The 62,090-nt window shown below is 36.3% G+C and overlaps 4 protein-coding genes, 1 long non-coding RNA gene and 1 pseudogene across 6 annotated transcripts; 3 read left to right on the top strand and 3 right to left on the bottom strand.

Moving 5' to 3' along the window:
- Positions 1-2,190: 2,190 nt before the first annotated feature.
- Positions 2,191-5,807, bottom strand: LOC103945494 (bZIP transcription factor 17; the record flags this gene model as incomplete). Its single annotated transcript, XM_009356063.3, has 2 exons — positions 2,191-2,939; positions 3,980-5,807. Coding segments are annotated over 2 exons (2,271 nt in total), but the record flags the coding sequence as incomplete, so codon positions are not given.
- A 2,262-nt stretch (positions 5,808-8,069) lies between these two features.
- Positions 8,070-8,266, top strand: LOC103945492 (annotated as a pseudogene).
- A 6,631-nt stretch (positions 8,267-14,897) lies between these two features.
- On the bottom strand, positions 14,898-17,659 carry LOC103954278. 2 transcript variants are annotated; one of them, XR_007253052.1, is made up of 4 exons: positions 17,318-17,659; positions 17,155-17,230; positions 16,492-16,531; positions 14,898-15,236 (listed from the first exon to the last, which is right to left on the bottom strand). It is a non-coding gene; the product is annotated as an uncharacterized LOC103954278 (long non-coding RNA). The 2 variants fall into 2 exon arrangements; XR_007253053.1 differs by lacking the exons at positions 16,492-16,531; positions 17,155-17,230; positions 17,318-17,659 and adding an exon at positions 16,032-16,476.
- A 3,846-nt stretch (positions 17,660-21,505) lies between these two features.
- On the bottom strand, positions 21,506-29,775 carry LOC103945491 (polyamine oxidase 1). Its single transcript, XM_048570360.1, has 10 exons — positions 29,692-29,775; positions 29,353-29,602; positions 28,869-28,994; positions 28,557-28,618; positions 27,618-27,772; positions 25,379-25,522; positions 23,870-24,019; positions 22,715-22,969; positions 22,244-22,325; positions 21,506-22,143 (listed from the first exon to the last, which is right to left on the bottom strand). The coding sequence occupies exons 1-10, from the start codon at positions 29,741-29,743 to the stop codon at positions 21,926-21,928; spliced, it is 1,494 nt and encodes a 497-aa protein (XP_048426317.1). The 5' UTR covers positions 29,744-29,775; the 3' UTR covers positions 21,506-21,925.
- A 14,888-nt stretch (positions 29,776-44,663) lies between these two features.
- Positions 44,664-46,064, top strand: LOC103945610. Its single transcript, XM_009356210.2, has 3 exons — positions 44,664-45,165; positions 45,265-45,331; positions 45,539-46,064. Exons 1-3 carry the CDS (start codon positions 44,664-44,666, stop codon positions 46,062-46,064), a joined length of 1,095 nt encoding a protein of 364 aa, XP_009354485.2.
- A 5,266-nt stretch (positions 46,065-51,330) lies between these two features.
- LOC103945609 (cysteine desulfurase, mitochondrial-like) lies at positions 51,331-52,458 on the top strand. Its single transcript, XM_009356209.2, has 2 exons — positions 51,331-51,412; positions 51,717-52,458. The coding sequence occupies exons 1-2, from the start codon at positions 51,331-51,333 to the stop codon at positions 52,235-52,237; spliced, it is 603 nt and encodes a 200-aa protein (XP_009354484.2). The 3' UTR covers positions 52,238-52,458.
- The last annotated feature ends 9,632 nt before the right edge of the window (positions 52,459-62,090 follow it).

Genomic DNA, 62,090 nt, shown 5'->3' with positions numbered 1-62,090 from the left:
TCCTATAATACCCCACACCCCACATTCTTAATATACACCTTATATTTTGTACATACATCCCATATTTTCTATACACTCCACATTTCTCAAATCTTATAACACTCATTTTTAATTTTCAGAGATTGAATCTAACCATTTGAACGTTTAGTTTGTTGAAAGATTTCAAATTAACTGATCAAATTGGTTCCATTACCTTAGTTCGACAAGTACTCCACCATCGCTCGTGAATCTCGGCAACGTTACCCCATCCACATAGAAGAAGATGATCTCAAGGGTTGCCATACTTGCTAACAAGATGATGGTCACTTGTAGTAGAATAAGGAGCCCTGGATGATATTCTTGTGGTAGGGTTTTTGAGATATGAAAAATTAGGAGCAATAATTTTTTAGAGTTTTTGTTTGCTGCAAATTTCCCCATAACGGAAGAGAGGATTTTCCCAATTTTTCATAGCAACTTTCATCATCTTTCACTTCACGTACATCACTATTAAATAGAACTAGACCTAGAGGCTTGAGGTTGGAAAAAGGCAAAGGGGCTTGGGCATAGGATGCATCCAATGCACAATCAACTGATCAAGGGGGGTTAGGGTTTTGTTTAGCAATGGAGGGTTTTGATAGTTGAGAAGATAAATAATAAGTTAAAAGTGCTTTGGGGTGTATTTAGATTTTTTTTTTTTTTTTTTTTTTTTTTTGAAAAACCCAATAAGGTCAAAATTGTCATTGCATAATGGGGTAAATAAGTTATTGAATATTAAATTTTAATATGGAATGCATTCAACACTTTGTAGGATGCTAATATAAAAAGCCATAAAAAAATTGCCTATTTAAAAATTATTGTAAATGGCAATAGAAAACATAGAAAAGCAAAAAGCAGGTTTATTATGCTTTTAAAAAAGTTTTTTTTCTTCAAAGCATAGTGAATAGTGCCCATTTAATAAAAATTTCAAATGATAAGTATACCCCTGCATATTTTACAAAATGACAATCTTTGCTTTCTTCATTATTCTCTTTGGCAATTATCATATCACATTAAATACTACACTATTTTTAGTTATTTAACATATTCATATAAACCATTTAGTATTAGGTTTTAGTAGTATTTCTCTTCACTTGTAAGCGAGATGTCTTAGTTTCGATTCTCGTCAAAAGTGAATTTGAACCACATTATTATGGCTAGCCTAGTTTGAGGATTAGCACACTCCCTTACCCCCTTTTGTTAAAAAAAAAAAAAAAAAAACACATATTCACATCAATTTTATATAATTTGGCTTAAATGTTAGAATGGTCTTTGTGTTTTAGTCATTGGGTCTATTTAGTTCCTGTGTTTTCAATTTAGTCAATTTGGTCCTTGTGTTTATTTCCGTTAGTCAATTAAGAACATTTCGATCTAATTTCTGTAAAAAAAAAATGGTTATAAATTACTATAAACTTATTTATTTGATTTGAAATATTTAAATATGAAATAAAATAAAATAAAAATTTTAAAAAAATATTCTTCTCCCAACTCCCCGACCGCCTCCCTAACATTACCCCTTGTCCTTTCTATGTCACTACCTTAATCATTTTTTAGATTGGAAGTTTTATATCGTATATGTGTTATTTCTCATTGATTTGCATTTTTCTATAAAGAAAAAGGGTAATTATATCTGTTATAATTTTCTTATGAATTTTTTAACAGATATCAAATGAACTGTCCTTAATTGGCTAACAGAGACAAATACGATGACCAAATTAACCAAATTGAAAACACAGAGACTAAATTGGCCATATGACTACAACACAGGAACTGTTTTGGCTTTAGGCCTAAAAGTTTACCGAAAACTCAAATACTATTTTTTTATTATTAAAAGCACTTTTACAAAATAAGGAGAAAAAAAAAAAAAAAAAAAACAGGTTTACGTACCCTTAACAACACTTTTACAAGAAAATATTTGCCGAACACTCAACAAATTTATTTTACACTTCTTTTATTTTCACAGTATAGCCAAAAACAGTTTTTCTTAAAGAACAGCTATACCAAACTAACCCTCACGTCTCAATTCCCAGTCCTACATATTTTCAAGGGTTGGTTTCTGCCATCCAGCAACTCAATTTATATAGTTCCACTTCGATGCGAGGCAATAGACGACGATGTAATTCATCCTCGTCCTCCCGTCCTCGCACTTGAGAACCACAAGTGTTCCTTCAGAAATGGCTACGAAAATACTTTTTCATCATCATCAATAACAAAACACAGAGCGAAACATATGCGTGCACACGCAAGCTAATGATAATTATTCTGAAACATGTTTCCTAACACAGGAAGGGCATACAACCAAACCTTCCACAGTAAGTTAAAGCCCTCTCTTATACGGGCAATCAATTCTTCTTCTGTTTATATACAAAACTGGCCTTTTTTTTTTTTTGTGTTTTTTTCTTTTGGGGGAGGGGGGAGCTTCTAGAATTAGTAGATATAGTTGTCGTCATCATTCAAAACTCCAAAGCCGCTTCTCCATGTTCAAGTAGTCACCAGGTGAGGACCAGATCGAGGGAGCACGCACGAGTATGTGACATATTTCACGCTGTCTAAAAGCATGACAACGAAAATTCGAGAAAGTGACTTCGGCTTGATCATGCCATCCACGTCAATATCACCAGCCTCTCTAGGATCAACAAGAACAGAGACAACCATGGGAGAAACCGATCTATTACCGGGCAGGGCGCTGTTCCGTTGATTTCCCTTCACATTTTCTTCGGTGACGTTATGACCAGATCCAGCAAGGGGAATTGGGAGACCACGGAGGATCCTTCTGTTCCTCCCCCTGTTCAGCTCTGTAGTATTCTGACGGTCTTCAGAAACATTCGAAACTGAAGATGCAGGTATTATACCTCCTGAAGAGGTAGTAGCTGAGACATCGAACTGAAATACTTCAGTGCACATTCCAGAACTCAGCATTGGTCCTGCAGAATATTCAAGAAATCAATAATGTAGTTTGTATCAAAGTGTTTGATGTGAGCACCGACAAAGGAAGTACAATGAACAGAAGGAATTAAAGCAAACATATTAGGATACTAGAAAAAGCAACATAGTACAATGAACAGAAAGAATAGTAGGATTCTATCTGTGGTATCTCAATTTGGGGTTGTAGGTAGTTTTGTGTCCAAAATTCTAATATATATATATATATATATATAGAATTTACCAGAGGATGACTAGGGAAGCTAATCACCCCTATATGTAAGATACCCATCTGAAAGTGTAAGTAGGTATGTGTCTGAAGCACTACTATTACTATCGACAATAAGCTTACTTTAGATTTGATGTCCACAATTTCTAAGACTTACAAGAGATGCAAGGATGAATAAACTGTCAGACATACTTTCAAGCATAGTTAAAGCTCAAATCTAAGTATATAAAATCGACCTTCAACCCATACAAGTACACTAACAATATGCTCAACACCCTAACTACTTGACAAGTAGCTGTAATTGGAAAATGGATCCAGATCTCATCACACATGTACCAACAAAACACACTGGTCCAGGCTCATAACGACTTTTTCAAAACAGTCAGGTGCAAGATTAATCATGTCACTGATCAAAGAAACTGGCTCATAGCCTCACACAATTTTTTTTATACCTACTGCAAACAAAAGTCAATTTTCCTAATTTCTCCTAATTCAAAGCTCATGACTTATCTATTCAAAAGAAAACTCAAAACAAGAGCTTCATCTCACAATTCATCTACCCAAGTGATATTTCCTTACTAGCATGATTAAACTAAACTTATATTTACCACGAACTACCAATAGGTCCCCTCAAACTTAGCTGCACAACTATTACCAACACTGATGAAAATAATTTCGACTTCACTTGTTGATATAATGAAAATGCATGGCAAATAGTCAAAAAACAAACCAACCATAAACGTGTTAGGCATCCACTATGTGCACATATACAGAACCAAACACAAAAAAAGAAACCAGGTGCAATGTTATTACCCGCAAGACCTTCACGGAACCACTGTTGCAGTTTACCATCAGCTGAAGTTGACTTCATACGATCCTTTGGAACATCAGTTGAACCACTTGTGAGACCCTTGTGTGGTCCAGCAGAATTTCTGTATAAGGGAGCATGAATCCCTCTGTTCCCTCCCGGTTTAGGAATTGCTAATGCTGAAACCAAATCTTTAGCCACAGCCAAACCAGTCTCTCTACTATTTTGCCTTTCAAAAGGCTCATGGGAAGCCATGGCTTTCTCACTGGCCAGGACCGAATGTATAATCAAGTTTCCGTCAATCTTGACAAGCTTATCATTTCTTGGAACATACAAAGAAGCCACAAGTGGCTCACTACTAGTATTGTGCAGACGAGCAAATTCATCAGAACCTGGAACTGGTCGTGACCCTTGTTCTTTCGGCATATTTCTTGTATGATGACCCCTCTCATGAAGAATTTTGTTAGAGACATCGAATTTCCCACCAGATATGCCCAACGATATAATTTCTTCAGATCCGTTCAAATGACTGTGAACATTCAAAAGCCTCCCCCTGTTTTGACCATGGAACCTATCACGAACATAAGAAGACCCACCAAAACCTCTATCCATTACACCACTAAAGTTAACATTCACCATAGGAACAAGCCCACCAAAAAGCAAGATAAAAAACAACAGACCCAGAAAACTAATACTAGCAACCTTCTTAGTTCTACCCTCACTCTTCTTACTTTCCGACTTTTTGGACTTGGGCGCAGCCGCTGGCTGCTGGGATTTCAATCTAGGAATTGGTAACAAAAGGGACTGGGACCCTTGTGGCTTCGTCACATAGGGCGAATATGGCATCCATGGATAAGCCATCGGTGGCATGGGAGGAAGCGGGTGCATCCCTAAATGTGGTGGCGGTGGCGGGCACATGGTGCCACCGCTGCTCAAGTGCTGCTTCAAAGTAGCATTCTCGGCCGTAACATAAGAAATCCTATTATTCAAATCAGTAATAGTGGAATGCATAGCCCTCACCTTGTCCTCCAGCTCCTCCACATAATGCTTCTTCCTCTGCCTAGAAAGCTGAGCACTTTCTCTGTTCCTCATCAATCTCGCCTTCCTCTTCTCCTCCTCATCGTTCGCATTTGCACCCACATTCACAGAAGCAGAATTGTTGTTATTGTCTGACCTCCGATACTTGGCACTTCTTGGCTCCACGTTGCCGTCGTTGCTATCTTTCTTCCTCTTCACAAGGTAATTTTTCGCCATTTCATCCTCCACCTTAACCTTCTCATCATCTGAACTGCAAATCGCATTGGAAGAAACAGTAACAGAATTACCCGAATTGCCCGAATGCGAGTCCACCGCCTCGGAAATCCCAGAGCCCTGAGACGACGCAGGCCCACCAGAATTCTCCGAACACTCATTCGATGACGCAGGACAATTCAGAAACCTGGAGACGTCCAGACCCCCCTTATCATCGCCAGAAACCGAAATCGCGGAGCTACCTGATTCCGGAGACCCCGAATTAGACTCGGCCGCACCGGCATCTAATCCCTCGGTAAGGAGGAAGTCCTCGGTCATCGACGGCAGGTAGAGTTTGTCCAAGTCGTCGAAAGTGAGCTCGAAGTCGCAATTGTCATCGGGACCAAACCCGAAGCCAAGATCGGACATGAATTCATCCGAGGGGACGGCGGCGGAGGCCAAGCCGTTGTCCGATGAGAAGAATTCAGGGTCGAGAGGAGGGATCGGGAGGGACTCCATCTCGGAATTGAATTTGAAATCGGTGTGATCCGGATGGTTAGCCGAATCGGGGCCGGAGTGCGGCTCCGCCGGAAGCGCCACTTTAGGGTTTCAGAGAGGTTTGTCTGAGAATTTAGAGAGAGATGGAGAGAGGGTTAAGGAGTACGTTGAAGAGGCGGAGAGGAGTCATGTTAGAATAAAAACCCAACGGTTTCTAAGTTGTTATTATTTAATGAGAATTTGTCAGATTTGGTTACCAAATTAAAAAAGAAAAAGAAAAAAAAAGAAGAGATTTTAATCCAAAAGGAGAATGCCACGTGTATGGGATGTTGTGTCTGGAAACTTCCCTCTTGCTTTCTCTTCGTTCACGCGGGAGGGTTGGTTTGCCTTTTGACTCAAGCTATTAGATGATAGATCCATACGTCTGTATGTACATGGGGGAGTAGTATAGATATAATTTTTTTAATGATGTTGGAGTGTAAGAAGGTTCGAATTTCAATTATTAGGTTTTAGTTTTATGTTTTGATTAACGAAGTAGCTGTTAAAAATTTGAAGTATTTGATATTTTTTAGCGTCTTAATAAGTTCGGAATTAGAAAATTGCTACACTTTCTTAGCTAAAGAGTGTTAATTTACTACAAGTGGTGTTATGTCCGTTCACTTATTTTATTTTTGAATTAATTACAATACTAGTTTATAAGGTTTCTCGATTTTTTATAAAATCATTTCATATTTGAGACATTACACTAGTAATCGAGACTGTTGAGTAGGCATATCTCCACACTATCGATGGAAAGTGAAGATAATTTTATTAATATTAAACGATAACATTATGATTTTTATCATAATTATCTTTTAATGATGATTTATCTTGACATTTTCTTAAGGAAATAATATATCTCCAAGCTGGAAACAGGCAGCACAATTCAATTTGATGTGGATATTTGGCATGTGGACGTGTGGTTTGGATCAATTTTGATTTACAAATATGAACGGCATTAGATAATGAAGCATGCAGGATGGGATATTATCCATTTAAAATATGGTGATAATAAAAAATGAATTTGAAGTTCAGGATCCAAATCCTTAGGATGCATGCGGCAGTTTTGGTAAAAGATGATGAGAGCCTAGGAAAGCTAGGTTTTTGGTGATGATGTGGTGATGTGATAAGCCTAGGATTTGATGGTGATGGAGTTATGATAAGAAGTCTAGGTAGGCTAGGTCTTTGGTCATTATGGGATAAAACCTAGATAGGTTTTTATTTGAAAAGTCAGCCACACATTTCATATTTCATTCTGCAAGTTAGAATTGTAGTCGGACTCCACAATTATCTAGCCGTGTCTAGCAAATATCAACCTTATAAATACAAGGCGTTGTGCAACGTAAAGCCCTTTCAATTCAACACACAACTGCCTTGCGCAAACCTCTCAAACATCTTGAGATTTTTTTTTTCTTTTTCCGCCAACATATCTTCAGTTTGGATAAACAACATTGTGACGTCAACCGGTGACATCTTCAGTTTGGATAAACAACATTGTTGCCGTAGAATCAGCCGTTCCTGGAGCACCTTCAGTTTGGATAAACAGCACTGCGTCGAGCCCGACTAGTTACCTATCCAAGTCTCGGTCGAGAAGGGTTTTCAAATCCTTATTGGCAGAGGTCATCTTAATAGCCTTCTCGGCGAAGTAAGGTGTTACAAGCTACTCCATTCGGCACATTGAACTCCAAGTGGTTTTGTGATTAGATATTCACAAGTGAGTTTCAGAGTTTGGCATTCTGATGGCCGAATCACATTTACCATCAAGACATACATCTCATTTGAGTACTTGTGTCCATATAGTCTGATGTCGATTCGACGTGCTTATACTCTTACGAATATTATCACTGTGACCGAATCCGGTGCCGACGATTCGTGAACTTCGCAAAACTAGCAGCCTTGTCTTCAGGCTTGAGAACCTGAAAGCCGAGACTTATTCCTTCCTCGGTCACGGTCGCAGTCGCAAGATCAAGAAGTCAGCAACGCGCTCAACGCAATATCAACAAATTGTACTTCTCGACCAAGCTCAGTTGACGAATTGGCACGGCCTGCATTAACCAAAGGACATAGTTAGCTCATTAGTTACTCGGCCTATGCGCCAAGTAGGCTTTGGAATTTTTAGGGTCAACACCCTCATAACTAATTAATTAAACAATAAATAATTAAATTAGAAAAAGAAAATATTAATAATAAATAAATTAAACATTGAAAACATAAATTAAAAACTTCTAAACAAGGGATGCTGCGTGCTATTGTAAGTAGGGTTGTCCTGTTCATTTGTTGTCGCTCTCACATTCCAATCGAGCAAGCCTTTTGCCTTAGAACACAGCCATGTCTTCCAAGCAAGGTGGAAAAGCAAAGACCTGAAGGCACCCAAGGCCGAGGAAGGAGGAGTACGACGAGTCCGATTTGGCTAACCTTCAGAAGAAAAGAGATGAGGAAAAGGCATTGAAGGAGCTTAGAACCAAGGCAGAACTTAAGGGTCCTTTGGTGGCTCTGGGCTCAAGAAAGTGGGAATAAATGAGTGAGTTTATCGAACCCCAAGTTGTCAATTTATTAGCAAAATTTTGAGTGAAGGGGTTTTGTGAAAGTAAATTAAAACGTCAAAACATATTAGTATAATGTCTCAAACGTGGGAGGGTTTCGTAAAAACTCGATAAACCTCATGAAGTGTTAGTGTAATTAACTCTTTTATTTTCTTTGTCATTTTCTGTAAATATTCATATAAATGCTTATTATAAATGTTTATGGAATGGTGAGATAATATATGATGTGCATGAGCTTAAGCCCTCTACAAAAGTCTGAAAATTGAGTTTGATTCATATAAAACTCCTATAATAGATTATAAAATTTGAGTTTTGTAAAAGTGAGTTTGATTCCAAATCTAAATCAATTTGATTTTAATTTTATAGGAATCATACTCATACGTTAATATGTCACTCTGTTGATTTGTTATTCTTCCACTTGTGCTTCAAATCTGATACTCGTAAATAATAAGAGCTTACTATCTAATTGTGCCGGACAATTGTGTGGGGTAGCTAATTTTTTGTTTGTTTGTTGTTGCATAAGAAAAATCCCATTAGTCACTTAGTATTACGGTCTAGTGGTATTTCTTTTTACTTGTAAGTGAGAGGTTTTAGGTTCGATTATCGCCAAAGGCGAATTTGAACTACATTATTGCTAGCCCATTGTGAGACATAACCCACTCTCCCATCCCTTAGACCATCCCTAATGGTTGGGCTAAAAGTCAAATATTTTAGCCTGGAAAATTTAGTTTTTAGCCCAGAAACAGTTTTTCTGCTCCAACCGTTTTGGCCTAAAATTTTGGCCCGGAATTATTAAAGAATGAACTTAGGCTATTTTTTTTCTTAAATTAAATTTAAAAAAAAATAAATATGTAGACTATCGTAAATTAAAACATTTTAATCTAAAAAATTTAAATTCTAATAAATATTGAAAAATCACTAAATTTTCCGCAAAGCAAGCCTTTAACTTTTATCAATCTTTTAACCCTGGACTAACTTTCAATTCACCAACCGTTCAACAATTTGGAAATGGAAAGAAATGGTAGAAAGATAAATTGGAAGAGTATTTATAGAGTTTTTGGGTGAATTTTGAGTTAAATAATATTTTTTAATTATTTTAGCCGTTGGATTTAAATTTGGGCCGTTAGTTCTTTTTTTTTTAACCGTTAGATTTGATTATAGTTAGATCGTCGTTGGATTCAATGTATTTTAAAATAACATATTCTAAAAAAATTAAATTTGAATCTAGACCATTGGATCAACCAACGGTCCTTAAAGCCTAGCCATAGGATCAAAATTATAGCTGTTGGGTTTTTGTGAGTGGCCGACACAAGCCTGACGGCGGGGCCCACCCCTGTCGGGAAACCTTTGCAAGCGCACCGCGTGGGGCGCGTTGGAGTGTGGGAGGGCCGAGACTGGCCCAACAACCCGCGAGTCCACTCGCATGGTGGGGGGGATTTTGGGGGGTGGTATTCGGCTCAGCTTTGGCATTTGGCATTTAGCCCAAAGTTTTAGCATGGGTTGGAGAGTGTTTTGGGGGGGGGGTGAATTTGGGGAAAATGTTAGTATTTAGCCCACCATTAGAGATGATCTTAGTATAAATAAGATTGTTTGTTCAAAATAAATAAATAAATAAATAAGAAAAATCTCATTTAATTTTGTTCCTTTGATTAAAAGAGAAACGACACTTGGATTTATAAGTTAAATTCATATTAAACACCAAGTTGGATATAGGCTTTAAAGAAAAATATCAAATTCAACCAATATTTGATGATAGAACTTTATTGCAAAGCGGCCTATTACTAAATCAAAGTAAAGTATATTATCATTTTGTCCTCAATCTTATTTCTTTTTCGGATTTTAGGAAGTTCGTTAGAGCTCGGGCTTGACTTTAAGTGGGTAGGATTTAGGTCTGTTAGAAGGTCCGTGAGAAGGTCAGTTACGGTAAGAGGTTGATCATTTTGGTTGAGAGTTTTAGAATATTTCTTAACACAGGGGCTGATCATTTTAAGTTTAAAATTTAAGAATGTCCTTAAGAGCTTAGGTATGAGAACCCGTATTTTTAAATTACGCTTACATGTTTAGACATATCAACATGATGCAACAACACCTTAATTCGAGTATGGAGGTTAGCTAAGCCGCACAATTTCCTTTTCCCGCTTTTATTTATCTATTTTAGGCTTACGTTTTCTGTTCATACAAAGGGAAAGAGCCATCTTGTCTTCTCTCTTGGGTTTGTCTGCACACTATTGCCTTGCTAAACATCAGGATTTCATCGCGGATTTCGCCTTATGAAAGCATATAAACTTATTTTCTTTTTCAGTATAAATGGAATGCAAGAACGTAGGTGACTTGGAGAACAATTTAGAAACAATAAAATAACAGAAATACAGAACCAAAATACTTATATTTTATTATTCACAAATACTTGCAATACAAAATGCAATAACACAATAATTACAAAAAATTAATATGATACTAACTTGAATGAGTTCAAGGTAGAGGCTAGCAAAAACGCTATGTCCTTCGAACAGTATTTCCGTCCCACTAGTGTGCTTGTGGTTCTACAACATCTGCTTGACCAGGATACAACTACTTAATTCTACAACCCGCACTGGATTTTAGAACTCTAGCGAATTGCTTTGTGTGTTTACTCTCTAGAAAGTTTGTACGGAAGATAAGGAGGAAGAAAAGATGATTTATGATGAAACTGAGGACTCCAGTTATATAGGTTCTTTCATACTTCTTCAAACACTTGTTGGATGTATCTGAAGCTATACAACTCTTTCCAAAGAGTTGTGTCTATTAATCAAAATGTTTTTAATTAATTTAATTAAAAACTTAATTCGAAATTAAAACTAATTGATCAGATTAATTTTAATTCCTTGGCCCCAAGGCCCTTGTCTTGATTAATTAATATTAATTAATATTAATATTATAGTACAATCATCAAGCCTAATCCACACAACCATAAGGCCCAAGCCTTCAATCCATTTCCAAATGGTCCAACTTCAAATTACTAAGAAAAATGAATAAGTCTATATAAAGGCTAGTGAAGAAATACTGTTGACCAATGTGGGACAAGAGGGTCTCAAACTCCAACAACTACGTGGTTTGACAGCAGAAAAACCAACCGGAGCAGGCTTCATGATTACGGTAATCCTATCTTCGACCTCACTAAATGTAACTCGAAGCTTTGTCACTTATCTTTCTCTGTAATATAGAAATTCTCCTTGTAACAGCAAATAAGTTCTGGAGTGGGCTACTGAGGAGCTACTATCTGCCACGAGATTCAACCTATTTTGGTCTTTAGTAATAGAAGTAACGATAATTGCTGTGAATTTTTTTATTTTTTTTAATACGAAGCCTTTCAATCTTGAGATTTCTTCCTTGTTATCACCTGTAGCAATCATAGCGTCCGCATAAATAATTAAAGTTGTTATCTTACTCCTTCAGCATTTTAAGAAGAGTGTATGAAATGAATTACTTTGCCTGAAGCCATACTTCCTCATGCCCATTTGGAACTGCCTAAACCACGATGATTACTTTATTTCATACAAAGCCTTTTTCAACTTACACACCACCCCTGTTTGTGTAGGTGACGTATACCCTAGTGAGATGTCCATATACACCACTTATTTAAGATTTCTATGTAAGAAGGTATTCTTTACATCACTTGTTGTAAGGGCCAATCTAGATTTGCTGCCAAAGAAATCAACACTATCTTTGCTACTGGGCAAATGTCTCCTTGTAGTCAATATAGTAGCTTTGACTATAACCTTTAGCAACTAATCGTACTTTGTATCTATCATGACATGTTGACTCTAAAAATTAAAAAGCCTACATGGCGCGCTAAGTAATTATGAGCTAATTACCTTCTTTTTGTGAAAGCAGGCATGCCAACTCGCAATCAAGATCGGTAGAGCGAGTGAAATGGATGTGATGGTGGTCTCGAATGTGCTGCTAACTTCTACACCAAAGAGACTACGACTGAGGAAGGAACGCCTCTCGACCTTGGGTTCTGCAACTTAAAGACAAGGTTACTAGATCAGTGCGAAGTTCAATAATAGACTTGTCTTTCATTGTGCCAAACAAGGGGTAACCAGGTAATACCTCACTTCGTCGAAGCTAATGAGATGACCTATTGAGACAAGAGAATTGGGAATTCTTAGTCTGCCATGACTTGGTTAGATAACCGGCTATCCAGCTGCAGTTCTGTTCATTTATCTGAACTAAAGGTGCTTTTGAATCTCTTGGTTCTACGACTTCAGTACTGTTAATCCAAATTGAAGACGTGGCCGGTTGTCAACACAATGCCATTCACTTATCCGGACTGAAGATGTGTTGACAGAAGCGTTAAGATAGTTAGCGTTTTTTGTCAAGGATATGAGAAGAATGAGCGAGAGTTTTTTGCACAGAGCTTTTTGAGTTATTTGTTGAGTTAAATGAGAAATCTTCTATTACAGAGCCTTCTGTATTTATAGATGAGGCATCTGTGATAAACAAGCGTGCTGATGTAGAGTCTTGATGGGCTGTATTTGCTCAACATCTACTTGAATATTCCCCTTATACTTTGGTGGCTAAAACTTCATCTACATATAGTCTCGGCCTCTTCTATTCAAACTAGGACTCTGAATTTGATCTCTTTATGTGACTCATTCATCTTAATCCAATCATGCAAACATTTTGATCATTGGGATAATTTGTATTATCTAAGGCTCAATATGGTCTCTAGCAATTTTAATTCGTATAGTACTGGACCGAGCCACTTTCAATTGATCTCTTCACAATCCTTCCTTCATAAGGACTCGGTCGGAATGATCCTATTTATGGGCTGAAAGGCCGTTGGCCTGAAGGATGTCTACTGGGCTGAGGTTCATGGTTCTTGAGTCGACCCTCCTTGGTCCAAATTGTCATTTCAGGCACAAACAAAACCCATCAACTTTATGTTTATTCGTGTATACTCGCCTACACTCACGTTATTTTCTTCATTCATAGTAATTGAACTAAATCCCACATTTTTTTTTTTTTTTTTTGAAAGTGTACTCATCTCTTCCTTCATTGATTTGGTGCATCCAGTATCAGATAACGCTTCTTTCATGGAACCCAGAACATTGTCAGCTGATAGTTGTTGTATGAATGCCTTGCATGGTTCTGATAGTTTACTTGATGACACATGGTTGGCAATAGGATATTTAGACCTTTTTGCTTCATCATGTGAGTATCCATTAGGTGGTTTCCTTTGGTTATACTTGTAAGGTAGTTGATAAATTGAATTGTCTGATATACTAATACAAGTGATGGAACTTTTCTCATGAATATTCATATATTGAAGCATAGTCATATGCAGGTACTATATTTAGAGAAGATATATAGGGGGAAGAATCTTCAACTCCGATCTGTCATCAGACACATCACGACCAATCGTACTGGGCAGTGTTCTCTATCCAATTTTGGAGTCATATCATAAATTAGGGGCCACCAATCGTGTCTGGTGATGGCCGTGCTACAAATCTCATTTCAATGAAAAATTTGTCCAAGTCTGCTCTTCACTTCTTGTGTCCCTCTAAAGATAAGAGTTGGATTGAGGAATGATACATTTCATACTCTATAAAGGTTACATCCATAATGACATAGGTACGTCTGGTAGAAAGATGATAGTATCAATAACCCTTTTGATGACATAAAAACGTAATGCACTGCACAAGGGTCGAGTTTGGTACATTGGTTTTTATGAAAATGAACGAATGCGACACTCTCGAAAGCACGTGGTGGCAACATCAAGATAAATGGTAGAAGAGTAAATCTAGAGAGAGCTTGCAATGGAGTCTAAAAGTCCAACACTTTAGATGGCCTCCGATTCACAAGATAGACAACGGACACAACAGCCTCATCTCAAGAAAAGCGTGGGACGTGAGCACCAAGTAACGATGCCCGGGCAGTTTCACTTGTTTTTCCGTTCATCAACCCCATTTTGTTCAGGGGTTTGAGGACAAGTAGTTTCATGGATAATACCATGAATTGTAAAGTGCTGGACAAAGCTGTGATATACGTACTCCCCACAATTGTCAAAACGTAAAACCCAAAACTAAAAAAAAAAAAAAAAAAATTGAGTTTGAATCATGGTATGAAAGGTCTTGTAAACAGTTAAATCATCACTTTTATTCTTCGATATATATTGTCATGTCATCCATGTGCAATCATCCATAAAAGTCACAACCCACCTTATGCTAAAAAAGTAGAAACCCGGGATGACCCCCAAGCATCAGAATGTATTAATCCAAAAGGAAGATTACTTTTTGCAAAACTTAAAGGATAAGACACATGACACTACAAAAAATATGGGCACTGCACACAATAAATTATATGTGCCCTTTGAGGCCAAAGAGCACCAAGACATGTGCCCATAGACCAATAGCAACAGTGCAGCTACTAAGTTTTTATCTGTGCCCTCTATGGGCGTCACCATTGCTAAAAGGGCACAATACACTGTTTGGTGCTCAAAGATGCAGGCACAAATGAACCATTATTTGTGCCTGTTTCTGACAACTTTATCAGAAGACCTTTTCCAGCCATATTGACACTTATATTATAATTGTGCCAACAAGAATTAAATATTAAAAAAAAATCAAAATTGAAAAAACTGTAATTATTATTATTTTTTTAAATTTTCATAAAATGTAGAAAGCCTACAACACATTCTCAATCTCAGAAACATATATTGTAATGTTACATATTTCATCTCTAATGCAAAAAGAACTTGAAAGCAGACATTTTTGGACAAATGCATCTTCCCCAGCAAGCCTTGCACCTCATCAGAAGCCAAAACAAATATAGTCGACTTCAAAACAAAATAAGTCCAAAATTACACCTAAAAAGGAGTTGGTTAAAATCAATACGTAAGAGTTCCAGATCTGCCATATCAAAGATTCACCTCTTTTTCCAACTTGGTGGATGGTGCAATCACATCCTCCTGAAATCCAAATGAAAGTGAAAATGAAATTAAAAAAATAAAAAAAGAAAGGACCTATTTCCAGTCATGTTCAAGGACCAAAACTTTCAATCGGCATTAAGAACTCAATAGCAGTGATGCATTGCTACTTTGTTATACCAAATTACAGTGAACAAAATATGCAACTAAATTAAGCAGCAAAACCATCATTACCAGCAAACAAGATGTACAAAACAATAAAAGTTTGGACAATCATTGTTATGACATTAATTTCTAAGAAAGATAGAAACTGCTAAGAACCTTATAGGCTCTACAACGCACAAGCTAATAAATAAGTATTTTCAAATCTAATTTTTAGCTTTAGTGAAGTCTTCCATGTTTCCATACGGAAAGATAAGATTCATGGAGCTGTTTAGTTTCTTAAGACTGCACGTTTCCTCACTGTTCAGTCTCTCCTAAGAGCAACCTAAACACTTAACTACAACTAAAAACTTGCAACAAAGCCCTCAAGTGGGTACTTGTAGGTTGTACCAATGTAATATATAGTCCATCCCTCTAAAATCCTTCCCTACTATTAGTTGTGTATAAACAGTTAAGAAGCTACAACATAACAATAGCATATGTTCATTTCTAACAATAAAATCATCCAGTAAGAAACGTACTCCTTATTAGACATCGTAGTGTTTTAGGGAGTGAAAACTCAAATCCGATCTTCACCTTTTATTATCAACATAATGTGATCATCAAGAAGTTAAATGAAGATAACAAATTAAATTTATGTTCATTTGCTAATAATGAAACAAGTAACAAACATACTTCATAAGTGACGTTTATTTGCCCCAATTGTCAAAACCACAGCTCTCTTGCAAGGCATCAAACAAGAAACCTCTTTTCCTTGAAAGTGAAAACAGTTGGGAATAAAAAGGAAAAATTGACGGGCATGGTAACAATACAAGAAATCAATACAAAGCAATGAGACAAATCCGACAAAATTCACACCGAATGCCACATGAATTTTAGTTATGGAGATTTTGAGAAAGACTGAAAATTCATCATAATGAAAATCTGCTTATCAATGAGAGTGCACAACATTGTAACATTAGATTCAGAAAATGGTTTTAATTGGTTTTGATAGGAAGCATTGTAAGTTAATCCCAAACATTTAATTCATGCTTCCAAAATTAACAAATTCTACAATTGCAAGAGAAACCCTACTTAAATATCTTAAATGCCAAAACCAAAAACTGCCCTTATCTGCCGGAAGATAAGATCCTACCATCTTCTCTATATTCTCCACCACAGTTACATTCTCGTATCTGCATTACCAAACACATAAAAACAGGGCAATCAACTCTCCATCCAAGAAAACAATACAACATTGTTATGACATTATCTTTCCATTTGCTCCACAGACGAACTAATCTGGATGATATATGCAGCATTTGGACCTCTCATTGCCAAAGTCAATGACTAGTATTAAAAAATTAAAACCATCGATCTAATTCATTAAATTTAATCAACAAACAGAACACACAAATGTAGAACTACAAAAATTGATAGAACAAGAGAGACAGGGAGGTACATGAAAATTGTGTACGATAGGAGCGAGTCTCCAAGTGAGTAAACTGTGACGTGCATACAGAAAATAAACAATAATAAATAACTCATATCTGAAAATATATAAACTCAAGCCGCAAAAAGAACACTAATTCAGATCTGGTGCGGCTTGAAAAAACCCAGATCTGGTACACATACAATCTCTTCTAACCAATTCCTCCATACAATTGTACCTACTTAAATTCCAGGCAAAAAGTTCAGATTTTCATATATAAAATCACCACCCTTCAAATAATTCACATAAAAACACACAAAAAACAAGCCAAGCTCTTAGAAATCGAAAGAAGGCTACGTTTAGGGTTAGGGTTTCTCGGGTTCTTACCTAAATCCAAGAATTTGAACCACTTTCTTACAGTTCAGCTTGAATTCAATCTCCCAAACAAAACCACTAACCAAATCTTCAACATGCCAAGTTAAAACCGAATTAGTCCTAAATCTCAATAATTTTTCACATCTAAAAGTTAAAATTGAAGAAACCCACTTACATAGATAGGAAGCTCACTTGAGAGGATCAGTTTTCTTTATTGGGTCGAGACCCAGTTTTGGTCGAAACTTGGCCGGCGAGTCCGGCTTGGTCGTTTTAGAGAGAACAGAGAGGGAAGAGCCAGAACTAAAAATAAGGAAATATGAAAGAGATAAATATGAAGGATGTGTGTGGGTTAAGGGGAGAGGAAGAGAGAGAGAGAGAGAGAGAGAGACGGATGGATGTGGGTGGGTTGAGGGGAGTATGATCTACGAAGGGTGTCGTGGGTTAGGGGAAGAGAGAGATAGAGTTGGATGGTTGAGGGCGGGCTAAGGGGGAGTGATAGTGGGGATAATTAGGAAGGATGTCAGTGGGTTAAGGGGGGAGAGAGAGAGAGTTGGATAGAAGTGGGTGAGTTAAGCGGAAAAGAGAGTGTTGGATGGATGTGGACCACAAGTTTTTGAAAAAAAATAATAAAGAACAAAGAATTGTGTCTTTAGAAGTAAACTATGGGCACAAATAATATATTAGAGCCATTTTTTTAAATAAAGCTGTCAGATAATGTATTTGTGCCTATTTTTTTTTACAATAGGCACAATCAATGATGCCCTTTGTGAAATGAGAACTGTTTCAGTCTTTTGATGGTCAAACAGGCACAAAATTCTCAATTGTGTCCTTTATTTTGTACCCATAGCTCATTTTTCTTGTAGTGTGATAACTCTTGGCCAAAATGCAAGTGTCACATTTAAAGTTAGAATCCGAACAATCAACAAATATGTTCAGTAGCAAATGCGTCAAATAACTTACAAATGGATGGTCCAAACGGCGAAGCCACAACAACACTTGTTGCTTTTTGTCATCCGATGCCCTGCGTACCCAATTCACAACTCAAAGATGCATTAGTACACCATGGACCAATTATCTTATCCTGAATAAGACAAAGATGCATTAGTACATAACAATTAATTGTTCATTAGCTTGACCAACACACATTAACTTATGCTTTAAAAAGGGAGCAAGTATTGGGTAAAGAGAGAGTAGGTGTAAGATCAATTATTCCAACCCCCACTATGGGAGAGACAACACCGTTGACATTGTGAGTAGTCTCGCAAACCAGGCCTTTAGGATGATGAGTTATATGGCCAGTAGCACTTGAGTTGATATCTTACCACAAGATCACAACCACTAGAAATGTGAAAAACATGTCACAGTTACTTGAGCTCTCTAGAGAGTAGTTAGTCAAACCATAAGCACCAAAAGAGTCATGAAGTGGAGAGCATTATATCATTCCAATTTAACAACTATATATTTAGATTTTTTTGTAATTTCAAGATTAATCTTATAATCAAATATAAACAAGTTAAAAAACAAAGTGCGAATAGCTAACTAACAAACCAACTACGAAGGAATATAATTTTACATGAGAAAGACTAATTTCAATAGTTGCATGATTTCAAAAATTAAATTATTATGAATATCTAGAAATCAATAATTAAATTAACACAAAAAACTAAGCATCAAGTATCCTAATCAAAATATAAAAATAGTAAACTTAAAAGATAATACATCTTCACTTGATTGCAATATTACCATTTTTCGGAACCTAATGCTTGACACTTCGCAAATTTGTGTTTTTCATCCAGTTTCAGTGAATTTAGAAAACACAAAGTGCGACTTCTTGAAAAAAAGTTGAGGTTTCAACATAAAACCAATTAATAATATGAGAAGTAACATAATTACTTATAAGCACATGCAAAATCCTTCTTTCCTCGATGTAGGATTGATACTTTGATCACATTTGGAATTAAAATGAAAAGAAAAATACAAAGCATCAGTTGTCAATTCCTTCTGCCGAGCAAAGAGAAGCTAGTAGAAAACAATGCGAACAACTACCCAAACATGGACGCTCGTTCGACTTCTTTCAAAGTGGCGAATAAATCATCAGTGGGCATTCAAAGCAAAATATACTCAACATCTTTGATTTCATCAAGTTTTAATTTCATGGGACTCTTCTTTCTCCTATGCTAAACATATCAAGCTTACAAAATCTTATGGTGTACCTTCAAAACTCATCATTTTGGGACTTCTTCAAAATAAATTATAGGATCAAACAAAGTAAGCACATCCTTCAAGCAATTCGCATCTTTCAACACCGACAAATAAACATCGACACAACAAATCCATTATCAACTATATACGTTTTTCCAGTTCTAAAAACAACAATAAAACATACGCAATTAGTATCGAGAAATTTATAATGACATGATATAATTTGCCATTTAAAATGCATTACATTCTATACATTCATCTGAAAAAAGACAAAGATACTTACAATAAAAACTTCAATTTCAACAAAAAAAAACATTTTTTAAATCGTTGATATCAGCAGAGTCAACTCCATGATCCATTCTGTATGTTCTACATATCAAATCTAAAAAACTTCAATGCAGACGGTCTTTACAAAACAAATCAACTTCTGGTATACTTCTTCCACTTCAGTAATCGAATCAAATACAAGTAACTTCCTCATATGTCGCTCATCCTTCAAAGTCATGAAGTGAAGAACATACTATTCTTCCAATTCAACAAATGTAAATCCAGATTTTTTTTTATAATTTCAGGATTAATCCACAATTAAAATCAAATATAAACAAGTTAAAAAAATGAGTGCAAATTCCAATTTCAATCATTAATACTAGGGTAAATTATATTTTATTCCTTCATGTGTGCAATTGCAATTTTATACAACATTTTTATAACATTTCAATCTCATACGTTTAGTAATTATTTTATTTTGATTTCATACAACTGTTAGAAAATGTGTTAAGTTAGTAATTAAGTGACGACATGTTAACAGTGAGTTCTACAATGCACAACCATATTCTCAATTGGCAATCACTTAGAGTCATTTTTCTAAAAATCCATGTCTAGGCGCTAGGCGGCTAGTCACCGCCTTGATTAGTCCGTAGGCATTTGAAAATTAAGAAAGTGTGCCTAGACCCACTTAGGTGTCCGCCTAGCCCGCCTAAGCACCCGTCTAGGTCGCGATCCTTACTTAGACAAAAAATTGATAACTTTCATTTTATATTTTAATTTTTCAATAAAATGTAAGAAACATATTAAATACTTGGATGAATACTCATTATATGTTTGTTCCCCATGTTTTCAATATGTTCAAATACTTTATATTTTATTTTTGCAATTTATGTATCCCAGTATAATTTTGTGTGTTTTTTAAGTAAAAATAAGCATTTATTTATGCAATATATAATAATTAAATCCGCCTAGTCCTTTAGGTCCAGCGGATCGCCCGACTAGCGCTTTGCGTTTTTTAGAATCTTACTTAGAGTTAGATGTAAATTTGTAAGTAACTCAGATGTAGCCCACTTCTTTTAATGGCATGAAATAGTATATACTGTTTTCTCCTGCAATTAGTTGTCTAATCGCCATCATCAATAGTTAGCAAAAATAGAAAGGCAGAAACTTAGCATAAATTTGAATAAATCAACTTGTCATTTGTAGGTGTGAGAGTGGGTTTTCATCAACGTAAACGTTGAATGGAATAAATACGTACTCGTCTCAAGACCCAACCGATGGTTTCATCAACCTTAAGACTCAACCACTATTTTTGCTAGTTTTGGTCTTGGACCCAACCGTCCTCAATGCAACAAACATTACAATACTTTGATGAGTTAGGCAGTTTTTGAGATTTTACTAGTTTAAACATGTCACTTAATAATACGGTTTAGTGATAGTTCTCTAAATAAGTGAAAGATTTTAAGTTTGAATGTCGTGGATGAAGGTTCAATATCAATTTATTCTCCCATCCATCAGGATAAATATGTCTTTGTATTAAAGAACAAATCCCGGATAAGAAAATTGCACAATTGCATCCAAACTTCCTTTAGTTTTGTGCAACTATCTAAATGTTACTTAGTACTATGATATATTGATATTTCTCTTCTCTTATAAGTTGGAGGTCTTAAATTTAACTCTCGTAAATAGAAATACCAATTTATATTTAACGGCACATTGTGTGGCTTAACCCAATTCTTCCATCCTTTAACTTCATATTGTGAGGCTCTTTTGGGGTGTCGTATCAATACAATTACTTGAAAAATCAGGCCAAGGAGAGGACCGGGATCTAAAACCCAATCACACTTGGGCTGGAATCATAGACGCACAAAACAGTAGCCCACAGAAGAATGTATCCAAAGGAAACCAATTGCTTTCTTGACATGATCGAAAATTTGATTAAATATAAATGCTAAGAGAAAATGAGAAAGATTGTTTCTTTTGAAACTAACATTCAGTACCAGTACAATAGAACCTGGTTCCTACGTCCATCTAGCTCTTCCCTTAGTTTCATTGCCTACTATTACATGTGTATACCCCCATACCATTATCATCCCGCATCCGAAACCCTTTAACCTCCATTGATTCTCCCCTTCCTATAACATTATGAACCAAACAACTATCACACAAACCCAGCTTTGTTGTCCCTCCCATCATTCTACATTATAAACGGCATCAAGGATTATATAGAGATTGTATTTGAACCCATCTCGTGATCTTTTTCGATGCTTATTTTTTGGTTTTCAGTCACCAATCGTGGTGTTTTGCCAATAACCTAGTCATAACATAGCTCCGGGATGCCAACTTTGGCACTTAAATATGATCTTTTAGGAATATCGCATTTGAGACTTGAGACAGCGTCGTTCTGTGTCAAACTTAATGAACCAGTCAATGCAAGCAGGGGTTCTAACAAAAACGCTTGGTTTTCACTCTCACTAGTCCTTTCCTTCTCCTTTTCCATTTCTTCTAGCAACGCTTTACCAGTCTCAATACCTATTGATCATCAAGCAACATGACACAAACAAGATGTTACAACTTGTGTTTATAATTGGACGCCTATAATCTCCGAAAGAACCTTAAATTAATTGATTACCTGCAAGGTGCCCGCCGTGGACATAACCGCTAAAATTTTCACTTGTGTGTTCCCCAGTGAAGAAGAGGCGGCCTACTGGGTTCTGGTCATAATACAATATGTAATGTCAATTCATTTCAAAGTTTTTATAAGATTGAGACCTTCTCATCGATCAAGGAAAAAATACGAAACGATATCAAATGCTCTTTAGGTGAGCAATGATGTAGCTAAACCTCTAATTTTTCTCTCTTATTTTTCATGTACGAAATTGTCTTAAGCCATGATGTGGCACACCATGTGACTAGACAACTAATTCACGCTACATGCAAAATATGCACGGGTGGATCTTAATGGCACGTGTGGCAAACCACATGCAACTGTATCATAGAGTAGGAGCTTCCAAATTTCACTAGAAGATAAGCTTCTGTGAAAAACATTAAGTGAAATTGATCTATGGTGAAACAAAACGTTTAAGTGAGAGAGAAGGCAAACCTTGATGTCATGAACGAATTGGTTATGAGAGATCATAGGGAAGTTACTGTAGCTGCCGCGCTGGAATCTATTGTTCCACCAGCGAGGTACAAGTATATCAGTAGCTTCCGGAATGTCCGGCCCAAACATGTCCTTAAGAGCCGCCATGGCTTCATTCAACGTCTCCTTATCAGACTGAGCTTCCACACGCTTTGATTCCCCATTCGTCAACGTCACGACCAGCATATTGGATCCAGGATAAGCATTTTCCATGTGCTGATGGCATGGCAACAGATTAGCAGCCAGCTTGGAGAGAATATGGTTAGTAGTAAAGTTAAAATATACTATAGTTATCAGTCTCGCATATTTTATTTTATTTGTCATAATAGTAGTTCAGAAAATTTCCACATATATCGGTCAAATAAGTCGTATTGTAAGATGAAAGACAGTGACATCCCACAATGCCTCCATAATATGTATAGTTTCTTTCCTAATAAAACCAAGGAAAATGATTTTAATAATATACACATTTAAGATTTGATTGACGTACGCATTATACAAACTTGTTAATCGTAGCTTCACGAAAGGAAGAACCATTCAAACTAATACTGCGAGAGATACTAGTTTATTAATCATAACAACAAGAACAACAGGAATCAATATTTGTTACCTAATTGTAGACGGAGATATTTTTACAAACTAATGCTAAAACACATGCAGCATACTCTCGACAAGGTCACTGTCAAGTTTCATAACCAACTACTGAGGGTTATCTAAAATGGAAGAAATGTGTAATTTTATGTACTAACATTGGGGAAGCATCCTATCAACTCAAAGTAAAATGACAGCTCGGTCATACAGCAGACAGCCAAAACATGATTATACAAAGTGAAGATTGTGTTTAAAGATCCTGTAAGTGCGCAATCGTAAATTTTGTTGTTTTCCAAAGGTGCATGAACCACAACACTGGGCATGAACATTTGAAATGTTGTCATCTTCTGATCCTTGACGAGGACCATTTATTTACTAAATTAAACAAGTAGTAGTGGCATGAAAATATGACAGGCTAGTTGGAAATTCAGTGCACAACACAACATATGGAATCTATTTATCTGCTGGAAATGAAAACTCATATATTGCTAGCTGGCGTCGAGAATGACAAATATTTAAACCAACCTGCCAAAATGTGTAGTAGCCTCTCCTCTCATGGGCATAGAGGAAGAACTCTTGTCCTGGTCCACAAGGCCAGAACTTATACGGGAACTTCAGAAAGATCTTCGTGTATACAATAACATCACATTTCTGTATAGCCTCTGTTTTCCACCTCTGTGTTGTTTAATTCATCAAGTTAGCATGATTTCAAGCAAAGTACACTAACAATATCAAAAAGAGACTTTGAATAAGATGCGCTTTCAGTCATAGGGTCACAACCAATGTAACCATGACCAATTATCTACCAGTTTCGTTAAGTTAAAACAGGAATTGCATCATCGTTACTAAATATGCCTAAGCATAAATATAGATCTTATACTCCAGGATACAGCACGAAAAGGTATAGATCATATACAATGGGCTCAAACGGCAATCATGTCACAACTGCATAGTCAGATAGCATATAATTTGGACTACCAACTACTCTAAGAATTAGCTGCTAAAATGTATGGTGCAAAACATGCAGATGATTATTCGACAATGCTTAACAAAGGCACAAGTTGGGAACGGTTACATACAAACCCTAATAACCATCAAATAACAATAAGCAATAAGTAAATCCAATCCCAACCAATCAAAACTCGGAGATCCTTCTATATTATCTTATCTTTGTAGCACCAGCCACTGCTACTTCACCGTTGTTACATCTAACTGTTTAGAGTCATAAATGCATATGCACTACCTAATGTAGTAAGGCAAATGAAATGATGTTACCGATCACTTTTCTTTCCTTGATTATTTAACCCCGCTATTACTAAAAGAGATCTAAAAGATTATCCATTCTACCCCAAGAAACTAAGGCAGAAGCTATAGAATACAATTCTCTTTTTTCTTGTCCACCGCATTCAACACCTACAGGCTACATTTAGTGAACCAAGCAGCAAGGCACAGCCTACATTTAGTTAACCTATTGGCAAGCAAATGGGTTAAAATTCTGTGGATCCTAAGTCCATGGTATTGGCAATTTGGCATTTGGCATATAAAAAAACAGATTCCTAATCTTTCTCATGCGTCATCAGCCAGTGAAACTTATTTAATGAGCCCCGCTATCCATAATTTCTGACTCTTCATCTAAATTGCATTCAATAATGCGGACCACACCTTAAATATACGAAGTAAACAAATAGGAAACTCCCATCTAAAGGGACCCATATGTTGGGGACCTAGCCCTTGAGATCCCGCTGTATCTTTACGTTGGACAAAGACTCTTCCCCATTAATGCAAACAAAAATCAGTGTGAAAAGCATGAAGAAAGAGAGGGGCATAAAATCCATGACCAATAGCTAAAAGCCACGCCCACGTACTATGTTGGTAAGGTTGCGGGGGCAATTGAGTCCAGTGACAGACATACATGCGGAGGAGTTGTGAAGGCGGCTGATGTCATGTGAGCAAATTAACATATAAACACGTAATTGGCAAAGATATGAATTAAATCATTTCATTGAAATGATATGAACAAAAAAAGAGACGTACGGGTAAGGGTGGATTGAAAGCAATGAGGTTGCTTTGGAGAACACCAATGCTAACTGACAAAATCATGTAATTTGCTTGGAAGACGCAACCATCCTCCGTCATTACCGTAACGCCGTTTCTCGAGTGCTGCAACTCCCGAACAACCTGCCCCAAATCAAGCTTGGAATCATCTTCTCATAAATGGATAACAGTAAAAATATTTATATAACCATAAAAAGTAACATGTGAAGTTCCCAAGGAAACCACCCCAGAAAATCCTGAAATCAAAGATGAAGGGTATCTATAATACACATTTAAATTAAACACCTAAAAAAAACCGTCAAATTATTTAACCTAATGAAATTTAATGACTCTTGTTCAGATATATAACTTAAATAGCATAAGAGAAACTTCATTCGGATGAGAGGGTAAAGACTTATTGAAACGGATTCTGCTCAAAATTCAAACCATTAACCCATTTATGTTAGTTTTTAAGTTACAAGAAAACAAGAAAAAATGTTGCATAGAACGCTGTCAGGTCATTGTAACTATTCAATCTATTAATATCATGTCGTGCAAATTTGTCTCCAGATTGCACCGAAGCGCCACGAGGTCTGTTTCATGCAGACTGCTCAATGAAACGTGACATGAAATCTGTTTATTTCAACAAATGAGGAGGGGAAGACAGCAGCCCATGAACTGGACAAAAAGTTGACAGCACAACACTACTTCCTATTATCTTGCTCTTGGGGCCTACAAATTTATGTGAGTGGTAAAAGCCAAAAGGGCTTTAAAGGTCTCAAGGATCGCGTCTCTTCATGTATGGACGAGTTTAAACCAAAAGAGAAAAAGAAAGAAAAGGTTTCGGATCCGCTCGGAGGTAAATAATTGTGCAAATGGAAGTCAAAGAAGCCACGCAATTTACATATAACAATGTATACGAAAAAAACAACCACCATTATTGGATGGAATTGTGTTATTTACATATTTATTTTTATTTTTTACATAATTTTTTTAATTTTTGGTTGTTGAATTCAATAAATTAAAGAAGATCAATAAACAAAAATTAACCAAGTATGTTAGAAGTAAAAATAAGTATGTGAATGACCCTGGATAATGGATATCAAAAAATGACAAAAAAAGAGTATATGCAAAGTTTCATGGGTGGATAATTGTTTAGAAAAGGCAAACTTATGATTTATCTATGGTAAATAAATAAAAAATCGAAAAATATTTTTTTAAACAAACAATAACGTGTAAGTTGTTACATATTAAAAAAAAAAACCATGTGGATCAAACTCGCAATCAAGTGCATAGAAATTATTCTTTTCGACATTACTGTAAAGCATTATCTACAAAAAAAAATATCTTATCTTGGAAAACTAAAATAAAAATTCTGTGAACACGTGCAAATACAATAATATATAGGGTTGTGTTATCCATAAATCAATTTTTTACTTTTTAAACACTCTTAATTTTCGATCATCAAATTAAATAAATTGAAGAATATCAATGGAAAAAAAATTCACAAGAGTGTGAAAGATAAAATGGTGTGTGTGAATAGCACTAATTCACACTAAGTTACTAACGTATAAAAGGTAATGCTAAATTTATAGATTAAATTTTATAAACTAAATGACATAGAAGTTGATAATTAAATTATTATTTAAGTGTTAATTAATGTATTTATTTCTTATTAGTGTTATATTATTTAATTAATGTATTTATTTCTTATTAGTATTATATTATTTAATTTTTAAATTTAGTCTAAAAAAATTGCTAAAAAGAAACAAAAAAAATTAGTTGACCCTCGAAGAAAGAAGGGTGTACTGTATGTTACAATATAATAATGATAGGTATCATATAATTTCATAAAACAAAAGAAAAAACAGCTTTCAGAAACGTCATTATCTACATGACTGCAAAGCTGGGTCAAACTCAAGAAGAAAAGGAAGACTGCGTTTGCATACAAACAAAGCAGAAATCCAGAGTTTTCCCCTCCCACTTTCTCTTCCTTTATTTGTATTTTACTCACATCCGTCCATATTTTTTTCATCCTATTATTGGGTAGAGAAAGCGAATTTTGCAAAGCTTTACAGCATGACCTTGTAACGCAGCAAAGATTAAAGCCTTGTACGAAGGATAAGTCAATGGACTAGAAATTCATTATTAATAACATCTTATCTCTAAGCAAATCGAAATGATTGGGCAAAGCAAATAAGCTAAAAAGTGGAAAACGAGAAGGATGAGATTCTGGTACCTTATTGAACTTGAGACGACTGTCCAACAGTTTACCCTCAGATGTAAAGAGAAAATCTTCAGCCATTTTGTACAGCATATGCTCATACCCTCTCTCATCCACAACCATAAACTCTCGTTCTCCATAATCCAAAAAGGTTGATATGGGCTCTACTTCTGCACCACAATCAAAATCCTCCATTTCTCAAATTCACAATTCACAATCAAAATAATTTTTTTCCAAATCTTATTTGTCGTTTTCATTATATAATATAGCACTTCAAAAATCATTTTCTAAAACATTACCAACCTTAATTAATTTACATCAAACAATCTCCAAAATAAAAGAACAAGATTTCCAGATAAATTATAAGCAAATGGCTCTCTACTACAATGGTGGAAAGATGTGTTGTCTTCTACCACATCGTGGATTCAAACTCCGTTCCTTACTTTTAACATCTAATCCAACAAATGTATTGTTTGACAAAAAAAATATAAATTAAAAAACAAAATTCCTTTATGTGCCGCCCAGAGAATCAATTGCATTTTTAAAACAAGACCTTTTAGTCAAAATAGTTATTGAGATCTACATAACTCGTCACTTTGTTGCATGACAATTAAAATCAGTAAAAATAATCCCTGAGTTTGTCCATCGTAAATCATTTTGATCATTTTATGAAAAATCTGTCAATATTCATGTTAAGTGATGAGGTTGGTTTAATAAAAACACTCTTAAAAAGGTGGTCACGTAATCGTTCACGTAACAATTTAATACAAACTCAAAGACTATTTTTATCAACTTTCATATCAGAGACTAAAATGAGAAATTATGACAACTCAATAATCATTTTGACTAAAAATCTTTAAAACATCACTAGAAAATAAAAAAAATTGGGAATTTCATGTTCTTGTCTCAGCACCCAAACAGAAAATTGACCGAGGATGACCTGTGAAAACTAACCTGGCATCTCAAAATCGTGTAGGGTGAAGTCAATGGCGAGCTCTATCGGCGTTTTCTGTGTACTGGACAAACCACACCCATAAACAAAATAATCAGATTCCACACGACTAAAATAAAATAATTGTGAATAATATACAAAATCAACAGTTTCAGGTAAATTTCGCGGAAATTACCACAAAATACAGAAAACGCAAATAATAATAAATAAAACTAATATAAAATAATAATAATTTGAAAAAATTGGATTTGTTAAGAAGTAGAAGCCAAAGCTATTGAGACATTAAAATTAAAACGATTGAGAAAGGAGATTACGTGGGCGGTTCGGTGACATTGGAGAAATCGCCGCCGCCGGCTTCCAGCTTCTTCAGCTTCTGCACCGCCGACTCCACTTCCTTCTTGTACGTCTCTTCCACGAGTCCTCTAGGAAATATCTTCCCGCTGAAATAAAAAAAAAAAAAAAAAAGTAAAATACCCAGTTAACTCGGCGAGTGGGTTAGTAATAATATTCTCCACCCGCGGCGCAGTTTAGGAACAAACAGTCCACGTGGACGCTAATTTACCCCGGTGGTGCCAAAACAAATAGTTCTCCGCCGGCGCAGATTAGCAGCAAAAAAAAAAAAATGAAAATTCTAAAGTGCGACGGTATGACAAAAATGCGGAGGCCAATTAATTCTCCAACGGCGCAAAGTAGCACACAAACGTCGTGGAAGCTAAATTGAGGCGGCGAAACGAAAATGCAGGGAACAAATTAGCTAAATAAATGAATGAACCGAAGAGAAACGGCGTCGTAATGGACCTGCGATCGTAGATGTTGTAGCGAGCATTACTGTAATCGGAGAAGATAGTGCGGAGATTCGATTTCCGGGCGAGGTCCAAGACCGGGTTCAACTCTCTGCCTCCGACTCCGACTATCCAACCGGCGCCAAGCTCCACCGATACGCCACCGAAATCCTGTTTTCGGATCCTGCCACCTATACGGTCGGAAGCTTCCAGAATCACCACGTCCTCCACGCCGTTCTCGATCAATACCTTCGCCGCCGATAAACCTTTCAATAAGAAGAAATTAAACGGACGAAGTGAGAAACGAGATTTAAAATTAGGAATTGGAAAATCGACGGTGGCGATTGTCACTCACCGGAGACTCCGGCGCCGACAATGATGACAGAGGAGCGAGAAGGGGAATCCATGAGAGAGAGAAGGGCGTGTGTGTATATCGGTTGGCTAGAGAAGCAGAAAATAGCGGGAGTCGGTTTATATAGTTTTTTTCACTTTGACTCGTGAGGGCGTTTTTGTCTTTTCACTTTGACTCGCGGACGTGGCGTAGGGAAAGTAGCGGGAGTTTTCGTTTTGGGTTCGATATTCAGGTATATGTGAGGGTGTTTTCGTCTTTTCATTTTGACGTGCGGTAAATGTGTGCTTTACGTGATCTCCCACGTGTTAGGCACGTGATCCATAACCGTTAAACAGAAAGGTGAAATCCATAACCGTTGTTCCTACGTTACGACGACGAAACCAATTCGATAAAATCGTCAATCGAGTAAAAGCTTATTATTATGTCGACAAGTCAGTCCAAATCTTATACGACAATATAAGCTTACAGTTGAAGAGGATGTTGTTTTGATAACGATTCATGTGAAAGTGTTTATGTTTGAAAAGGTTTTGATTCAAGTGTTTTTTTTTTTTTTTGTTTTAAAAGTACATGAAGGTATTTTTTTATGATTCATTAGCATTTTTACTAAAGATTAATTCCAAAAACATTCTAATTAAAAATGTTTTCAGTTATTTTATAAGCACTTTCAGATGAGTCATAATATGCCTATTAGCTTTTGTTGTCAAATTTATTAAATGCATGTTTAATCAATGATCTTAAGCTAGAAATCTTTTTCAATGTGACTTTTTACGATAATGCATAACTTTTATTAAGAGGCCAGAGAGAGTTTGAAATTATTATAATAATACAAGGGAGTAGGAATTTTTTTTAACAAGGATGCGTGAGAATGGATCCTTATACTTTTTTAAACCACTAGTATAACTCAAGGGTAATATTCACTCTTTATTTTCCTTTATGCACTGCTAATTTATACCAAAAGAAAATAGTAATGGTGGAGAATAGAGTGTTAGATTAAAACCCTAATTCATATCCGGATTTAGTTACAAGGATGCTAGATGGGTACATAAGCTTTAGTGATGGAGAATAGAGTGTTAGATTAAAACCCTAATTCATATCCGGATTCAATTTAGAATTGACTTAGGAGACAAGTAAGGTTAGAGTTTAATTATGATTATTTCTTGTGTACCAAGTTAAGTGGTAGTCCCAAATTTAAACTAGTGCAATTAAGTGAGAGGTCTAGTGGTATTCCTTTTCACTTGTAAGTGAGAGGTCTAGTGGTATTCATTTTCACTTGTAAGTGTGAGGTATTAGGTTCGATTATCGCCAAAGGTGAATTTGAACCACATTATTGCTAGGTCATTATGATACTTAGCTCATCCCTACTCCCTTAGTGTAGATAATATCGTTTGTTCAAAAAGAAAATTAGTGCAATTAAGGAGTTCTCATGTGCTAAGAAGGCCTCGTATACTTTGATATTACATCCATAGGCTAGTAGGGCTTCAAGTAGAGTCTGTTTATGGGTAAGTCTCAATTAGATTGAAGCCTGTAAATACTTGAGGTCGCTGCTCACGCTGCAATCATCACAAAACCCTGAAACTCCCCATATAGTTCATGTGACAAAGGTGCAATGAGTGAGTAGAAGGTCTTGAGTTCATTCTAATTGCAGTTCACCATCTCTTTCATCATGTCGATCATTCTAGGTTAGCGTATTCATTGTGTTTTAGTGGCATAAGACTTACATGAGGTATCAGAGCACGGTTTTGTGCTATTAAAATCATGAAGAACATGAGAAATCTCTTGATTCCACTAATTTAAATTCGGAATTATCACTTAACTTGATGCACAAGGACTACTCATAATTCATAATTAAACTCTAACCTTACTTGTTTCCTATATCAACTCTGAAATCAAATCCAGATAGGGATTAAGGTTTGTTATAATGGCCATTTGAGTTGATTAAGACTAAGATTTCGAAAGATTTTGTCAATGCCAAAATGAAGAGTAATGGTGGACAATAAAGGAGTAAAAAATTACTCCCCCTTTAACTCAAACAACCAATTAAGTTGATTAGGTTCTTTACGAATACAGTTAATTTTACCATGAAGGATAGTCCTGGTCCCATATGGTTAGTATAACAAAGATTTCTTCCTATCAACACTAACCACTAAGAACTATAGAACAATATTGGTTGAATATGGGAGGGAATCAATCAATTCAACGATCCAACTCCGTATAATAACAAAAATGAGTAGCACAATATCCTAATTTGACAACCGCCGGGGATCTCCCTTTGTAATGTTATTTCAATTTTCAAAAGAAAAAAAAAAAAAACCAATTCAACCAAATACATCAACAAGTAGTGAATTGCTTTGGTAATAAGGAGCTTTTCAACCCTATGCTTTTCGGGTTAAAACCATTTCATGATCTACTCTTAAGCTATACTTGGCTCCAGCTTTAGGTTTCATTTATATATGCGAATTTTGGTATTGTATTCTTTTCCATTAGGTTGCTATATATGCCACCATTGCCACCATTACCTTCAACTTTCGTAGCCACTGTTACCTTCAACTTTGGTATATGCTCTTTAATTATTAACTCTCTCTTTTCCCAGTATTGCAAATGGGGAAATTGTTCGTCCATTGGCCTATGGCCTCCACTCAAACCCTACAAAATAAAAATAAAAAACAAACATTTATCCTCTAGCGACTTCGAATTTTTTGAAGGGACCAGCACAATAATGTTGGTTTGGACCCAGAATTTGGAATTTGATACTATGTGTAGAATGTGGAGGAAATGCAGATCGAGAGAGATTTTTATTTTTGGTCAAATGCCTAGCTAGAGAGATAAGAACGCAACATGATAAAAAGAAGTATATAATTTTGTTAGAGACAATTTCCAAACCGGATATGCTGTTTGTACATCTCCACTAGTAATAGTGAAAGCTAAATGAAGTTGTAAGGAATATTTTTCTTTCTAATTCTATAATTTTAGGGTTATTGGAATGTCTAATTTATTTTTTTAGGAGCATTTCATCTTGTGTCTTCAAGCCTACACAGTGTTTAAAATATCCATATAGGTGGAAATATTGATTGCAAATTTATGAAAATATCGGTGGATATATTGATATCAGTTGTCTTCGATGAAAATTATATATAAAAGTTTGCAATGGGGAGGGTACAGTTAGATTTAGTCAAAAAATAGAGGAAATTTTCGTAAAAAAATTCAAAAGTTCAAAATTTGCAATGGGTTCTGATAAAATTTATGCAATGAATTGGTAATACCATCGATGTTCATTGATTTTTCTATATCTAGGCGATATAGGCTAAAATTTGCATTTCATCCCCTCCCCCCCTGGCTTTCTATATCGATCCTTTATTTTTCTGTTATTTCAACGAAAATGTCAACAATTTAGTGGATATTTAAATCATTGGTTATACATAAGCACAATATCGACGTGAACAATATATGTAAAAAATTCAAAAGTGGCTATAAATTATGTTCAGAAAAACTGACATTTACATATTATATATAGTCTTAAATTCTAAACTACTTGATTTTGAGTTCTTCTTTGCATAGAATTTAACCTTAGGAGGACTATCTATATGGTTATTTTTCTATTAGTAACTTTACATAATGTGAACTGTGGAATTACAACCTAAAAATATCAAAGAATTTTATTTTATACCTTTTGCGACAAGTCAATACTGGGAAGAAAATAGTGTTTTCCACTCATGGAATGATGGGCTATAATTTGTCTCGAGGACAATTAAGAATTTCTCAGTCTTTGGTCGCTCGGGTTCTAGGAAAGAACTAATGGGATTTGGTTCAAAAAGCAAACATGCATGCATCACATCATTGTGAGATTTTTGTTGATGTTGAATAATTTTTTTTTTTTAATATTTTTGAGGGAGATGTTGAATAAATTGAATTTGAATTAGTTGAAGGAAAAAAGTTGAATATGGATGGATTGTGTGAACTCATATATAGTCTCGTAGGTTTTCTATTTTTCAATCAATGCAGTGCTGGACTTAGTGCCAACTCACTTTGACGTCGTTCTATTAAATACAGTGCTCACACTGTAAAGGTAACTTGAGTATCCGGATTAGCATGATTTTATCTTGCTCTGGAATATCTGTATGCACTCAAGGTCTTTTAACTGTTAGATATATATATTTTTTTATGTTTTCGATCAAATATTTAACAAAAGTATAGAGTATCTGATACTGCAGAACACTATAAAAAATCCATTTTTTATGTTTTCGACCAAATATTTAACAAAAGTCTAGAGTATTTGATACTACATAACACTATAAAAAAATCCCTTGAGTTAGTGCATTATTACTCCCAGTTGTACACACTTACTGGTTGGCACTTACAAAATTTTTTGAGATTTGTTGGTGCCCTTAATTTCTTGCTCCTTATAAGTTATAAGATTACATATTTACTGGGCTTCTGTTCTCATTTATTCATCTGAGCAAACCTATAAGAATTTTAAGCAAAAAAAAAAAAAAAAAAAAAATTATGAAATCATCATATTTAAAAAGTTATAATGTCGTGAGTTCAACTCTCGTGAATGAATACGAACGCTTTATTTGCATACTAAACCTTCATTCTTACTTAACAAAAGTCTAGAGTACCTGATACTACAAAACACTATAAAAAAAATCCCTTGAATTAGTGCATTATCCAATCCAGGGCTAGGCAAGAGGGCTCGTGGGCCCCACGAAATCTGAAAGGACGAAAGGGCCAACAGGCTAGCCCAATCCAGCCAGCCTGCCAACCAGCCCCTGACTAGGCCAAAATTTTGATTAATCCTGTCGGATATAACCGACAGTAATAGTACTTATTCATGTCAGATATAACCGATAGGAATGGTTCCTAAGCCATTCCTACATCATTCAAAATTTAAATTATGCCTTGGTTTATGAAATTTAAAAATTCCCTTTTTTTTTTCAAGCAATAGCTAAGTCATTTCTACATCATTTCTCACATAATTTTCATCATTCCATACTGTCTCACTTCATTCTATTTCAATTCTTCACATTATATTTTCTTACCTCTTCCAATAATATTTCCTTCAATTTTTTCAATAACATTAAATAACATTAAACAATATTAAACAACATTAATTAACATTAAACAACATAAAATTATACAACATAAAAAAATTAATAAAATGAAACTTAAACAACATTTTGAAAAACATTTAACTACATAAAACTTAAACTCCTACTCCATGCTATTTTTGGCCCAAAGATGTGCAACAAGATCTTGTTGTAGGTACTTGTTTGTGGTACGGGAACATATCATTCTATAGCCTCATGTACTCATTTATAGAGATACTACAAATTCTTGGATTGAAAGGCAAATTAAGCCCATCTTATATTTTTGCACGAGTCCTTCTTGACCTATTTGGATCCTCTTGGTCGTCATCGGACTCTCCATCAATATACCCATCTCACTCATCCTCTACAATCATATTGTGTAATATGATGCAAGACATCATGATGGAATCCAAATTTTCTTGACTCCACCTTCTTGCCGGTTCGCTGATAATCTTCATTGTGCTTGTAGAATACTGAAATCTCTCTCAACATCTTTCCAGTATGCCTCTTGGTGTAAGGTTAACAACGTTTCGGCGTCATTCCTAGGGTTTGGAATTGCTTGGACAAGTGTCGCCCACTTTGGGTAAATGCCATCTGCCAAGTAATATCTCATATTGTACTGACGATCGTTGATGTAGTAGTCAATTTGAGGTGTTTTACCTTCCGTCAAGGTATTGAAAAGAAGTGAACGCCTAAGAACTATAATGTCATTTTGGGATCCAAGGACTCTAAAGAAAGCATGCCAGATCCATGTGTCATACAAGGCAACCGCCTCTAACACAATAGCTAGCTTTCTTGACCTTCCGCAGAAGCCTCATTGCTATTCGGTGGGACAGTTTTTCAATCCCAATACATGCAGTCTAATGACCTTATCATGCCCGGAAACCCACGATTTTCAGCTTTGCGAAGGAACCAATCCAGATCTTCTTGATTTGGCCTGCGAAGGTACTCGTCTTTGTAAACCTGAACAGTTGTGACACAAAATTGTTGAAGAGTTTCAAGGAATGTAGACTTAGACATACCATGTGTTTCAACCATCGATTCAGCTGGGGAGCCATAAGCCATCATTTGGAGTGCAACAATAACCTTCTTATAAGGTGAGAAACCAGAGCGGCCTACTTTGTCCCGCTTCCCAATATCCAACCTTTTAATAGCCAAAAAAAATTCAAATCCAACAGCTAGCTGACATGAACTAGCCATTGGATTTGAATTTGAATTTTTTTTCCGGCCAAAATTCGTAAAAAAATATTAACAAATTCTCATTTTTTTCCTATAAATTTAAGTTGTTGTAGTTTTTAAATTTAATTTGTAGTTTTTAAATTTAGGTTGTAGTTTTTAAACATAAGTTGTAGTTTTTAAATTTAAGTTGTTGTAGTTTTAAATTTAAGTTGTTGTAGTTTTTAAATTTAAATAATAAATTATGTTTGGCCCTCAGTTAGAGACCGTTTTTTGTGACAGGGTTAAAACAAGCCCTATGACCCTCAGTTGGAGATGAAGGCAAATATAACCCTATACTGTTCATTAAAATATTAATATCTTGGAAGGCCAGAGGTGTGACAGCCTGTCCCGGATTTTTCGTACCGTAGGGGTAAAATGACAGTTTTGCCCCTAGTGTTTTTGTTTCATTGTGTGGTCATTTTGGGGTTTGGTTGGCTGCTTTTGGACCACACATACGCACCCACACTCATCTTATCATTTTCTGCCTTGTCCCGTGTGTCTCTCTCTCTTTCCCTTCTTCTTCTTCGTACAGACAAGACCAAATTCTTCGAAAACGTGGTACATCGTGGTGGAGACTTAGACCATTGTGTTCGTGAAGTCTATACGAGTTCAACCATACCCATTTCAGGTAAGGAAACCTTTGTTTTCACGTCAAACCCGAGATATTCAATGAGGGGTACTGTTCATGCACACGTAAAATCATGTGTTTTTGGGAATTTCAGGGTTGTAGGAAGCTTGGTGAGGTCCTTATGAAGCTCGGGGTGGTTCGTTTGAAGGTTTTGGACGTCAGGATCGTGAGTTGCAGGTTTGGCCAGATTTGGTGAAGTTTCTCCAGTGAGATTTCGTCGGTTTTAGTGCTTGAAAGTGGTAAGGTTTTGTTCCTCTAGTTGTAAGCTTCATTTTGGTACCAATTTCATGAAATTTGGGTGAAAAACGAGTGAGAAATGAAGGTTTGAAGTTTTTCTAGTTTTCTAGCGATGGCGCCGGAGGTTGGTCGGAGAAGACAACGGAATATTTCGTCAGTTTGGACGGAATATTCCTAATGGCGTTAGGTTAACTTTAACAGAATTTGTTAGTTTTAACGGAATATTCCTAACGACGTTAACTGACGCCGTCAGTGTACCAGGAAAGTGCCTGTTGGCCGGTGCGTGGGGGCGCATATGACGTCAGAAAAGTATTTTAAAAGTATGGGGATGTTCGTGAGGTTGAGTAGATCACGTTGGTGTATTCTTACACCCCATTTGAACATTGTATGAGAAGTTTTTACCTAGTTTGGGATATGTGCTTTAAATTAACGTTTTTATAGTTGTTTCGCATATAGGTGAGACCTATCCCTAGGACGAGTGCAGTCACTCGAGGTAAAGGGGTTACGACCCTTCTACATACCAGTGAGTGGGCTTTTGGTTTTTCGTATATACCTATATACTTGTGATTTTCCCAGAAAATGAAATGAAACGTTTATATGTTTTAAATGCCATGCATTGCGTTTGCCTATTTAATTATGCATTAGTAGTTTGCATATATGTATGTTTGGTGCTGCGGATGCACAGGTAAGTTATGGTTTATGTTGTGACTAGTAGTGATATGAGATGCATAGAGAGCTCATAACATGCACCCTCGGTGTTAGTGCTCCCGCCCAGAGTAGGGCACAGTCCTTCACGTGATGTTCACCTCTCGCACCACACGCTTATCTTGGATCCAAGTTAGGTGCACAGTTCTGTCGTACAGACCACTATAGATGGTTCCGACTCGTAGGTGACCCGCGATTATTTGCCAAGTCTTCACGTGATTGTAGCACTTGAGCGTATTTATTTACACCTAGTCCTGTCGTACAGACCACTTTAGGTGGTTCTGATTCGTGTGCAGGTATAGTTAGTGAGTTGGAGATTTGAGCTCTAGATTCAGCTGTACAGGTCACATTAGGTGATTCCGGCTGACTGATTACATGGCATTGATTGATATTACCTAAGTACTTACATTTTTATGTAGAGGCATTCGACATGGCATATTTCTGAGCATGTTTCCTATATTTGTGTATATTCTATTTTCTGGAAAACTATACAGGTTTTACGGCAAAGGGTTAGAACTTTGTTAATGAAATGGTTTTGGAAAAGCTTTGTTTTTGCCCATTCACACTTTCTGTTTTGCGCTCCTTCAGGTTTTAGTTTGGATTGCTCTTTTGGTGGCTCTCGAGGGATTCTCGGCATATCTGACAGATTATCACCAGTGTAGGACCACCTCTGGGTGTGTTTTGTTAGTGCTTGTTCCTCTGGACTGCATTAGGTCTTTTGTGCTCTGAATTTTATTTATCACACTTACACTTGCACATGTATGTTATCTACTCGGTGTATAACTTGGTTTTTATTTATTCGTACTTTTATTATTATTCTTAGCTTTCGCACTGTGCACATGGTTACGTCACTCTCATGTGACGGTCAGCATGCCCTGATCTTGGTCGGGGTATGTCAAGAGGGCTAAAACAAGCCCTCTGGCCAGCCTTCGGTTGGAGATGACCTAATATTTTAATGAACATTACATGACCATATTTGCCTACATCTCCAACCGAGGGTTATAGGGCTCGTTTTAGCCCTGTCACAAAAAATGTCTCCAACCAAGGGCCAAAGAGTCATAGGGACAAACATAATTTATTATTTAAATTCAAAAACTACAACAACTTAAATTTATAGGAAAAAATGAGAATTTTTTAATATTTTTTTTTAAAATTTTGACCGAAAAAAATTCAAACTCAAATCCAATGGCTAGTTGATATCAGCATGACGTCAGTTAGCCGTTAGATTTGAATTTTTTTTTGCTATAAAAAGGATGGATATTGGGCTATAATTCACACACCTTTGAATTCAATCTATTTCATTTCAATCTCTTTCAATTCAATCTCTTTCAATTCAATTTCTTTCAATTCAAGTTTACAATGAATTCCAAATTTGGATCTTCTTCGAATTCCAACTGGAGGTCCTCATCCAATTTCGAATTGGAAGAAAAATGGGCGTAAATGAGACGAGAAGATGAGGAGTTTGATGAAGAAGATGAAGCATGGCGCAACACACCATATGTGGCAGCCATGGTGTGTCAGCCAACTGAGGAACAACCTCAATAGGGTGGCTCTATTGCTGGTCGATTTTACAAACCACGAAACAAAGCGATGAAGCATGCCAATCTGATGAACAACTACTTCAAACCTAACTTGATGTACACATAAGATGATTTTAGACGTCGCTTCCAGATAAGCCGTCATGTCTTCGAGCATGTATTTCATGATGTCCATCAGGTCAATCCATATTTTCAACAAAAGCTGGACAGAGCAGGCGGCCCTGGTTTCTCACCTCATCAGAAGGTTACTGTTGCATTACGAATGATGGCCTATGGCTCCCCAGCTGATTCAATGGATGAAACCTATGGTATGTCTGAGTCGACATGCCTTGATACTTTTACTGAATTCTGTAACATAATTGTTTAGCTTTATAAAGAGGAGTACCTTTGCAATCCAAATCAAGAAGATCTGGATCGGCTTCTTCACAAAGCTGAAGACCTTGGGTTTCCGGCCATGATAGGGTCATTAGACTGCATGCATTAGATTTCGAAGCACTGTCCCACCGGATGGTACATAGGCTTTAACGGAAGGTCGAGACAGACAACTATTGTGTTAGAGGCGGTTGCCTCATATGACACATAGATCTAGCATGCTTTCTTTGGAGTCCCTGGATCCCAAAATGACATTACAGTTATTGGACGTTCACCCCTCTTCAATAACTTAACGGAAGGTAAATCACCTCAACTTGACTACTACATCAATGGTCGTCAGTAAAATATGGGGTATTACTTGGCAGATGGCATCTATCCAAAGTGGGCAACACTTGTCTAAGCAATTCCAAACCCTAAAAATGACGTCGAAAAGTGTTTTACCCTACACCAAGAGGCATACTGGAAAGATGTTGAGAGAGCTTTTGGTGTTCTATAAGCACGGTGGAACATCATCAAGGAACCGGCAAGAGGGTGAAGTCAAGAAAATTTGGATTCCATCTTGATACCTTGCATCATATTACACAACATGATTGTGGAGGATGAGCGAGATGAGTATATTGATGGAGAGTCTGATGACGACCAAGAGGGTCCAAATAGGTTAAGAAGGGCTCGTGCAAAAATATATGATGGGCCTAATTTGCCTTTCAATCCAAGAATTGGTAGTATCTTTATAGATGAGTACATGACGCGCTATAGGATGATACGTTCCCGTGCTACGAACAAGTACCTACAACAGGATCTTGTTGCACATCTTTGGGCCAAAAGAAGCATGGAGTAGGTGTTTAAGTTTTATATTGTTAAATGTTTTTAAAAATGTTGTTTAAGTTTCATGTTGTTAAATGTTTTTTTTTATGTTGTATAATTTTTATGTTGGTTAATGTTATTTAATGTTGTTTCATATTGTTTAATGTTGTTTCATGTCACTTAATTTAATTTAATGTTGTATAATGACTTAGGAAGTTATAGGGAAAAAAAAAATAGAATTTAAAAAAAAAAACAATTTAAAAAAATTTTTGTGAAAAAAAAAAAAAAAAAAAGTTGACGTTAGTTAGCCATTGTATTTGAAATTTTGGCCTACGATTCCTGTCGGATATAACCAACAGAAATAAGTTCAATGTTGTCGGATATAACTGATAGGAATAATGAAAATTCTGGCCCGACCCGAGGCTGGCTGGCTAAGTTGGGCCAGCTGGTTGGCCCTTTGGCCTTTTTTGTCCAATGGGACCCACGAGCCCTTTGGCCTAGCCCTCGGTTGGAGACGGTTTTCGGGCTATTTTCGACACTTTAGCCCTCTGGACCCTTCGGTTGGAGATGGTCTAAGGATCCTCAAATCATGTCCGTTTATCGTGCATTGTACAGTAAGTTTTCGTCATATACTATTTATATTTAATTTTAAATAAAAATATTTAAAATAATTTATAAATGCACGATATATAATAAACAAACACAATTTAAGAATCCCTAAGGATCCGAAGAGGATCCTCATTACATTCTTACAGCCTCTGAGGAAAAATCACTTGTTTAACAACTTTCCGTGTCGTATTCCTTCTTTTGCTTACTATTGCACGAAGGCCTACAATTTGTTTCAATACGTTCATCCTCCATCATTGCGCTTGCTGTGTATATTTTTGAAATAATCCACAGATAGATAGATCACGCAAAGTCGACCTCCTGACAGTGACCCCAAATGCCCAGGAATTAGTAAAAAAGATTTGAATCCCTAGTTTTCTTTTTGTTGTCAATGTCAATCACACTATGACATCAGTTATCCATGTGGTGTTAAAAGGACAGTGAAATTCACAAAAACCCAGGAGTTAGTAAAAAGATTTGAATCCCTAGTTTTCTTTTTGTTGTCAATGTCAATCACACTACCACATCAATTATCCATGTGGTGTTAAAAGGAAAGTGAAATTTACATACACAGGTTTTATCTTCTACGTTAATTTTTTATTATTAATTTTTTTCAATTTATTTGATTTTATAGTCAAAAATTAAAAGATGTGTGAAAAATAAAAATTAATGTGTGAATAAGACTATCTGTGTTAAAATGAGAAAGAAAGAAAGAAAGAAAGATAGCTCTATATATTATTATTACGTATCAAATATCCTTATTAATTTCCAAGAAACTAGTCTTTGTCATGCCCATGTTCCACATCAATCAATCATCATTTTAGACAGTGAAGTGATTATGAAGCACTAGACAATATGACCTCATTTAGTATACACGATTCATTTTAGCCAGTGAAGTGATTATGAAGATCTCGACAATAAGGGCTTATTTAGTATAGATGATTGAATTACAATGAATAAGCGGTTGTTGTTAGGTATGTTGAAAGGCAGTCAATCTTCATTTTAGGCAGTGAAGTGATGATGAAGCACTAGATATTAGATAATAAGTGCTAAATTTAGCATAGACCATGGAATTAGAATGAATACGCCACTGTTTTTTTAGGTATGTTGAAAGAATAAACAAAAAATTGGTGACTAACTTGAAGGAAATTAAGAAATAGATTACTCAGGAAGAAAAATTATTCATTTCAATCCCCTTCTAATCCTCTTGAAATAAAAATTAATCTCCACAATATTATGAGTAATGTGTTGCACTTACTACACTTTCATACAACATTTGTACCACATTTCTAATAGAGGTATGACCTACCAACATATGTAGGTCTCATACAAATGTAATATGAAAAATGAGGTAAAAATAACATTTTTGCAATATTATTTTCTCAAATTGTATTGCTTAGCTGAAAGTCATTTATCTATAGCCAAGTCAGATAATAAATTTTTAATGTCATCTTACCTTGTATTTGAGGTCATTGAATTGATCTAAAGACTTTGAACAAAGCAAATATTTGTCCCTTGATACTACCCATTTAGTTACATTCATCAATATATCTCAAAATTAAAGAACGATGTGTTTTAATTGAAGAAATCCTAAAGAGAACTTGTCAAAAGTGGGACTTTCTACAACATTATATTTTTTACATAATATTTTATAATATTAATACAAAAATTAACGTTAAAATGTGAGGCACCAAAAAATTCATCAAAAATTTCTATTTTAAGAAAATATCTTTAACATTTTTCTTTATTTAGACGAAAAAATTTGGCAAATAAATTGAACCTCCACCTTACTCAAAATTTTAAATTATTACTATAATTGTACCTACCAATTATGACTCAATGATTGCCCTATTATTAAATCAATATATAGAGATATCTTGTTTAATTATTGTGCCTTCAATATTGGCCAAGGTAACATTTTCCATACGAATAGATGGATACCTTGTTCCATTTTCTCTGCTAACGTTGGAACACCATAAGCAATGAGTAGCACCTTGACCTTAGGGCCATGCTATATTAATAGTTGAGAATGGATTCATTATTATTTTTTTACACTCCCTTGCAGTGGCGAAGCCACGTGAGGGTGAGGAGTGGCGTCCGCCACTCCCCTTGCCAGGAAACAGCAATGGAGATCTGGGTTTGCCACTCCCCTCGCCGGAAAACCCACTGGTTCATCCTCTGTTTTGTTGCCGACGGTGTTGGGTTATCTGTTCTGCTGCGCAGCAGCAGCAGATTGGCCTTTTTTTTTTTTTTTTTTTTTTTAAATCCAGGCCAAAACGACGTCGTTTTGATTTTTAAGTGAAAAGATGTTGTTTTAGATATTTGAAAAAAAATATATATATAGTGGGGACCGTGTGCGTGTCGCCTTGTCCCCCACCCGTTTCCCCTACTTTCTTCAATCCCTCTCGTAACCCATTCACCAATTAGACGGAGAGGTGAGGTCCCGCTACTCCCAAAATCCCAGCAGCAGCCAACCAAGTTCCAACACCAATGGAACAGAAAGGTTTTCAATTTCTGTTCCCGTTGGCTTCTTGCTGCCATCACAACTCACAAGCCACTCTCTAGCCACTGAGCCGTCGGCTTCCATTCTTTAAAGGTAAATTTTTTAATTCCTAAATGTATAATCCCTAACCCTAATTAATTATTTAATACGAATTTCGTTTAATTGGTATAGAATAATATGGTAATGCACTAATATGGTTATTGGTTATTGATTATTGATGTGAATCATATGCTTCTATGATTATTGATATGAAATTATGAAATTATTCTTTAGGGTGAAAATTAAATTTGAATTCTTGATGATTAGTTGAATTGATTAGTTGTATTCATATGAATATGATTAGTTGAGAGTCTAAGATTTTTTTTTCTTTCCATTTTACATTTACTTAATGGAACGATACTATAAGAAACAATGCTTAAATCCTCCTTCAAACATTTCGGATAGTTCTTCTCCTTCAAATATTCTGAGTAGTCCTCATCCTCTTTCAAATATTCCAAGAAGTCATCCTTCAAATATTCCGAGCAGGTCACAACAAAGTGAGGCCACTAAGTTGGATATTGGCTAATCTTCCTGCAGACCCTGCGCATAGACGTCTAATGCTTGATTATCCACCTAATTATCGTGAAGCAATTCGTAGACACTATCTCCAAATTGATCCTTGTCAACCTAGAGACCACATCATGCCAAGAAAGGTTAGTGACAATCGATGTTTTATCATCGGTTGGTTTGATAAGTTTAAGTGGTTGGAGTATAGTATATCAAAAAATGCTGCATTTTGCCATTATTGTTATCTTTTCAAATATGATTTTGATCAAATGGGTAGCACTGGAAGTGATGTCTTCACTAAGATAGGGTTTACAAATTGGAAGAAAGGACCCGAAAACCTTCGAGTCCATGAGGGAGGTGTTGGAAGTCTTCATAATAAGGTTGTACAACAAGCTAGAGATTTGATGACACAAAAACAACACATTGAAACATTTGTAATTAAGCAAACCGATGAAGCTTGCATTAATTATCGTACTTTATTGAGTGCCTCACTTAAGTGCACAAGATGGTTGTTGAGACAAGGTTTGCTTTTCGTGGCCACGATGAATCGTTGAAATCAAGCAATAGGGGTAATTATTTGGAGCTTATGCAATTTCTTTCCAAGCATAATGAACAAGTTAGATAGGTTGTGTTTGAGAATGCTCCCAAGAATCTTTAAGTATACTTCTTCCGATATTCAAAAAGATCTTGTTCGTGCTTGTGCCATTGAAACTGTGAATGCAATCGCTAAAGATATGGAAGGTGCGTTTTTTTCTCTTTTGGTTGATGGAGCACATGATTCTTCAACTAAAGAGCAAATGGCAGTGGTATTGCGTTATGTGAACAAAAAAGGAGAAGCAATTGAAAAGTTTTTGGGTGTTCAACATGTCTCCTCTACAACTAGTAGCTCCCTTGAAGAGGCCATTGAGAGATTGTTTGCTACAACAAATTTGAGTATGTCCAAGTTACGAAGACAAGGCTATGATGGTGCTAGTAATATGAAAGGTGAGTTAAATGGTCTTAAAACAAAGATTTTGAACAAATACCCTCAAACATTTTATATTCATTGTTCTGCACACCAACTCCAACTAGCTCTTGTATTCGTGGCAAAGGAAAATGAGGATGGTGCCAATTTCTTCATCAATGCTAGTAGTTTGGTGAATCTTGTTGGATCATCGTGTAAGCGTCATGATGCATTTAAAGAGAAACAACAAGAACAAATTCAGAAAGCTCTTGATCTTGGTAATCTTGAAACAGGTAAAAGGTTAAATCAAGAAAGTAGTCTCATGCGTCCATGTGATACACGGTGGAACTCGCATTATGGTACTATAGATAGTATTATTGTTATGTTTGAAGCCGTGGTGGAGGTGGTTGAATGGATTAAAAATGATCGCAACCAAGATAATCTCGATGAAGCAACTAGGTTATTCAAAGACATACAAACTTTTGATTTTGCATTTCACCTTTTCTTGATGAGACTTATATTGAGAATTACAAGTGAGTTATCATAAGCATTGCAAAATAAAGATTAAGATATTGTGAATGCGATGGCGTTAGTGGAAGTATGCAAGCAAAGACTACAATCATTGAGAGATGATGACTTTGGGGACTTGTTTCATGATGTATAAAGGTTTTGTGAGGAGCATGATATTTTCGTACCTAACATGGAGGATTTGCATTTTGTACCTGGAAAATCAAGTCGTAAAGCTCCAAAAATCACAAACTTCCATTACTATCGTGTGGATCTCTATTTTCAAGTCCTTGATCGCTTCAATGAGGCAAACACCGAGTTACTTCTTTGTATGGCATGTTTGAGTCCGGTGAATAATTTTGCATCGTTTGACAAAGCAAAAATTGTTCGTTTAGCCCAACTTTATCCTCAAGATTTTGATCGTATGGACCTTATGAATCTTCCAATTCAACTTGACAATTACATTCATGATATGAAGATGTATTGTGAGTTTTCAACATTGAGAGGAATTAGTGATCTTGCAAAAGAGTTAGTGAAGACCGGGAGGTGTGAAAGCTATATGTTAGTGTATAAGTTTCTTACATTGGCTTTGGTGTTACCAGTTGCAACCGCTTCGGTGGAGAGAGCTTTTTCTGCTATGAAGATTGTGAAAACACCATTGCGTAACAAAATGGAAGATCAATGATTGAGTGATAGCATGCATGTTTACATTGAGAAATATGTATTTGCTTTTATTGATAATGAGCCTATTATGCGACGTTTTCATGACATGAAACCTCACCAGCAACAATTGTAATTTGTTTGTATTGATTAATTATGGAAGATATTACTATGTAAAAAGATTTAGTTGTTGACATTTTTCTTTAACCTTGCATTTTTTTAAGTTCGCCCCTCCTCCCGAGAAATCCTAGCTTCGCCACTGCTCGCTTGCGTATTATTTTGTCTCAACAACATTCATTACGTACGTAACATGCATATAAGATTGGCTTTATTGGGAAGCTTGTTTAAGAGCATTTATCGGAGGCAATTCCAGAGAGAGGAGAGAGGGGGGAGGCAGCACGGAGAAGACGCTTTTTGGGGTCTGCAAGCGTCGTCGTTTGCGTTTAATGAAGTATGAGGATTGTTGTTGCCTACGTGGCGTAATATTTAGCATTGAATCGACAAGGAAATGTTTTGAACGACTAGCAATGAAAGGAGGGTATTGGAGGGTAGGAAAAATTGGAGAGGAGAGAACCCGGTTTCAGGAAAGAATTGTTCACACATGGACACAAAGTTACATTCATCATTGGCCGCAAAGACGAAAATCTTATGAGTTCAACTTCACATGCAATTGAAATGGCTGAAATGAGGTTAAGCTCTCAAAGTGTAATCATATCATCATATGCCATTTTACCAAAACAAACGAAAGCCTTGAATGGAAAGTGACCTCCCACTTATAGTCACATTCGCACAAATAATTAGGGTTGAAAACCCCACATTGGTCAGAACTTCAAAGGGTTTGCCTTTCTTTTGTGCAATGATGTTTTGGCCTTAGTGCTTTTTGAACCCTCAAATATTGAATATGTACTTTTAAAAAGTTCAAGTCCCACATTCCTCATTTAGTGTTAATAGTTTGTTGATATGGCTCCACAACTTCCTCCATTAGAAGCTTCTTTCTTGATTTGGGATTGGGGGTCAACATGCATTTTTAGTTGCATTCTCTGTTGGGAAGGCTTTGAGTTTGGACTCAAAAACTGATTTCTGCACAGTTTTTATTTACCGTCTTTAAATTAAATAAATTGAAAGAGATTCATAATACGTAAATTTAGGATATACCGGGAAAAAAAAGAATTATTTTTGACATTTCAAAAATCTCATTTCACACTCCAAACTTTCTATAATTAGAAAGAAAAATACACTTGTAAGGAGTGTAGAATAAGATTTTTGGAGTGCTAATAACAGTTCCAAAAAATAATAATTGTGCAAATCATTTTCTTATAGACTCATACAACAACTGAGCAGGTCTTTTCATATATAGACTCAACTTCATTGATGCCCATTGAAACTTGATATATAATTCCATTCACGCATGCATGTTTTTAGTTTTCCTACATCATTAATTCTCGACAGTTGACAATGATAAAACATTGCTCATTGAAATCAAGGACATCATTATTCGCAAGAACTTACATTTCTAGGGGGAAGAGAACTACGATTTCAAAGAGGATGATCATACAGTTACCTGTTCGTTTATAGAATTGACCACCACCCTCACTTGAATTCCACGGGGTGGTTGATCTAACTGTGCCAAGTTCTTTCATGAAAAATGGCAAGTGTTTTCCAATCTCCTTTTCTCCCTAAAGACGAGTAAAGCATATAAGAATTAGGATACAAAAATAGTGGAATGCATTAAAGGAAAAATGGAACTGTGGAACTCATTACCCTCTTTCATTAGTGAACAACTCTTTTTAGCAAAATTGTTATTTTCGCTTCAAAAGAACTCATCATCTATTCTTTGATGATAACAATATAATGGAAAATAAATAAATTGAAACAGTGTAAGATGATTTGTTGGAGTACAAATAACAGCTCGTTTTGTTTGACAACATAAACAATATGGTCAATGACACCTTGTAAGTGTCAAAAATTATTATTTTTATTTGTACACAGAAAATAAACTATCACTACTAAAAAAACACTTTACCAGTCGAAAATGCTTCGTTGGCTTCGTCGGAAATTTTAACCGACGGAGGTCTGTCGGCAAAGAATAGTCAAGTAAAACTCATTGCGCGAGGACTTATACGGTGGATAAACTATTATGTTGGGTAAACTAGCGTTAACCCGATGAAATCCGTTGTTGGACGAGAGTACCCAACGAAATCAACCTAGTTTGCTAGGACATAATTAAATAATGTGGTGAGCTTAGCCCGATGGCACAGCCGTCGAGCAAAAGCTACTGAGTAACGATTTACACGATGATGCCTTCGTCGAGCCAAGTATTATTATTTTTTAATTAAAAAAAATAAAACTATTAAATAATGTATTTAATTCTAAAATTAAAAAAAAAAAAAGAATAATGATTTCAAGAACAGAAAAATAACATTTAAAACCCAAAAAAATTGTTCATACAATTATACTACAAAAAGTCAAAAAAATTGTAAACGTTGGAACCGAATTCGCACACATCCGCAGACGAAGGCAATATCTAATTGGACATGCCCATGATTGCTCACTAGGGGAGAATGAGATTGATTGGGGGGTGTTCTTGAATCCGAATAGGACTACCTACGTATCTTCGAGAAGGAGAATTACACCACATGTGTAGTTTGGAGGACTAATGGTGTAAACCAGCCTTGACGAATAGCTTATGGCGATGCGTTATGGAGATAAGTTCTCCATGGATGTGTCTATGTGTAGACGGCGGCATACATGCCTCTTTTACCAGGCATAGAGAGAATATGTGTGTAGAAGTTCGAGAGAGAAAGATCAATGTCCCCTTCATAAATACCCAGCCTAAAGTATTCATAGGGATATTGAGAGTCCTTGTAAGGAAAGTAATCTTCATCAAATCGGGAGACTATCTATAAGGAAATCTAGGATAAGATACCCAGTCCTCCAAGAATCATAATTACATTGCTTAATTCCCAAGATATCCTAATTTGACCTTAAATGGGTTTTCTTACTTGGGAGACAAGTAATATCTTTAATAGGAGTTAAGCCTAGTCTGTTGAATTATGCTCCATGGGCTTCAGGCATTCTCATCCTTCTTGCGGATCTGCCAATCCAAGCAGTGCTTGGGCCAGTGTGGTACTATGATTTTCCAAGGCCATAGTAAGACATATTTGAATATTGTTACCTCAGAAGTTCGGTCATGGACTCGAGAGCTCCAAGAGGAGCTGGATCAACAGAATAGACGGTGGCACCATCACCCTATTTTGATCAGCGAAGTTCGAGCAACTTTGCTTGATGACCATACTTGTTTCGCAAGAAACGCAATTTGATCCAGATATGGACTTAATCAAATCCTATAAATCTTGGAGTTCCTACTATCTAGGAATTGGCATGCATCACAAATAATCATAATTCCTAAGAGGGTGCAATATCTATTCTTATATATCATCTAGGATTCTTCCAGCTTAGAATTCTATCCTAAAAAGGCATTTCTCTCAATGGTATAAATACACACATCTATGATTCATCTCTGGTAGCGCAATCTTAATACTTGAATTCTCTTACCTACTGCTTGAGTCTCAACAATTCACTATCATGACCGTCGAAGAGTTTTTGGCCAGCTCACCCTTTTTTGGTCTTAGACTTGCTCACAGTTGTTTCTTATTTTGCATGTACTCAAGTTTGTGTGCATCTCTTCCACACAAGGTGGTGTGTGAATTTGGTTCCAATAATACCTCTTCTAGGTCTCTATCTGAGAATATGATGATATTGTCGTCGATGGGGAATGGTTTGCTTATAGAGCTGACCATTTTGGGCTTTTTGCAAGCTATCTTCTGCTCTTTTCTTGTCGAGCTGATGTATTTTGATCCTAGTAGATGCAATTGATATGGAGGGTTGGCTGTTTCACAGCCTTCTCTGCTTCGTCATCCTTTTCTTTTTGGGGAGTCTTCTAGTCATTGTTGGACCCAATTCTACGCAAGATTAGATGAGAGGATTTGCAAAGAAAAAGACAAATAAAGGATCATGAAGCAGAGTACTGGGGAGGGTGGTTTCTAGCGTAGACATTCTAATGATCAAGTCAGGTAGGCTCTAAGACGGGGAAATGTATATTAAGTGTATAGGATAAATTTAGATTGTCTAACCATTGGTGAGGAGTCGGGACGTCTATTTGTAGGTGACAAGGAGTCATTATGAGGACTTGTAATTTTATGGATGGCCCATGTAAAAAGGGGAGTTTGTCACTCATCCACTTGACCTTGTTCCTTCAGATGTCATAGCTATTTAACACAGTCACTTGAGGTTAGCGTTGTCGCGCAGTGGGGTGTCATGTCACCCACATGCTCTATTTTGCCCAGGTTTCCGTGTGGCAGACAATAAAGAGTTTGGACTAGATAAGGCTGGTTAGGACCAGAAATGGGAGTACAACTGGATCTAACGTATGTGCTTATGATACCTATTTCAGTCGAAGCGAGTACATGAGATTGTATTAGGAACTACGAGTGGTGCAACACTCTCCGAGAGTAGGTTGGAAGATGCCATATTCATTCTCGGCCGAAGCCGCAGAGTAGACTTGTGTACGACTTGCGAAGCTACAGAGGTACAAGGAGGGGAAGACGCCCTTCTAGTCATCAGAAATTGCCACAAAGAGTGAGAATTCCGCCCTTCGATCTTCTGAACCTGCTAGAATCTGGGTGTGCTGCGCTACGAGGATTTGGTTTGTAGATATTGTCATTTATTGGTTATAAAACTTAATGTTCCTTTTAATGAAATGGTGTCGTATGGTGGGCTCCTTTAGTTTTTTGTTTTATTGAAGTGGTATTCTTTTTCAACCGCACTACTAGCCCATCATTTCAACCATCTTCCAGTTCTCTTAATGATGTGTCACCAATAAGAATGAGCATATTTATCAACTTTTAAGTGATAAACCAATCATCAACTTTCATGTCTTTTAGTTTCCAAAATTTAATCTACACATTTAGTCTATCCTATTTGAAAACAACTTCAAATTTGACATCTTTTTGTCCATGTCAGCTTAGCCTTTTTTTCTACGTTAGTTTTGACATCTCAGTTGGAGTAAATAATGGGTTATTTGTTACTGTTATACGTCTATGTGACATTTTTTACATATCTTTTGAAAATGATCTAACAAATTAGCTCATATACAATAGAACGTAACATTAATAGTATGTGATGATTTAACGAGATCGAGAATACAGAGTAATTAAGGTAGCGTTTGGTACGCGGGACGGGACGGAACAGAGTGGGACGAGGCGTTCCGTCCCGCGTTTGGTGCGCCTAAAATGAGTGGAACGCGCTGTTCCACGGAACAGATTTTGGATGATTTTTTGTTCCACACCCCCACCCTGGAACGGGTTGTTCCACGTCTGTGGGACAGAAATTTCCAATATTTTTAGACAAAAATGCCCTTGGTCTTTTTCAAAATTTACAACTTCAAAATCAGTTAACAAACCCTAAAAACAAAATCTCTTCTTCTCAGCCGTTTCTCTTCACCTCTGCATCCCTTTCCCCTTCACAACCTTCCTGCTCATCTTCATCCCTTTCCCCTTCGCAACCTTCCTGCTCATCCGCCGCCAAACCCTAACCACAAAACCCGCCTCCACCGCCTCCGACTTCGTCCGCACCCTCTCCACCGCCGCCGCCGCCGCCAAACCCTAACCACAAGAAGCGCCACGTCATCACCACCCAGGCCTCGTATCGGTCATGGTGGTGAACAACGAGATTGGGGTTATTCAGCCGATGGAGGAAATTGGGGAAATTTGCAAGGAGTTCAAAATTCCATTCCATACGGACGCGGCTCAAGCGCTTGGGAAGATCCCAATTGATGTGGACAAATGGAATGTGAGTTTGATGTCCCTTTCGGGGCACAAGGTTTACGGGCCAAAGGGGATCGGAGCTTTATACATGAGGAAGAGGCCAAGAATTCGGGTGGAGCCCCAAATGAATAGAGGTGGACAGGAGAGAGGGATTCGGAGCGGAACTGTTCCGACTCTATTGGTGGTAGGGTTTGGTGCGGCCTGCGAAATTGCGAAGAAGGAAATGGAGTATGATGAGAAGAGGGTAAAAGCGTTGCAGGATCGAATGTTGAAGGGAATCAGGAAGAACCTTGATATGGTTGTGGTGAATGGTAGCGAGGAGAGACCCCTTTTGCCAGGAGAGACCACACGGAAATTCAATGAAATTCAATGAAATTATTCTGCTTCAAATTGTTTTTTCCTTTGATGTGTCTTGGTGATGCACCTGCCAATCCATAGGAGAATATATGTACAGTGTGACCCCTTTTGCCAGGAAGGCTTTACGATTGGTCAATTCTGATCAGAATTATACCATCAGCGTTTATGCTATATTCTGTAAAGATTATAAACTAAGATGGGTAAGCAGTAATCTAGACATTGGTTTGGAAATTATAAAAGGACCAAAATTAGGGACTAAAAATTGAATTGGGGTGTGGGTTTTGCAATTTGCACAATAAAATTTGATGGGTTTGTGGTGAAAATTCGAATGGAGTTGTAGAAAACGGAAAAAATTACAAATTTTAAAGGGGTTTGCATTTGAAACACAACATATACCTATTAAAATTTGGACCAAGAAAAACAAATAATGGATAATAGTGTTCAAATTTGAACAACTTAAAAAAAAAAAAAAAAAAAAAAAAGAGTCATGTCCCGTTCCGCCCATAAAATTGTACCAAACAACAGCGGAACATGGGTATTTTAGTCATTTTAATCTTTTGGTTCCGTTCCGTCCATGTGCTACCAAACGCAGGACGGAACAACCGTCTTGTTCCGTCCTGCGCGTACCAAACATAACGCAGAACATCTGTTCCGTCCCGTCCCGTCCCGTTCCATCCCGTCCCGTTCCGTCCTGTCCCGTCCCGTCTGCGTACCAAACGCTACCTAAGCGCCCTGCCTGAATCCCTTTGTAAAGTTTATGGGGTACTTGACAACTTTAATGATAAATTCCCTTACATGAAACCTGTCCCAGACAACTACAACAAGAAGCGTTCTCATATTTCACTTTACCTAAAGAAGTGCAGAGAATTAGTTACAAAATTTATCTCTACCGCAGAGAGTCGTTTGATTACTTTAGTGCATGTATTTATTGGGTATGCGAGTGAGAATAAATATTTAGACTAATTTTTAAAAATTATATGACATTGTTGTTAGTACTAATTAACGTGTTTATTTTTTATAATATACATAATTTATTAATTATGCAAAAAAACTGATCGATCTAACGGTACTGTTATTTATTTGTGCAATTTCGTGACGTTAATCAATTTCTTTAAGAGAGAAGGTGGACCTTAAATTAAAATAAAAAGAAAAGCTAAATTTAGTGTAAATTCCTGGAAAAAAAAAGTCTATCTCTAGCATTGAAACTGTTGTAAACTTTCATAGTTTAAGTGTGATTGTGTAAATCTTAGATTAGATTTTATTCTAATTATTCTTTCTTATATAGACTTGTATTCCTTGGGAATGAAGGAATTATTCTCCCTCTTAATATTATAAATAAAGGCAATGCATTGGGGGGATAACAACATCCTCAACACACACATTCCCCTACAATTCTACAAACACATCTCTCTTTTTTCTCTCCTTGCCACCGGCCCCCTTCCCCTTATCAGGTAAATAGGCTACAACACGTTATCAATACACTCCTACCGTTGCGCTTTGGAATCTGACATGGAAGCTTTTTCTGCATCAAATCAGTTCATCCATATCATCATGCAAACATGTTCTTCCATTTTGCAGCCTTGATAGCATGAGCATGAACATTCACCATAATACATGACCCAACTTTACGTTTTTCGAATTTTATATTCTACATAAATTATGTATGCATTATATATATATATATAATTGTTGAATTATGTGAATTTGATATTGCCATGAATTGCATCAAATAATTGCTCATGCATTAAATTATATGCATTGAATTGAATTGAAAAAAAAAAATTTGTTGGGATTCGTTGAACACCCATCCATGTCGATAGGCCCTTGAGCCAAGAACCCAAACTGGAGCTATGGCTCTAGGCCCAAAACCCAGACCCAACACCCAAAAGGTGTCACCACCCTAAACCACCATGACGCATGGCCTGCAACCATGCCTAGCCACCTTGGCTGCGTCCCCGACAACATGAAGATCGTCCACCGATGTCACTTCGTTGAAGATTCTTTCAAATCTCATCGGATTTATCGAAATTCCGATGTCACTTTCTAGGGTTTTGGTTAAATCGTTGAGATTTCACAAACTGTGAGATGGAAATGTGTTTTTATATTTTTAACTTTCAGTGTTACTTTAAATTGGACTGGTTCGTATAGTCTCATGTAAGTTTTTGAGTTGTGGTAACCTTTGTGTGTTTTCTTCTTTGGATACGTAATAATGTTTAGGTATTTTCTTTCTTTTTATTGTGCAGAGCTAGCATTACTCCTGGTACCGTATTGATCATTCTTGCCGCGAGGTTCATGGGGAAGAGAGTTGTGTTCCTTAAGCAGCTTTCATCTGGCTTGCTTTTGGTCACTGGCAAGTTCTTGTTCTCCTTAAATATTGTTTCATCTGTTTCAGTTCTTCATTGTCGAATTGTTCTGGTTGATTTATTAGTTCTTATTCCTTGTGTCAATTGTTCTGCTGGTTGATTTCAATTTTTTAGATGATGGCTTAAATACTAAATACAAATAGATTACAAGGGAAAACAGGCTGATGTGGTGGTTGTTAATTTTATGAGGCTGTGGCCATTTAGCACATGGAAAATGGTCATTATTTACATATGTATTTAAAGTGATTAATTTTGTTAGTGTGTTTGAACGTAAATACAAGAGAGCCACTTGTCTGTGCATGTTGGTGATTGGGATTGGTAGTTTCTATGAGTGTTTTTTTTCCTATATATCCTCTGCCTTGTGTCACTGTATTGGAGTGTTTCTCACTGTTGTTTCTTGTCATTTCAGGACCTTTCAAGATTAACGGTGTTCCTTTAAGACGTGTGAACCAGTCTTACGTGATCGATGACGCAGTTTTGAACTCGACATTCCATTTGTTTTGAACTCGACATTAGTTCACAACAGCAATGTATGATAAACATCAAAAGACGACAACAAATATATCAAGTATAAAAAGTTGAGACACAAAAAACAACGTGATCGATGACGCAGTTTAGTGTGAATGGTTTGTTAATGATGGTCAAGAAGATTTTGGCCAGGTCCCAAATTCCACTGTTATCCTTTGAATGACGAAATACAATCTTGCACCGAAAATTTGAAACTCAAAAAACAGGTGATCATCAAAAACCAGCAAAACCACGCCAAGCTCTAACCATAAACCAGCAAAAAAATAAAAACTTATAGTGATCCTTCATTGGTTTCAAAGGATCAATCATAGGAGTCAATCAACTGGTCGGGAAACATATTGTGTTATCACTGACACCAAACCATCGCTGGTATGAAACGATGATACAGATGAATTACCAGACATGATCCTAAGATGCAGCAACAGTACTGAAGAGTTGATTTTAATCCAGGAAATAAAATTATTCATTCATGTAACAAATGTCCAACCTCCCTCCTTTCGTGGTTTTGTAACCATTTTGTAACATACACTCGTAAATTATAAAGGCAATAAACTTAAAAACACAGAAAACTGAATGACATAAAGAAAGAGTTATGATCAGCCATAAACGTCAATACGTCATGGCTGTTATGATTAGCCAAAAAATTTCCCCTTGCTGTTATTGAGTTTATTAAGTGCTACTTATTGGTGTTAAGCATTCAGCTTATCCCAATGATCCATAAATGTAATGGCCATCGCACCTACATCATTTACTATGAATAGTCGTAAAGCATTTACTATGAATAGTCGTAAACGTAATGGCCATCTTACCCAACTTTATTAAGGAGAATCTCAATCATTCAGCTCACTCCAAACAACTTTACCGATTTAAATCGTCTATTTCCAAAGGCCAAACTCAAATCACTTTTGAACAAAATGAGTTCATATATTTGTTTGATCACATTTTTGTGTCTCAATAATCTCTTATTAATTTGTCTAATTTTTTATATGAATGAAACTCCGAAAATAGAAGCCATTGACAGGATTTCGGTATTTAATATATAACTTTATTTATTTTTAAACTGCAGCCATTGTCAGGTTAATTATATCCAGTAGCTACCAACTAGTTACTAATCAACACTCTCAGATTAAACATAAAGCACTAAACGAAACGCTGGATTGGTCAGGAGCTGCTAACGACTGCCCATTATATACAAATCAAAAAGCAGAGGAGCAGAATGTTCAGAACCTAATTACATCAGAATCTCAAAAAGACCGATGCCCAGGAAATAGCCATATGCCCTACTGTTTCCTCGGACCCAGTTTACTCCAAAATGGGGGTTTGACTTATAATTTGCTCTGCAATGGGAGTTTGACATGGAGTCTGTTCTGGAATGGGGTATTGACTTGGAGTGGGGTTTAGCTCCCGATTCCGTCCTCTCCTAGACTCATAGTAAAATACTTGCCTATGAATGTTCGGCAACATCAGCATACTTTTCCTTAATGTAATTCTCCAGGCATTTTCTGTACAAAAAATCTTCCTTACGACCATCTGTTGTCACAACAAAAAAGCATCTGCTGCTTGAAAACTGCTGTCCCTAACAACCTGTCATCAATGGCCGCTGTAAATTAGGAGACAATGAGACATTGAGATCAAATAAATCCAATTTATGCATAAGCCAAATTCATTCAAAAACATCAAAGCTTCGGAAATTTATGTTTCTTTTGGTTTTTGAAGAAGAACACAAAATAGTCAATATAGGGGAATGTTATTACAAGAGGTTTTCTTTCATGGTATTCGGGCCTGTCTATGTTTTCCAAATACCATGAAAGAAAACCTCTTCCCCGTCGTGACAAGTCCAGACCAGTCTTAATTAATAATTAAAGACAAGTATATATTCCTCTAATGTCTTCTTATCTGAAAGATTAGATCTCCTCAACCTTGGCAGGCTGGAGCCATGAGCGAATAGCTAAACCAGAAAAGAGAAGAAAAATGGTTTTCGAACTAAACCCAGTCTAGATCATCTTCCTATGTGTAACAGCCCCTTGCTAAAAATTAAATATTGACATAAAAAGGGGTTTTGAATTTCCATTGAGAAGCAGAACAAATTTGGGCATGCAAAAAAACACATGGAAGTTTACCTCAATGGACAACGTACAAAATTCAATATAAATGTTACAACTTAATACTTCTGTAAAAAAAAAAAAAAACGAACATTAGAATAACCAATATAACAATGAAATCAGTCGCAGATTCCCAGCATAATGTATCAAAAGTGCCCAGAAACATAATTCTAAATTAAACGCAGTTGAGTAAGAACAGGGTAGATACACATACTGTGAGATGACCAATTCCAGAATCCATTCCAACAGCTTTATCCGGGTGGTAATTGAGAACAGTATCAAGTATAAATGACTGGTCATCAGCTGACAGTGGATCCCCATCATTGTACCTGAATCCAGGATAGATTAATTTAAACACCGATATTACGTCAAGCACCAAGCAAAGATGTTGCGACTAAAACATTCAAACAAGGAAAGAAAGAAGGGAAAAAAAAAAAAAAAAACAAACAGTTGCAAGGTAATGCACGGATAACATACGCAAAGTGACTATAATGCCCCAAAATGAAATCAATTTTTCTTATCGAGACCAGTGAAAATATGATATCCCTAAGACATCTCAAAAGGAAAGTCAAATATAACATGTCAAATTCATTAAGTTATAAGATGCCTTTCCTTTATAGTCGTTATGCTTATTTTTTATAATAAAGATAGACTTTAGACTTCATACATCCATAGAAAACAAATAGTAACTAATACGAATGGGAAGTAAAAGCAAAGTGGATCAGCAGTCCACAAATATGCTGTCCGCAACCTGCAATAACCAAGATATTAAAAGTATGACAACAGCATCCAACAACGCAGAACACGGAACAAAAACCACCCGCAGTACAATCAGGACAACCTATGACATAGCAGCTTTCTAATAGAAATTGAAAAAATGGGCAAGGGCAACCATGATAAACAAATGAGACCGAAGCCCACAGAGAGGTGCCAAAACCAACCCGTTTCTGTCTCTCATAAATAGTCCACAACCTCCCCAACTTTGTCTCTAAAACTTGGAGCCCGAAGAGTTGCAAAGCCAACTATGTTCTACGATGACGTTTTGGGAGGGACTTCGGCCTTAGACTCAAGCTCAACTAGAGTTTTGACAGATGAATATGAAACAAAATCATTGAACTGCATGTGATTATGATACTTCAAATGTTAGAAGCAGTATATTCAACTGTGAGGGAGGACTTTGCCAGGAAATTCCCTGGATTTAAATGGATTCTTACTTCAAGCAAGACATTGAAGAGCCAAAAACTCATTCTTCCTTTAGAAAATTGAAAAGTATCATATACTTTGATAATTTGATCAGTCTAGTCCTAACTGTTAAGAAAGAATATAAATAGAAAACTAACCCAGATCGATGCATTATTCTTCAGATAGAGTGCATAACAGATTCAATATTAGAAAGAACGTCTTGCTCCTCGCTAGTGAATATATCCAATCTTTGCCTCGTTGCAGTAGAGAGTCCAACCACACTAGAATTATCATTCGCCATACCATGCGGTTTAGCAGGACGGCTCTTATTCTTCCACTCCCCGGGACTTTTGAAACCCAACTCTTTGAACCTTCAAACGACTTTTCTTGTTCTGTCCCCAGTGGTGATGTCTTTCACCAGTATTACACTAGGTGAATCCACCCGGTATTACAGTCCCACTAGACCAAGCATTGTCATTCCCTTTAGTCCCGCTAGAAAATAAATGAATAAATAAGGAAGCAAAAAATTAATTGCTATGAAGAACAACAGAAGTCTAGCAAGTCAAACACTCCAAAGGGAGAGAAGCATATTCGACTCACAGAAGCTACTGGACATTAAGGGTGATAATTTCCTAGCAATGCAGCAGCAGCATATGATCCATCAAACATTATATTATCGCGATTACTTAACGTGTGTCTGATTTTACGTACTTGAACCAATGATAAAAAGGTTGAGTTAGTATCAAACAGTAGGTTTTGAAACAACAAACTGTTTAATTGGTATTGTATGAGGAAAAATTTCAGATTTTTTCCTGTGTACTTCTTGAATGGTATTGGTCCTACTGGATGAATCTTTCATTCTTTCTAGAATCAGGAGTTTTGTCCTATATATTCTCACACGTGGATTGGGTGCAATTTTCACTCGACAGAAGGTTTACTGACTACTGAGTAATGAACTTGGCTTGGAGCCTTGGAGACAAACAACTAAGTCAATGTCTAAAATTTTGAGTTTCAAGCTGTATCAAAACATAAAATGACTAACAAAAAATTGAGTTAGTGTCAATACATACAGCTTGGAATAAATTATTTAGGTTATCTTGCCTAAAACAGTAATACTAAATGACACCAACAAAACAAGATTTACACAGTACTATTACAACCCATAATATAAACAATTACCCACAAAAGCTAGCATGGCTTCGATACAGGGTCAAGTTCACGATTCGCACTAGAAAGAAGGAAAATTGTGAACCTCTTATTTTACCTGAAGGAACACCTGGCATCAATTAGGTGAGGCACAGGGAGCCAAGAATCGAGAAAATTCTCCACGCACCACCGCTTTGCTTGACAACAGATTTTTCCAGAACAACAGCCAAGACCCATTCACCCTTTTGAGATTTATTTGGGCTTCTAATCCAAGTTGTTGAATCTGGATCAATCCAAATTATATTTGCTCAGAAAATCAGAGGGTCACCTGTCCATTTTAGAGACACTAAGACTTTACTAATTGAAGAGTTACAAAAATAGTTTCCAGCAGTAAAATACATGTCCCCCATCTCGTACAAACTACAACAAGCCAAATAAATAAACTGCTCCTATCACCCGCACAGGTTCAAATCAATCTGTACTTCCGTTGTAAAATTGTAATCTATGTGTGATATGTAAACATCGTGAGTACAGAAAATAGAATTTATATGTCTCTTGTGTTGAACATTCAAGGTTTTAATTTCTCCTTTTTCATGCATGGCAGCCATGTGCTAATTAAGAAACTCCTATAAGCAAGGATACAAATTATGTGTTAAAAATGGCAATGTATGCAAGACATATAATGTAGAAGCCTAGAATTTGATGAATATCTTTGTATATGTTAGAGCAATTATAACTTACCATGAAAAGTTTCTTCCAAATTGATTCTTGCCCTGTGAATGCTAAAGGCAGGTTAGCCCCCTGAAGAGCCATCCAATCTATTTCTTTCTGCCATCTCTCCCAATCCCACCACAAATGAATCTGCAAAAATATGTCATATCCCACACGTTATTAACTTTCCATTGCCACGATAAACATATCAACTAAAGTTAAAAGTATTACATTAAACCTTTTTTTTTAATTGCAAATTATGTGTACTTTCTTCATTTCTTAATTTAATGTTCATCCTCTTATTTCTCTTTTGATTTTACTGTCAACTCATTGAGCTTGAGCCTTAAAACCCACCTCTGTGAAACTACTAAACATGGGTACGGTTGCAAACGTCTTACCCTCCTAAAATCCAAATTAGCAGAACCGTGCACTCAGCTGCCTTTTCTACACTCTATGAGATAAAGTACAACAATGTGTACACAACCTGATCCAAGTGAAAGCAGATACAAAGATTCAATACTTACAGCTGGATGTAACAACATTTTGATAATAGTTCCACGGGACTGGTTGTTGAATCTGTACCCTTCAAGGAGACATGACCACTGCACCGGTACTTCAAATACCAGTGGAGGCCATATGCAATATTTCAACTGCTGTGGTGCCTTTAATCCTGAAACAGGACTGCAATAATCATAAAATTACAATTGCAAATGGTTCCTCCTTAATTTCATAGTCATAGAGCTTTAAGCTATCAGGCTCTTCAGGTAAATTTATCCTTGTATACTTTTCAGATAAACAATATATTCATATTGCCGAAGCAAGCAATTGAGAATATGACAGCTAAGGTGCCAATAGAAAATGAAAACATCTAGTCACAAAACGTTAATCCCATTAGTAACTGGTTTTGATATATCACATCTTCTTCAATGGGACTAAACTCTTGAAGAAAATTTATTTCAGCTACTTAAACCACAAAGTCCCAAACAAATTTCAAGCAATTCTGAATCAATACTTAACAAATTTGCACATTGTTGGGAGCCAATCATTCCCTGTTGTCAAATAGCTATGATTTAGAATGTTAAAATGTTCTAAGATCAAAAGTTCTGTTCCTACAAGTTCTGCAACAAAACCGAAGGCTTTATTTATAATTTATAGGCTGAAACTTTACATGCGAGCACATAAATATATGCCAGAACTTTTTAAGATTATGATTGGCAATAGGCTTAGTATCTGTAATGGAAAGTTTGAACAAACAAGGGATATTGTAGGTGAATGTTCTGAAAATTTAGTTTCGAAACGGCAATAGAAGGAAAAAGTAACTTGGCGAGACATAGCTCAACATACTGTATCTCAGGATCATGTCGGCTTGACAGGTTGCAATTGTTTAGCACAAAGCAACTGTGTCCACCACAAGCATCCTGATATTGAATTTGAAACAGTTAGCATGATGAATTACAATGAAATTAATGTTTGACTAAAGTAAGAGAAAATTACAGGGAATGCCAAGCAAAAACGAAGAATGCTTATGGCCAATCACGTATCTGTCACTTCGATCATGAACGATATATCTTAAAGTTTCATATTTTCCTATCTTTTCTCAACAAGCAAACATGTCATACAACCGTAGTGATATGCATCTCATAAACGGAATAATGCATACACTGATCCACATCTGTTCCTCTGAGATTATGTTGGACCCTACTTCCTATTTTTCTTTTCCTGCCCAATTGAAGTGCTAAAAGTGCTTTATGAAGAACCAAAAGTGTTTCTAACTGCGTTAAGCGGAAAAACTTAAAGGCGCTTCTGGTAGTAGAAGCACTTTCTGGAGAAGCAGGCG

Source organism: the organism of the source record quoted next, unplaced genomic scaffold (genome assembly GCF_019419815.1).
Source record: "Pyrus x bretschneideri cultivar Hongxiangsu unplaced genomic scaffold, Pyrus_bretschneideri_v1 Contig52, whole genome shotgun sequence".
NCBI classification, from domain to species: Eukaryota; Viridiplantae; Streptophyta; class Magnoliopsida; order Rosales; family Rosaceae; genus Pyrus; species Pyrus x bretschneideri.
This window is presented reverse-complemented; position numbering and strand designations above follow the sequence as displayed.

Excerpts from the sequence above, each read along its gene's own strand:
- LOC103945491 (XM_048570360.1), bottom strand. The coding sequence starts at position 29,743 with ATGGATTCCCCTTCTCGCTCCTCTGTCATCATTGTCGGCGCCGGAGTC. Across the intron at positions 28,995-29,352 it reads TACAACATCTACGATCGCAG|CGGGAAGATATTTCCTAGAG; the intron begins GTCCATTACGAC and ends TTTTTATTTCAG. Across the intron at positions 22,326-22,714 it reads AATTCGTTCATGACATCAAG|AACCCAGTAGGCCGCCTCTT; the intron begins GTTTGCCTTCTC and ends TATTATGACCAG.
- LOC103945610 (XM_009356210.2), top strand. The coding sequence starts at position 44,664 with ATGGAAGGTGCGTTTTTTTCTCTTTTGGTTGATGGAGCACATGATTCT. Across the intron at positions 45,166-45,264 it reads TCTTGGTAATCTTGAAACAG|CCGTGGTGGAGGTGGTTGAA; the intron begins GTAAAAGGTTAA and ends TTATGTTTGAAG. Across the intron at positions 45,332-45,538 it reads AATCTCGATGAAGCAACTAG|GTTTTGTGAGGAGCATGATA; the intron begins GTTATTCAAAGA and ends TGATGTATAAAG.
- LOC103945609 (XM_009356209.2), top strand. The coding sequence starts at position 51,331 with ATGAGTGGAACGCGCTGTTCCACGGAACAGATTTTGGATGATTTTTTG. Across the intron at positions 51,413-51,716 it reads CCTGGAACGGGTTGTTCCAC|CGCCACGTCATCACCACCCA; the intron begins GTCTGTGGGACA and ends AACCACAAGAAG.